This window comes from Oryzias latipes, chromosome 7 (assembly GCF_053564925.1).
Source record: "Oryzias latipes strain Hd-rR chromosome 7, Olatipes_Hd-rR_3.1".
NCBI lineage: Eukaryota > Metazoa > Chordata > Actinopteri > Beloniformes > Adrianichthyidae > Oryzias > Oryzias latipes.
This window is the reverse complement of record NC_136243.1, coordinates 20,672,122-20,732,098: the sequence shown is the minus strand read 5'-3', so window position 1 is coordinate 20,732,098 and position 59,977 is coordinate 20,672,122. Positions and strand designations below refer to the sequence as shown.

Below are 59,977 nucleotides of genomic sequence, written 5' to 3'. Positions count from 1 at the left end.
TTGAATATTTTCAATGCATAGCATCTGGAATCTTTTCGTAATCCATGTACCATCCTCTGACATTGTTGTTGTTATGACTATTGTTCCTGTCATACATATTTGTTCTATTTGTGTTGAATAATAAAGTTTAAAAAAAAATGACTAAGTCATGTATTACGTTTATGAATTGATGATGCATCACGTCACAAAATTAAATAGAGAAAAAAGTGTGAAAACAATTTACTTTACTATTTACTATTATAGGTAATTGTATCAAGGTCTAAACTCACTGAACTCTATCTTGAGCACATTTGCTGATCTGTTTGTTAGGGGTAGCCTATCAGTCAGGCACTTTGCAACAACTTCAAGTTTTCTGGTTAAAACAGTAGTTTAGATATGACTAATATGACTCACTGGGGTTCAAGCCAAGGATCACCATGGCGGGAAAAGGGGGAAAACAGGCAACTTAGAACCAGAAATTATTGAAGATGCAGTCAGGCTGGTCCAAATTGTATGATTTTTGCCAAAGAATAGTTTAAAAAGGAGAAAAAGGAACCCAGTAACTCAAATACTAATAAATCTGTCAACCAACATATGCAAAACCATCCATCCAGAATCCAGACAATTCAAACTCCAACCAAATGGGTTGAAAGAGTCAGAATATCACAGTGTTACACTTGTCTACTCAAAACAGAAGTTAGACAACAGTTCTGATGTTTTAAAGTTTTAACGGGAAATAATCAAATAAACTTTGTCTGGTTTGATTAGTCTGCTGGGGAAAAAATAATGAAAAACACAAGATGAGTATGGATCCATCCATTGAATTAGAGCCTTTAGGCTGGCAGTGGTAGCACAGCTGAGAGGAGGAAACTTTTCCAACTTGCTTTGAGCCCCATAGTAATAGTTTGCTTCAGTGTTGTTGCAGACCACATCCATCCTTTTTAAGACCACAGTTTATTTATCTTCTAATGGCTAGGATAATGCACCATGTCAAAAAAAATAAAAAATAAAATAAAACTCAAACAACGTCTGGTTATTTGAACATGACAAAGAGTTTACTGTTCTCCAGAGTCACCAGACCGCCGTCTAATAGCATGACTCTGGGATGTGATGAAACCAAAGATTCACATAATGGACGTTCAGCCAAAACGTGTGCAGCAACCGCACGATTTTGAAATAGCAAAATAAGAAAATAAACCTTTTGAGTCATGCTTTCAAAAGCTTCTTGAATCAATTTAATGCAAAAAATAAATTGTTCTGAAGGCAAAAGGCTGGCCCAGCTTGAATTTATGTAAACTCCCTGCTCAACAGCAAATTGAGGCCCTGTTTTTTGTTTATTTTGGACACACTTATTAAAAAAAAGGGGGGGGGGGGTATTTCTGCGTGTTGTAAACCACCTTTTTTCACTTTAAAACATCACAGTGAGCTCTTCATTCATTCATTCACTTTTTTTTAATTTCATGCCAAATTCATTCAGAACATTATTTGTACAGTACCTCCGCTAAAATCGTGGTTTGGAGCAGTTGCTCCTATGTGAGTATTTCAGTGGGCTGTTTTCTGACTCATTCTTTTTTATTTATTTTTAATACATATATAGTTTCCCCTTTTCGTGGAAGCAATCAATGCCCGATTTAGACAATTCACTTCCACCCTCCAAAACAATTTCAGTCCGTGCAACACTTCCGCTGTGCAAGACTTTAGATGAGTTACTTGACCATATTATTGCAACAGGAAAGCTGTTAGCGACAGTGAAACGAGCACTTTCACAAATAATAAGGCATTAAATTAAAATGCACGTTTGTGTAAACTGCACGACTATAAAGAAGCACAAACAAGGAACAAAATGAGCTAGATATGGGAAGCTATTTATGTATTTAAAAAAGGGTACGCAGATGAAAGGTGGATACACTAAAAGTAAAAAAAATAAAAAAACGAAATAAGTAAAGGACGCAGGCACGCGCGTACAGGAGGACAGAAAAGGAAATGGGGCCCCTGTATCGCGTCATGTGATACCCGTTGGTGGCAATGACTGCGGCTTCTGCCACAGCTTCATGACGTTGTAGCAACGGTTGTCGAGGAGCTTTTGCTATCTTGTTGCCGCCAGCTTCGTGGTTCAGCAGCGGTAACGCCCACTTGGGGAGGTTTAGCTCCGTTTTTTTTTTCTTCTTCTTTTTCTTTCGCGGAGGGACTGCTCCATTCATTGGGCTGGGCTGGGCTGGCAGGCGGGCGGGCGGCAGGCAACCAAAGCGCAGGAGCGGCAAGAGCAACATCAGCGACGTCTAATGATGGTCTCTGAATGAGAACGCCAGGCCACTTTAACCAGGCTTTCTCCGCCAGCCGTTTCTGACCTCGTCCGATAGATCCAGACCTAAAAGCCTCTGCTCAGGAATGGAATTCCAATGTCTCCGTAGGATACTGGATGTCTAGAGCTCCTTTTTTTTCTTGCCGCGGAAATACTAGACCGATTTCCTACTCGCCTGTCTCTCGGCGCTGCTGCAGTCAGACACACCACTCCTCTCGGCCCATTAACCGTCCGCACATTTTATTTTATTGTATTTTATTTTTGAGACTAGGGTTCTATCAAACTGGACACATTGGGACCGTTTGCGTTATCGCTCCACAGAAGAAGACGTGCCTGTGTGTGTTTTCGCTGCCTGTATGATGCCGACACATCTGCGGATCCGGAGAAGGTCATTCCTTGGGCTTTTATTCCTTTTTTCATTGTCCACCTCGGCTTTGTACTTCATCTACTCCGCCCCCGGAATCGGTAAGTCCGTTTAAATTGAGAGGGGAAAAAAAGAATAATGATGGGATGTTGTTTCTATGGGCCGTTAGGTCATGTGTGACAGCACGGCCACGCGCTCCTGTTCAATCATAGTATTACCTATAGTCCATGATCATGAGGCTCTGCGGGGATGCTGATCCCATAATATCATGTGCCTGGCCAGGATAATAATGGCCAGAGTGATTAGCATGGATATTATGATCTTGCTGATGTTGCTAGGCCCTTTTGGCGATGTTTAAAACTGTAGCTACTGACAATATGTCATATTTCCAGTCACATCTGGGGGATTCCACAGCTTTTTTTTTTTTTTTATAATCGGCTAATGTAGATTTACCAGGAGGCCAAAGATCACTCACTAGTCATAAAGGGAAAATGGGTTTCAACTTGTGTGCTTGGCTCACTTACAGACAAGTTACTCCTTACACCATGAGCTGGTCCTTAGTCACATGCAGTTGTGTAATATCACATGTCCCCAATTCCTCATCAATATTAATTCAGTGTCTGATCATCCTTTTTTCTATTGTCACTTTTTGCTGCTCTGTGTACATGTGAAGCTGGATCATCACTCTTGAGTTACTAAACCTTATTTCTCATTTCGCCTCCGTTAAGCTCTAGTCTTCTCGTGGTCCATTTATCTCTACAGTCCAGATACTGAGGTTAAAACATTTGTGTTTTAAATGATTGACTATCATTTCTATAGCTTTCAAGACACCAATCAATGGGTTTTAATGACAATTTTCTTTGTGACAGTTACAATTGCATTGATCTCTTTGCCAACATGATTGGCCGTTATGTGTTTCCCTGTTAGTTTAGAAAACCGTTGAATGTGCAAATGATCCGCCTGCAGCACAACTGCCAATGTTCTCTTTTTAAATTGAGAAGAGGAAGGTTTACAAGGAAATGATTTGGGTGAATGGTACTGGTGTTTGCACTGGTAGACATCTTTTCCTTTGAAGGCCCATTGTAAACCAGCCAATTTCCATGGACTGAGTTGATCCATTCTCTGGTCCAATGACGGCGTTTCACATTAGAATGGGACGAGTATTTGACTTGACTCAAAACACTGTCAAAAAATCATTAGCGTTTTAAATGGGTAAAAAGTTAGCCTGGTATTGTTAGTTTATGTGCAATTACTGATTGAATGGCATATTGTTCATGTGATATCAAGGAGAATGCAGCTCCCTATGGATCATCAAAATGGATATTGATCCATTTTTTGCTTTTTACCAGCTGGGAACAAAAAGGATCAATAGTTGAATCAATTATTACATGCAGAACACAATATCGACAGTAACCCATAGATAGTGTAAATAATCCTCTCTCTAAATAGAAACAATTAAGTAAGTTAATAATCTACTACTTGGTATAAAAAGAATCAATTTTTTATTTTCTTAGTAACTTTCCAGCTTGGTGTCTCAAATGACTGCTTGTATGCCTATTCATTCTGCAGCATGTGGACTAATGTTGGGCTTTAATGGACTCGAAGCTTACTGGGGGGGGGGGGGGGGGGGGGGGGAGTCAAGGAAATGGAACAAGGAACCGCAGCACCAGTTCATAAATGGTTAATTATAAATGGTAACCCGGAGTAAGGCCGCCTTAGCTGCTGTTCATAAGTGCTTCAGTTTATGTGCTTTTTAGCAGCCCCTGAACGGGGAAATCATGTGAGGGGCAACCCTCCACTAATCAGTCATAAGGTGGAATGATTCAATCAGTGGGGGTAAGATTGGATCATAGGCATTCTTTGACATGGTAGAATCCGTGACCAGAACAGGCAGCTTGTCCCGGCTTTGCACCGGCACATGTGGCCGCTGAACACTGTCACTTCAGAACAGACAGCACAGAGTTAGCACTTATCAACCCTTAACAGGATGCACTGTGAGTGTTTTATGATCCGAATGTCTTATGGTAGGTAATATACTATCATACAGCTTATGATAACAGATAAAACAAGTGTGACACAAAAGAAAGTGGATAAAAATAGGGATTTATGATTTTAATGAGGAGGTCAGGTTGTTTTAGAGGACTTCTCCATATCATTTAGTTACTTATCATTAGCTGACATGTAGTGTTGAGAGCACGGGAAGAACACAACTGTAGTGAGAGCTGGGTGCAGCTGAAGTGAAATGAATGGATCCATTACATTTCACTGAATTCAAGAAACACTGTCCAACAGTAATGTAAAAGAAACATCTAGAGACCAACAGATTTGATTAGTTTGTATAGAAAGAGTTGAATAAAAAAAATCAAAGTAAAGCCAAAAAGAAACAATCTAAAAACAGGAAAATGAGGCATTGAGGATGAGAGGAGGAGAGGAGGAGGAAAAAAAAGCAGAGTTAGACTGTTGGCCTGCACATCGGGGAACCCATTCAGAGCACCTGCACAGGGCTTCCTGTGACATCCACGTGGCCTCGGTGCAGGATGCCCCAAATTCATTTCTTTGTCCGTTTCTCTCATCCTATTCGTCGACTGCTTTCTCTCAGTTTCTCCGTCTCCCCGTGTTTACATGCACCAACACCCCAGCCTCTACAGTGTATGATGCCCTTGAGCCTGGATGTTGACTGATGCAGGCTGGGGATGCAGGGCACAGCTGGGCCTCATTGCAGCAGTTTATTTAATTAAAACATGAGAGGATCCCATTGGAGCGAGCACAAGGGAAGACGCTTTGTCTATTTATAGGTCCAAACGTACATACCCTCAGACGGGCGCACTCTCCGCCTGCAGCCGGGGAGTGCAAAAAAGACAAGAGAACAGGTGCTTCTCTTTGTCGCTACACATCCTTTTTATCACCTTGTCGACACGATTAGCTGCACGTTTATGTGTTTGTGTTTCTGTTTACATGTAAACTTGTTACCGATTTTTTTTTTCAGGGTGTCGTGTTGAGGGACAGTGTTTTCAATGTCAACGTCACCTCAAAGCAAATAAAGCTGTAAATGCATTTAGCTAGCAAGAAGCAGACACACAAGAAGATTTTGGCTTGTTAAAACATCTTTATACCATTTTGACCAGTTGGTATAATTTTGGTAAACCCTTCAGCACACATGTGTTTATTCATTTGTATGTACAGATCGTTTGCGGTAAGTGATGCACTTGTTCTTGACTAAAAGTGAACTTCTGCACAGAGAAGGCCGTTTGAGCTTTTTCCGGTCGGCCAGAGTCAGACTAAAAAAAGACTCATCCTGACTTGTTCACGTAAAATGAGTGAAGATTTGACTGTCTGTGCGTCTTATTACGTAAGATAACTATTTTTAGTGGTTTTGCAGTTCTATTAACACAGCTGTTGGTCCTCTTGTGTGTGTGTTTTTTCTGCAAGTGATCATTTTTATTGTTAGGCCTTTTTTCCTCGTTTACAATGGGTTACCCATTAAAATATGCGTAAAAACTGTGTAATTATCTGTATTTTACGAGCTGTAAAACAGCTTCAGTACATCCAGAATGCTCGAGTCCTGACCAGAACCAGGAAGTATGATCACATTAGTCCTGTGCTCAGGTCTCTGCACTGGCTCCCTGTACCTCAAAGAATAGACTTCAAAGCAGCTCTGCTTGTGTACAAGTCTCTCCATGGCCGAGCACCAAAGTACATCTCTGACATGTTAGTGCCATATGAACCATCTCGTACTCTGAGGACCTCAGGGACCGGCCTCCTGTTGATTCCCAGAGTCAGAACTAAACAAGGGGAATCAGCGTTTCAATATTCTGCAGCTAAAATCTGGAACAGCCTCCCTGAAGTCGTAAGACAGGCCTCTTCTGTGTTCATGTTCAAATCTAGACTTAAAACATTTCTGTTTAGCCGTGTATATGACTGAAAGGTCCTATCTGCACTTTTCTTTCCTTTCCTTCCTTTATTTTTAAATCAGTTTTCAAATTTTTTTTTTCTTTTCTTTTAAAGTACATTTTATGTTGATTATTTCTATGATGTATTGTGATTTTAATGCATTTTTCTGTTTTGTGAAGCACCTTGAATTACTTTGTGTATGAATTGTGCTATACAAATAAACTTGCCTTGCCTTGCCTTGCCTATTTTAGCATTACGTAATAAATCAGTATCAAAGGAATTAATTCAATAAAAATCTATGAGCAGCTGGTTGGAGGATGTTTGCTAGTAAGTGGGATTTTACAGGTGAGACTATAGGTTGTTTTTGCATCACGTAGCATTAGTTCAGCAGTCTTTATGCAGCATAGCCTCTATGTTTGACTTAGTATGTTTATTGAAAAGCTACACTTTCTAGTTTGGTTCGAAATATTTGATAGAACTTGTATTACACAAAGCTGACTGACTGACTTTAACTAGTGTTTGTTTTTTTGTAAAAAAAAAAAAAGCCATTTCTTGTCATGAATGTTTGCTTGTAGCAAATGCTGGCTGTTCTTAGCTTGGCGAGGTTTTTTTTTTAAATTATATAGTATATTGCCCATATCCCAAAGCAAGCTGGAGAACATTTCCAGTAACTTTGTGGTAGATAACTGGCATGTTAGCTGTGTTTTTGATGCTTGGTATTTTGGTCGCAATAGCACTGGCTGGTGCCTGGGCTGTCTGATTGCACTGTGGCTGCGATATTGTTTGAAATTTGCTGAGTTATTTGAGTAAGGTTGAGGACTATGTTGGGTTTGTGGGTGCAGATACAGTGAGGATTGGTTCTTGGATGCTGGCAAATAACTTTGAGCCCTCTATGTTTACTGTAGGCTTAACTCAACAAAACATAGGTTGTTTGGGATCTTTTTTTTCCACCCATAAAGATTTGTACAAATATATGTGGAAATAGTGGGAAACTGTCCAGTAAAATGTCAGTTTCAGGGTTTGGATGATGTTTCAGGTATTTTCTTGGTCTGACTGAGATGTGTTGAAATTGTGGAATGTCTAATGCATGTCTTAATTGCTAACTGACTCCTGAACCTCTAAAGAAAGTGTTGGTTCAAGTTTGTGTGTTTGTTTGGTAGTGCTGTTCTGTTGAGTCTTTTTTTTTGTCTCAGACATCTCAAGCCTGCCCAGATCAGGCTTCAGTTTGCTCTAAACACGTTATGTCAAAGCCACAGCTTGGCTACCATGCCCTGCAAAGTTGAGTACAAAACCTTTTCCTTTCAGTCAAATTCAAATTCAAATGCTTTTGAAGCACAGCAGGAACATTTGAATCCTGGAAAAAGTCCCCTTACCAGCATGACTGCGGTACTTTTACAGTAAATGTAATTGAAAACCTTTATGATCATTACTGAAACAGTCATTGTTTACTAATTGATTTACATAAAACCACATAAAAGTTCTTTTTTTTTTATTTGCTTATTTAGATTAAGCAAAACAAAAAAATTTATTGAGTGTGGGAGGTTAGCATCAATTCAAAACATTTAACTTTGCTTCTGACTTAAATAAATGTGATCAAAGGTTCATTTGACCTTTGGGAATCCTTTAGGTTGAAACTTATAACCATTAAAACACCTGAGCCAGTCAAAAAGTACTTCTAAAAGGTATAATTACTCTGTCTTTTCCTTACTGAAAAAATGTAGTTGTGCCTTTAGGCTATAGGCAGATATAAGCAGAGTTTGCTCAGAATGTCAGTATTTTCATTCAGTTGCTTTGCGGATAGATTTAAAGAAGCACACTTGGTACTGAAACAACACGTTTGTTTTTTGTTACATCTAAAAACTTTATGGCAAAGGCATTGGAAAGATACAATTTCCCCTCCCTCCACTTTGTTTGATTTAGGTTTATTTATATGAATGGTAAACTAATCATTACAGAGCTCTTTGAATCATAAAAAAAAGGAATACACTATTGGCCATGATGTTGCAAGCCAACAAAAGTATGTAAAACGCACTTGGTATTTGTGTGGTATTGTGCTAGCCTTGAAGTCTTGAAAACTGGAAGTCTCAGAACTTCATGTTCTTCACGTGGAGCATCAAGACAAGGTGTTACTGAAAAACTAGACGTATGAACATAGGTGCTAAAACTAAGTACATTCTTATTCCAATGCTATTTGTCATCTTTCATCATGAAGAGTTTTTATATGAGAAATCAAATAATATACCGGTATATTCTTGTTGTATGTAACCACAATAGTTTCCATTTGACTCATACTAATGGTAGTTTTGCCTTATGTATTTTTTCTACTAATGGTACAGGAACTAATGGAAGGGAAGAAAAAAGACAAAAAATGTTCAGTCGGTGTCATAAAAACACAACACCATGCAAAAAAGAACCGAAATGCTTATAAGCCTTTCTCTAAACCTACTTTACCTGTTCTTGACTTGCAATAGTTTCTATGCCTTAGCTTTTTTTCAGATCCTTATTGGTTTCCACTTGATAACAGCATTAAAGTATGATCATTTTGTTTTGATGTCATTGTAGTTTTTGCAAAGGCATTTGTCCTAATGGCAACGTGCATATATATCTTTATCACACATCTGTTTTTCAGCAATCACAGGAACCAACATGTGCCGCGGAGGTGGATTAACCTGTTTAGAGGAATCTGAGAAAAAGAGTCGTCACAGGAACAAAACCATAACCGTTTATATGCTTCTCCTTCCTGCTTTCACAGATAAAATGAAACTTAAAAAAAGGAGCCTGCAAAATAATCACAATGGCCCTGCTGACATTTCACTCATAATCATCTCTAAACTGACCCTTTTAAAGCCATCTATCAGCTTCTAAAAATTTGGAGTAGATTCATGACTATCACCTTCATTCCGTTGCTGTTGCCCTTTTAATTCACCCATTCAGCAAAATCAATCCAGTTTTAAGTTGATTTAAGAAAAGTTTAGTGCTAGATAGGGTAACTTTTTGTCATTCTGGTTCAGAGAAAAATATATTTTAAAATGAGTTCAACAATCAGCCATAAAGATCTAGAAAAGACTGCTGTTGAACATTGTGGTTGCTCAGGCGTGTGCGATTAAGGTCTGCTGTTTGACATTTTAGGCACAGTTGCCATGGATCCCTGGGACCTTTTACCACCAGGGATTGACTTTTTTTTTTCTTGCCAGTGTAACCACAGAAACATGCATTCCTTTCCCCAATGATAATCTTGACGTCAAATCCTTGAAAAGACACCATCATCTTTATCTGAGACGTCGTTACTCAAAAATAGGACTCCTACAAAAATGTCATAAGTAATAGTACAAATACCTTTGGCTGGATTAGCTCAACCTTTTTTTACCACTGACAAGTTTAAACAGGAGCGCTTCATTATTAAAATAAACATGTCACTGAAGGTATTTCTCCATCTGTCCAGACCTTTCTGAGTGTGCTAATCTTCCACCTTTAATGCAGCAACTATCTCTTGTAAACATGTGTGCATTGCAGGCCTGTGTCATGTGACTGTGTGGACACGGTTCACAAAGGAATTTAGTTACTTATTAATAAAGTTGAGATCAGTACACCCTCTGAACAACGCCGTTAAAGCCAGGCTTTCTCATTCAAACAATCCAACACTTTCTGACCCACCATGACTGCACAAAGTCATGGTGCACAATACAGCAAACATAATTTCTTGAAATATAGAAAAGTATAAAAGGGATAAAATTTACACAACTGTTTTGGGAAAAAGTAAAGCTAGATTGCTGCATTGTGGCTGTGTTAAAGACACGCAAAGTCTCGTTATTCCCTTAGCACCTCAATTATAGCAAAGGCCACACCAATAATTGGTTGTCTGGCTATTCTTATTAGATTACCTTTAGTATTTTATTAAAGCTAGAGCCAATGGCTGTCTAGGTAAATCCTACAATTTAATTTAACATATTAACCAAAACAGGGGATTTTTAGACTCGGACATGTCCAGAGGAGAGACAGGGTTATGGATGGGTAGACGGATGCTGAATCTGGAGCTGCCAGGTGAAGGGTCTAGAGCACATGTGTCAAACTCAAGGCCTGGGGGCCAAATGTGGCCCTCCATGTCATTTAATGTGGCCCGCTAGAGCATAAAAGTTTTTCATTTCATAAAATAAAATAAAAGATTGGTGTGTATTAGTGTGTAGTCACATCTAGGGGGAATTGGACTTGAAATATCGGATTGGGCAACTATACATTAGGACTTAAACACTGTCCATATAACCTAACCTGACAGAATCAAATGAAAAGGATTTATGCTAGAGTAACAAGCAAACATATGTTTTCTATGCAACTCTAATTTTCACTTTAAAAAGTTCTAATAAATAAATAATGAGTTATTTAACATTAGGAGGGGTTACGTTTATTTTTCATTGCATTTAGTTACATGTATAAGTTATATCTGGCCCTTTGAGGACAGCAGCTATGCTGATGTGGCCCTCGGTGAAAATGAGTTTGACACCCCTGGTTTAGAGGAAGACCAAAGGGGATGTTTAGGATGCAGTGAACAAAGACTCGCAGGTAGTTGGTGTTAGAGCAGAGAATGCAGAAGACACGGTCAGATGGAGGAAGCTGATTCGCTGAGGCGACACCTGAAGAGAAAAGCAGAAAGGAAAAAGAGTGGGGGGTTTTAGGCTCCCTTGTAAATTGATTTAGAACAAAACTTTTTAGGTTTGTTTCTTAGAAGGCATTAAAAATTATTTTAAAGTTTGGCAGGTGATCGTTTTCAGGCATGTTAACATTTATTTCACTTCCCGTTCAAGCCTCTTCATTAAATTGTTCCAGACAATGGAACAATTTTCTTTCCATCTGGAGAAAAGTTCCTTTTTTTAAATGGCCTTGTTTTGTGCCATTAAGTCAACCTTATTTATACAATTGAAAAAAGAATAGACAGTTGTAGTATTGAAGGATGGAGTCTGTAAAAAGAACAATTTTCTCAGTTAACATAACTAAAAAAAGTATTTAAATGTTCTCACACTTTATTATTACACATACATTTTTAGTGTCTTCTTGCATTATCTGTTGAGCTTGTGTTCTTTGAAATGATTAATAGAATACTATTCTATAAATATAAGATATTGTGAAAGGAAGCCATTTTCCTGGGAGTCTCAAAATCCCCCCGGTTACACCCCTTTTTGTTCATGAGCTGATTTTAACGCCCCTGAGGGGTCTGTATGAATGGGCAGCTAGAAAGTGGAGGCAGAACAAAGACAGACCTCAGTTGTGCCTTTATTGAGAAATGACTGCATTTAAATGGCCTATGTTTAACTATTTATAGGCTTCAGTGAATATGTAAATAGTTTAGTGCTTCAAATGTGTCAATCATCTTCTGAAAATCTCTAAAAAGTCCTTCATGTCTGTGTTTTAATTATGAGGAGATCATACATTTGTTTTCATCAGAAAACGAATAGGATTATGTTTATCAAACGCATGCAACTAAAGAAATGTTTGTGTTTTTGTCTTCGTTAGCCAGATTAAGTTTCAGATCTCAGATTGTGGTTTTTGGCTTTCATTGGAAGTTATTCCGTTTGCATTTTGGTTTCTTTGTGGGTTCTTTTTTTCTTTGTGTTGCTTCTTTTTCTCTTGAGTAATCTTTTATTTTGTGCCACTCAGTAGAATTTGCCACACCATGCATGTTAGTGGTAGCCCTTATGGAATTGCAAATACATTAAAATGGAAAAAAACTGTCATTTGCAACACTTTGGGCAGGATTCAACAACAGGACATGCTCACATGAGCACTTCATTTCCTTATTTGTAATAAAAACATATTTGAATTAGCTACTAATTTGTTGATTTCTACAAATAGATTCGACTCAGATAAGAATATTAAAGTCATAGATTTACCTTTTGATATTTTACATTTGGTAATCCTTGTGTGGCCTACAGGGCCTGCTATAGTATCAAGCTTCATCTTTTCTGTACTCTCCTAGTCATTCTACTGAAAACTAAAAAAAAACAAAAAACATTCCACTTAATATAACAAAAAAAATCCAGAGGAAGAATCTATTTTTAAAAATAATTTTCATGCAATTTAAATAACCCTTTTTTCACAGATTGATGACCGCGCATTTATCTGACTTCCTCATGAAGTTTATTTTTCATTTGACTGTGTTCCTCTTAAATTTGATGAGTAAATAGACAGATAAAGAAGCCCCCCCCACACACACACACACGCACACATGTATGGCAGACATGCTCTGTCACATGACCTGTGGCCAGGTAGGTGGTGAGGCTGAGTGTGGTTCCAGTTGCTTTCTTGCTTAGATGCAAAGCTTTGAGTCAGCTTAGAGGTGATTTTAGAGTGTTGAGTGAAGACAAAAGTCTGCAGTTTAAAGTCAAACTTTGTTGAACTGATGTTCAGCAGACATGTTTGCTTCTGAGCTAATGTTCATGAGTGAGCTAATGAGTGATTATTTTCATGTAAGGACACCTATCGTGTCAAACTTTGGACGTTAATATGTATTTACCAGAAATGCCAACTAACTCCAGCTTCTTAACGGACCACATAGCTGTTGATTACCAAGCAGACGTAATGCACATTTAGATGCTGATCACATGTTGCTGAAATAGTGAGTTTGTTTCAAAGCAGTTTTAAATGAATTTAAAAGAAAAAAAACGTTATTTAGTTGAGGGTGAAAAAATTAGAATAACACCTTTAGTTGCATTGATTTTCTTTACACAAAATATGCCATAAAAAATTGCAACTTTGCTTTATTTGTATTTTTTTGCAATGATAATGAAGGCAAATAACTCATTTAATTCATTTAAACATTCCAGATGATAGTTTTTGTGATGAGTAGTGAATATTATGTAGACCATGAGAGGGGTTTGGAACAAAAGCTATTTCAGTCCTGTATGGGGGTTAAATATGGCAACCAGTGTGAAAGGCCTTTGTTTGTTCTTTTTCTGCATGTTGCCTCACATTATGCAGTGACTGTGGTGGAGCATTCCCTCAATCAGCAGGCGTAACCTCCGGCTATGAAGAGACCCTCTTGCTTCTGCCGGGAGGCAAAGGCAAATAAAGCAGTTGGGGAATAATAGGCAGCATGCTATGTGTGATCGGGAAGTAGAAGGGGGAGGGGGAGAGCGTTGGGTCGTCTTTGAGGTAGTGATGTAGTTTGTACTGTATACGTGTGCTGTTCACTGTGAATACTAAACCATTTCTATTCAAAAAGTGCACATCAAAATAGATAGAAAGCCATTGAGCAAAATAAAAAGAAACAGTGGTCCATGGAGGCTTGCACACTAAATGACAGCAGCCAGTTTTTCAGAAGTTACCATAAAGAACCAAAATATGAAGAGAAACTTGTAGTAGAATGTCATTGTATCTATTCCATTTTCTTCAAACAGTCGACTCCCTTGTACAGCTGAACATTGGTGATATTTCCATTTACCTGGAAGAGCTTCCGTCACTTTTAACTACAAGTAAACCTACAAGGAAGCCTAAAATATACAGACAGTTACTCGTATTTTCAATTTGGATAGGCCAATAATACTGATATCTGGTCATTTAAAAATACTGTTTTAACTTCCAACTCACCGGGTTTGTGGTTGTTTGCTGAAAAAATAGTGTAAAATATATTTCTTGTATGTTTTTACTTTAAAATTATGTCTTAAGAGCAATATTTTAGAATCAAATCAGTAAAGATGTTTGTAAAGTTTGAGGAGAAAGTTTCTGCTAAGAATAAGGATCAGTGTTCATTCGATTATTCTTCTCATATTTTAACATTTAGGTCTCCTGCATTCTGTCTTGCTTTCATTTATGTATTCATAATAGAGAAGGAGATAGAATATGCTTCAAATTAGAGACACACATACGCATATGGACATGCAATCAGTTGGCGTCCATCCTTTATATCTTGGATCATTTTTCCACTATTTGCTGAAAGCAATTTACAAACTAGGGGTTCTGGAGATGCGGTGCCATTTATTCTATGTATTCTGTTATCCATTTCTGATCCTTATGTTTCTCTGCCATGCATTGGCTCAGCAGAGTTCAGGGATTCGGGGAAGAGTGCACATATGCGCAAAAATTGGCACACACACTCACATACACATTTGGGACAGTGGAGCAGATGGAGGGGCAGAGGGACGAGTGCAAGACCAATTATGAACTCATACCAGACCTGATGTTATTCCTGCTGGCGTGTATTAATGTATACTCTAAGTATCGTATACCATCTTCGTAGAGCTGCACATTTGCATTTCTCACAAAACATTTTCAGTGACACAACAAACAAAACTTATTGAAAGAACCGGATTTGTCGCTGCGCTTTTTCCCCCCAACACCTCCTCCAGAAATTTTTGCTGTGGGCTGTCAGTTTTAAAAAAGGGAACATCCCAAACCAGGTGGATTGCATCTCAAAGTGGAATGACAGATTAATTTTTAGCTAAAGTCATTATTGCAGATATTAGACAGATGTTATGGAAATAAGATCTGTGTGAGTTGAGTGAAACACCATGAAGCTGCAAGGGGCTATCGAATATTCTATTCTGTAACAGACACTATCCCTTCATAACTGATAGTCTTCTGTGTTGCTGGGAAACACTCATCCATTAACCATCAGTCTTTTCAACTTTTATCATCAAAGGATCATCTTAAAATTATGGGGACTATGACAAAATTGACAAAATGGACATTGTCAGTGAATAAAAAAAGGATTTTCCAAATAAGTAGAAACAAGTCTTTTCAATGACTCAATTTACAGTTTTAACTTTTCAACATTCAACCTTAAAATATTTTCTCAAAGGAACTGTAAGAATTTTTTAACCCCTTGACACCTTGATGCAAAAACGTGTCAAACCACTCTGATTAAAAAAAACAAACAAACGTAATTTATTATCTACTTGAAATCAAAAACATAGGTGAAAATAAATTCAGACCTCAAGGGGTTAAATGAAAGCTCTGCGGGTATTTACAGACATAAACTGGACTGATGCAAAGCGGTTCAGCTCAGAACGTGCTTGCATTTGTTCTTTCTCCACTAAATTCAGATATTCTACTTTTGTTCTTATAGATGCAGAAACTCTCTCTTTCTATGGTGTTAAAAAAACTCAATTAGGTCTCAGGTGCATGAATGGGTGTCCAAAATGAGGGACTGAGTTTTCATGTCTTTGAATTTATTGATTTTTTTTTATTCAACTGGTATTTAACAAGGTTAGTCTCAGTGAAATGACATGGAATGGAATCTGACCAAGAGGACAAGTCACACTAAAAGAAATCTAATGAAGGATTTTACACCCACACTTTTTGCACACAAAACATTTACATACAGGTTGGGTCGAGTGCAGTTAATTCATCCATGCTTTGAACTCATTCAAGTACCGAAGGCTCAAAACTAAAGTTTACATTGTACATTTTTCCAAGAATTTGGTCCCAACAACCTTATTTCTCATGAAGCAAAAACTCTTTGACTTAAAATAACCAAGCTAACATGTTGACATCACAGTATTTTCCACACTACCCAGCATTGAAAAAAAGAACTTTATATTGTAATTCTTCATAGGCAGAAAAAACGGTTTCAGATTGGCTTCCCAGACATTGTTGTTGTGTTTTACAGGAAATTAATGCAACATTTAAAACCACAAACATTCTGACTTGGTTCAAAATGTGAAAGCTACAAATCAAAGATGAATCGTACTAAAGTTTTGTCACCAAGCTTGTATGACTTTGAATTTGAGTTTCCAGACGTTATGAGTTGCACAGAATGCGTAAGGCAGCTCAGATGGCCATTCTATCCTTACTTTTGGAAAGAAAATTATCTTCTACAGAGAAAATACCGAATTTCAAATAAGATTTTAATGTTTTTTCGTAGTTACTTATTGTACCTAACATACCAGACTTTCCTCAGTGAGACTTTTATAGGCTGATGTTGTAAACTGAAAGAATATAATAAAAGATTATGCCATAACTGGCTTGTCTGCAGAGCCTCCTTTGATCAAAAGGAAAATGAAGCAGTTGCAAAATATAATGTATTGGTGCAGCATTGTGTGGGGTTTGCCCCACTGTCTGCAGCTTGAAGCAGTGACAGTTTCTCCATTTTTGTGCGCTTGGTGGGCGGAAGAAACAAAACCAGCAGTAGCACTGAAAGGGAGTTTTGGGACGAACCTGTAATTTTTATCAATATATTTAACCACCAACTTGCTCTTTCTTTGGCCTGCTGTTCAAAATTGCTCTTTCCTTTCAGTTCCTTTGTTCTGTGGCTCAGAAATGTTTAATATGCTTTTAAAAAAGCAAAGAACTTTTTATTCGCCAAGGTGTTCTGCTGCATCAAATGTTCCACCTGGGTAAAGCAAACGTTGGTTAGGTCTGGAATAATTTAAACAATCTTTGTCTCTAATTCAATTATTCCTATTAGACGGCCTGTTATCTCTGCTAAAGAGTGGAGTGAAATAATTTAGAGACACTGATGGGGAGATGTATAACAATGATTGAGTAAACAAAACGGACTGAAGACTAAGTGGAAAATTGATGAGAGAGAAGGAAAGTGCAAGTACTTTGAAGCTGTGATGTAAGAAAGGCTTCATATGCAATGTAACACACTCCACCTTAGAAAAAAGAAATCCCTTTTCGAGACTTTTTTTTTTGTCTTTTCCATTTGTCATCCTGACCTTTTGGGGTAAAAAAATCTAAGCAACATTTCTGAATACTGGTGCAAATGACTTTCCCTGGTATTTTCAACCACTTTAGATGTAATCTGAAAAGATGCACTCGTGTTTTCTTCTGCCGACTGGGTAGCTGTGGCGTTTGGAGAAAACCACACGATTCTCTCATGAATGTCATGTGAGCAGCTTATACTGGACCAATATTCCCCTCAACCATCAGCTGCAGCTGCATGTTGTTTGCACTGTTTTTTCGGGAAAAAAATAAAAAAACGAACATTTTCAATTCCACAGATGGTCCCTCTCACGTTTGCCAAAAGTTGGACACTTTATCAAGCAATCTGAAAACACCCACTTTGCCCAGTCAGTAAAATGTACTAATAATTCTGACAAAGTAATATTGTTTTTAACTTGTTTACAAAAAATTCAACTACAATTGACCTTACTATTTAATTAATTTGATTAAATGAATCTTCCATTTTTCAAACACAGGTACATATCAGACTTTTTCCCAGCAGAAGATCTCATTTTAACCCACTGGTCACATGTTTTGTTCTTGTGGCTGATTGGTGTTTGTGCCTCCTGGGGCGCAGTTGCACACTGCCGTGCGTACAGATAGCCTACAGTCACCATCGTTGATACCATAGGTGTTTTTCAAATGATATCTAATCAGCGAGCCAAACATTCGTAAAAAGCAGAGCCGTTTAGACTTCCTGACTTTGGGAGGGTCTCCTGACAGAGATTTTCTCAGGCAAACAAAGCTTGACCCCAGAACACAACGCCTTTCCCACGCTTTTATTTTACATCTTCATAGCAGTTTTCGAACATTTTCAGTCTCTCCCAAAAGCGCTGCAGTGATTTAGTTGAAGATCCTTCCAAGTGATTACTATTTGAACAGGAAGTAGTATTAGATTATAGAAAAGAATTGTGTGTAGGAGAGCCGGGGTAGTTCTATAGAAGCTAGTGAGCTGAGTTAAAAGCAAATTAGATTGTAAGATATAGGTTATGAAAGAACAATATCCAATATAATATGACGCTTATTTATGTAAAAAAAACACTACAAACTTTATGATGTCTCAGCATCACTAACATGGGGGCTAAAAGAGGTTAGACCAAGCTGGGTAATGTTATTCCAACCCTAACGCTCACAAATGATAAGCCTGCCTCAATTACAGCGCAGTTATTCTTCTAATTTACTTTCAAGTGTGTTTACTTTCCAATAAATCCTTAAAATGGACCTGCAAAGACATGTGTTAGACGATCTAATGTGTTACATTGCTGATAGAGTAATTAATTCCGGCTATCATCTGCATAAATATAATAGACGTTCAGCGTTCAGTGGGATATGATAAATACCTCCTTCTGTGAGTGTGTGGATCTGTGGGTGTCACTGATTGGCAGTGGCATTAAACTGACCCTTTCTGAGTGTGACGGCTTTAAATCCTGCAGCTACGAGCGTAAATGTGGTGTGTGCTCGTACAGTAGCCATATCTGCTGGGAGCTCTTATCAGAGAGCTGGCAGAACAAGACAGACCCCCCACCCCCACCACTACCTCACTTGCTGAGCTATCAGTGGAGTTAATTGCCTTGCAGAGGAAAAGGTTTGTGGGTTCTCTGTGTGCAGGCTTTCCTTCTCCTTGTTTGGTGGCTCGTGTTGGACAGCACTCGTTTCTGGAGTTGGACTTGTGATCCATTCAGATTATTGACTTTAGCAATAGAAATAAATGGGTTTGGCAGGAAGTGTCAGGGAGAGCATTAAACAGGGATGGCAGGGAAAAGAGGAAGAGGAGGATGGAGGGAAGAGCAGTGAAGTGGGAGTGATGCGAGGGGAGGTGGGCTGGGCTTGGCATGTGGACAGTGTGCACTGCAGGAGCTGTAGAAAACAAGGTTGTTCAAGGTCTACTGTCAAAGCCTTATGTGTTATATTGGGGGGGTGATCTGATAAGGAACGGCAGGGGTTACCAGTGAGGTCCCTTCAATCTATAGATCTGCTTGTAATTGCTGGCTCTGACACATCTGTGCTACTTCTGCGTCATGATAACTTCAATGATCATTAAGGCTGGGTCCAGTGAGAGTTGGAGGGGGTTTATGTGGATTGAGGTGCAACGTTCATGAACATGAGTATAAATTCTCACACTTTAAATCAATTGAAAAGCTGATTTCTTGCCTTAAAATACAAAAGAGAATTATTTTAAAATTAAAATACTTTGATACACAAGTGTTGTATTTTCTAGGGTAAATGAAGATTAAATGAGGCATTAAAAAACAACATAATGACCATTACCCAACATGATTAACTAAATCACTTGTATTTTTCCTAAGACTAGATCTCTGTGCTTCACAGTGTTTGCCACTCTGTCTTGGCTGAAGACATCAGCATGGAGCCTTGCTCCAGAGTCTGGGCCGCACGCTTAATGTGATGTGAAATCCATGCCTACTGTCAAACACAGTATATCGAGTGCGTCAAGCCCTATCTCTGTGCAAACCACCTTGGACTGTACTTTTTTTCTGCCACTTTGCCACTATAAATAAATAAATACACACAAAACAATCAATGCTGGCTTTCCAGAAGGTAAAGAGACCAGATGTCTAATGAGAGATAACAAGTGAGATGTGGCTGGCGGGCTGTTTCAGTTAGGAATTTAAGGGTTGTTTTTTTTCTTCCTCCTTAAGTTTTTCAGTTAATTTAATTAACATAGATTTTTCTGTCTTTTAGCAAAAATGCAATCCATATAGTTTTAAGCTGAAAAAGTGTGCTGCAGTCAGCCATGTCAGATTTTTTATTTTCATTTTCTTTCTGCACTGGGGTTATCCTCTAGAAGCCATTGAGTATTTTTCCACCATCATAAAGTCCAAAAGTGCATGCACTTGTGCATGTGCACGAGTGTGCATCAGAGTGAAAAGATACGTTCTGTGGTTTCCTGTATATTGTTGTTGTTTCGTGTGGTTTTGCCTTAAATGCAAAAAGTGAAGTAAGTGTTTCAGCCACTAGTCTCTACTAGTCTTGCAAGTGTGGCAGTTTGTACAAAATAAGGTGTATGTGCTACAAACTGTAACATAATTACTAATAACCCAATCAAATTGCATGGGTTTTTCATGCACAGCAGTATTACACACACTGCTCCTCTCTGCGCATTCATATGCTGTATAATAAATACTGATTGATTTAACAATCACTGATTGTAAAGTTGGTCAGACATTTCCAAGCAAGGATTCCTGAAGCCGTTGTTTGTTTTCCTCTTTCAGATATTTGTTTTTGCTCTTTTAACCATTATAGCATGGAATATTTTGGGGGATTTTTCTTTCCCCCAGTTTAGTTACTCAACCCATAGTGTGTTTTTCCACAGCACTACTCATCTGCGTCATGGTGACTTGTACTGTGGTGGTTATGTAGATCAAGCCACATCTATCAAAACTTGCACTTTTCTGGTAAAACAATCCCTCATTTGAAGTCAGACGTTGTCTTGATTTCATGCATAGTACTAAAAGTTTGCATAAAGCCACCCATCTGCTGCAGATTTTTTTCACACATTAAAGACCAACTTATTTATTTATTCATTTTTATTATGTTTTTTGCAAATACAAAATGAAAATTAACACAAGAGTTGAATGAAAATTGTTTAGTTGTTTTTTTAAAAATGTTCTTGTAGCATTTTTCTCATGGTGACGGACACTTATTTAGAAAATTAAGATTAAAACTGTGTTTCTGTGTATGTCTTTATTCAAATGGTGAATCAATCAAGATCAGATTAAAAAATTCTGTTTGAAAAAGCTTGTAGTTGTGTACAAAGTACAATGACCACAAACTCCCTGCCCCTTCGGATCCATCCACATGTAGACGATTAGGTCCATGTAGGTCTTTGTTTTCCTCGTCTGAGCCGGCATCTGTCTCACAACTGTACGGCTGGTTATTGCTGGTTTTGTTGGACCAGTAATGTTAGGTTGGGGCTGTGAGGGGACAGAGCGTAAATAAAGGGATGGTGGAAAAGGAGGGCTATGTCCTAGAAAATGACTTTTTTTTCAGCTAAACACAGCATAATCATAATTTAAAAAATCACTTTGAAGGCTTTTACAATAGATCAAAAGATGTTTAGGGTGGGACTTTCTGATAATCATTGCTTATTTATTGCTTGTTTGTTTATAATATGTTTCCTCTTGTTCAGCCACCTAATTTCTGTCTTTTTTTGTGAGCATGCCCATTTGCTTCCTTGATTACGACAATCAAAGTAAAAAATATGATAATGCGTCGTATTAGAATCTATTATCTGAATTGAAGTAGCTAATAACCAAGACTACAGTAGTGACCTGGACAATATTAGGCCAGTAAATAAATCATTTGAGTCTTTTTTTCCCTTTTCTTTTTCTTTCTTGCCTCAAGAAAGATTAACATTCCAGTAATTCCCTTCTTTAGACTTTTTGATGCGTGGCTGGGCAATCCCCCTCATGAAGTCAACGCCAGTGCACATAATGTGTTTGTGCTTAGTCAGATGGAAAAGTGTGCTCTCTCTAGAATAGATAGTAACTTTGTTTCATTACAGCTACACATTGGCTCCAGTTGTTTATTAACAAAGTTAAAATGCCATTAGTTGACTTGTGCTGGAATCGATCTCACATTCTCCCGGGCTCAGGGTGGAGGGAGAACAAGGTCACACGATCTAGACCATTAAAAAACTTTTTTTTCTTTCTGGTGCTGCATCAGCCGACATGAGGTTGTCCTGGAAAGATGCGTTCTGATAGGTTGTTTTTGTGCTTTCCTCTGTTTGCAGTGAATGAGTATTTGTTCGCGGTCCAAGCCAGAAGCATTCAGATCAGAAAAAACGTTAAAACCATTGGGGCTCAGGTTTTAGAGCAAGTGGTGAGAGGGGCCTACAGCATCAACGTCACAGGTACAAACACACAGCAGGAATATATAGAGGAAAAGTTAATCTCCTCGCATCAAACTGTGACTTGTGCAAATATTCCTCCAGATTATTCCTATGACTTCAACTTCAGTGAGAGCGATGCTCCTCCCACCGCATACCTGCCCGAGGGTTTCACCTTCCTCCCCTCCCAGATTTGCCCTGAGAGGCACTCCTCCATGAGTAAGCTATGTGCAACATTTAATGCCTAGATTTGTGTTCTAGTGAATAATTGTCAAATAAGAAATGAGCACATGTTTTGCTTCTGCTTTGATCACAGATGCATGCAAAGATTATGGGGCTGTACTGTTCACAAAGCCGTCATTTTGTCCCACATTTCCCAGCTGTTACAGACTTTTTTATTTCTATTTTTACAATTTCCTCTTTATTAAACGTGGTTCGTTTGCTTTTTCCATTTCTTGTGGCCTTTTCTTCCACTCCCTTTTTTTCTTTTCCACACTCAGAGGGGAGGTTGGAGGTGAACATGAGTGAAGTCTCCCTGGAGGAGGTGGAAAGGTCCTTGCTGAAGCATCAGTCCAGCATAGCTCCAGGAGGCTACTGGAAGCCCAAAGACTGTTTACCTCGCTGGAAGGTGAGTGTGAATGTGACTCTGCCAAAAAGACGGCTTGCTACAACAAACATCGGCAGGCTGGCTAGTTTAGTTACAAATTAATGCTTGCTCCATATAGGGCACAAAGGTTACGGAAAACCTCTGGCATGTTTTGCAACACTGTTTTTAAATAGCACTCTCCAATAGTATTTGCGGCAATACTTTGTTTTGGTCTTTGTGAGCATTTTTTTGTCTAGATTTAAGCTATTGTTCACTACATTGTATGGGGGTACACAAAAATAACAACAACAATCAAACTTTTTATATTCAAGTGGGTTTTTTTTGTGTTTTATAGAAGTAAGAATCTATTTCTTATCTTTCATAATACAAGTGATTATAGTGAGCATCCCCCCTATGGTATCAGATCGGAAAGATGAAATGGAGAGAATGATCTGAAGAGATTTTCTTTATGTGCTCTGTATGTTTTTCCAGCCTTTTCTGCCTGCCAATGTGGGTGCATTGTTTTGCATGGTCGGCAGAGCATGCATCCCATCATTCCACATCACAGACTCAAGTACAAGCAGAAAGCAAGGCATTTTCGTTTCCATTTCGCTGTGCTTTACAGTATTGTCGCGTTTCTCAACCCGTCTCTTTACTACATTTGTTTGGGTCGTTCCTTTTCTTTGCCCCTTCTCTAAAATGCTGCACAGCAGGGTTGTTCAAGTTGAGCATATTTGGATGACCATTTTATTTCTTCACATTAGACAGCAGTAACTTTTTTTCTCCTTCATCGCCCCAAACGTTCTCTTGCTCACTGTTTTCTTGATTGATTCAGCGACAAAATCATTATTTTGAGCTTCAAAAGGAACTCAAAGGAGAAGCACAAAAATAGCCCTCCAAAGCATTCAGTGCTGTTGTGTTTGATGCATGCCAAATTTTGTGGTGCAAATGTGAAATAAATGTGTGTATTCCTCCATCTTTACACTTTGGATTCTTCTTTAATGACTTATTTTGATTTATCTGTGTGTTTTCCATATAGGTGGCGATCCTAGTCCCCTTCAGAAACCGACATGAACACTTACCCATCCTTCTAAGACACTTGGTGCCAGTGCTGCAGAAGCAGAGACTTCAGTTTGCCTTTTATGTCATAGAGCAGGTATGCATGAACCAACAGCCTTTGGCATGAACCAACAGAATTTGGCATGAACTAACAGCCTTTAGCATGAACTAACAGTCACCTGTAAAAGAAAGAATGACATCCTTGTAAACCTCCTTGTAAAAAAAAGAGCACAACCTTTGGACTTTGAATTCCTGTGTAACTTCCCGGTTTTCTTGAAAGTATTTGCATGTTAAGACATGATTTAAAAAATCTGACTTTGGCTGCTTTAAAGTAAAGAAAAAAATACAACCTTAAATGTACAGCTAAACACAACATATTCCCATTTTAGTATCCAACTGGTGTGGTTGGTGGAAGTGGAGTTTGAATAAAAGGTTCTGTCACTGCTTTTGTTAACATGAGTGCAATTATCAGTCACTTGCAGCTCATCTAGTGCATGTGGGGTAACTGAAAAGCAAATTGTTGCTAATCTCTTCCGAGATGAGTTAAACAAAGGTTAAATCACAGAATTCTCAGAGAATTTCCAATGAAACAACAAGGAACTTTTTTTGTCTTCTCATTGCTTTAAACTTTAAAACTATTGCCGAAAATAGCAAATGAAAAAGCTAACAATATGGCTAGTTTTGAGAGGGATCAGGTGTTATTTTAGCCATTTATAACATGTTGCATACGTGCTAGGGGACTATGCATACAGATTTGGTATACATCTATGACTCTCTGAATTGATGTCTATTAATGTACATTGTCTCTATCAAACTAATAAACCTAACCTAACCTTTGTCTTCCCTATGACAGTTTCACACTGGTAAAGCTAAACTCTACCCATAAACTAAGATGAAAAGGCAGCAAAACATACCCTTCAGATACCTTTTTTATTATTTTTTTAGGAGGGTACAGAGCCATTTAACAGAGCCATGTTGTTTAACGTGGGCTTCAAGGAAGCTATGAAAGACCTGGACTGGGACTGTCTGATCTTCCATGATGTAGACCACCTCATGGAGAATGACAGAAACTACTACGGCTGCACAGACATGCCACGGCACTTTGCAGTCAAACTCAACAAGTACTCTTACATGTGAGTCCTCCAGCCGCCGCCATCGCGGGACTGACTGGGCAGGAAATGCAATCTCATCCAAAGTGACCTGATGGTGTTTCTGTCCCCGCAAGGCTTCCGTATCATGAGTTCTTTGGCGGTGTCAGTGGCCTGACGGTGAAGCAGTTCAAAAAGATTAATGGATTTCCTAATGCGTTCTGGGGTTGGGGAGGAGAGGACGATGACCTCTGGAACAGGTGAGGTTAACACATACACACCTACACACATGTGCCTCTCTGGTGGAGCAGTAGCTGAAGACCGACTCTATTGTTGACTTTTCAGCGTATCTATGAGATGAGTGCGTCCAGTTGGCACATAGCAGGCTATTGTTCTCATTATTTTTCTTCCACTAGCCCGGGCCTCAGTTTTTCCCCCACCTACACCACTCATAGCCAGCTGTACACACACTGGGCTTTTGATATACTCTCCTGCCGCTCCGTGATTGGTTTATGGATTTGCTTCCACTTGTAAGACATAATCCTTTTTTGTATGGAGTTACCCCGATTGTAATTGCAAATACCCCCAGTACATCATGATATCTGTCAGCCCGGTACTTTTCTAAAACCTGTCACAAGGAGGGCCATCACTGCAAAATTTTGCAACTAGATTGAGTATTTAGTAAATTAACGAGCACGTTAACTGTTTGCACAGGGTCCAGTTTGCTAATTACACAGTAAGCAGACCGCATGGAGAACAGGGACGCTACATGTCCATTCCACATCACCATCGTGGAGAAGTGCAGTTTCTTGGAAGGTTAGTGTATTAGTGTCACACAGACAAACACACACACACACAGGCTTTTAGTCGAAAGAAGGAGCTGATAATTGCAAGGAGGCTTAAGCTCATGTGATGTAAGCCAGTCACATGAAAGGCTGTGACTTTGAGAATTTCAACTCTTTAAAAAGACTTTGCATGTGATGTGCTTTTATGCATCGGAGCTAAATTCTTAAGTGATTTAAAGTCGCTCCAGGAATTAATATTTCTTGGATTTTGTCAGAAAAGAAAGAAAGAAAAAGCCTGCCGGGTAGGAAAAAATACTAAAAATTTGATTCAAAAATAACTCTGCTTGATACATAGTCCCATGATTTATAGTGGGGTGAGACACTTTTTAAGGGGTTGTCCTCAAAAGATAACTCATGTTGAGTGCATTTGCTTGTGGCTAAACCACAGGCAGTAACACAGCCTGCCAAATTATCCCATGTTTCATCCAATATAATGAAACAAGCTTTTGCTCATTGTTAACAAATTCTCAAAAGCCACTCTTGCTTGTTTATGGAAGTCATAGAGCGGTTTTCTCATTGTGTTTCCCACTCCTAAGTGATTGTTTGTGTTTGCAGGTATAGCCTACTACGCCACTCTAAAGAGAGACAGAAAGTGGACGGTCTCAACAACTTAAACTACTCCCCCCTAATCTCTAGAAGGCCTCTCTACACCAACATCACAGTCAGCCTGAGCAGAAAGCTTGCACCGGTAGCTGACTACTGACGCAGACAGAGCTGGACTGCAAAACACCTGGGAATCAAAGTCCTCTGGGACATGAGCCATATCTCATAGTTGCAGCACTGCTTAGAACTATTTAGTTGTTTGTTTTTTTGTTTTTTTTTTCTTAGGCTTTGTTTTGATGTTTTATGTTGTTTGTATACAGAAAAAAAAAAAGATGAACGGAGACTCAAATTTGTACGTTTGATTAACCGTCTAAGAAAATAGGGATTAATACTGCACTTCCGTGTGCCACCATTCATGACTCATCTGTGCTTATTTACACTTAGGTCTCCACATGCCTTTTGCACCATTTTGGCCTTCAGAATCCATATCATCCAGTTGCTTTTCTAACTGTGTCTATGGCCAACGCTGCCCCCCATACTGCTTGATTATAAAGAACGGCTATGACAAACATGCTCATCTAAGGGCATGTGCACGCCACGCACGCATGCACGAGTATGACTTACATATGCTGACATGATCCTAAGGCCTTGATTTTTTTTTTCCCTCCTCTTGCACTTCTTATTTCTGGAATGCAGTGAACTTGTGAAAAAGATTTGCATGCAACCACACACCAACACAAAGCAACTTCAAAGTGCAGCAGGTTCTGCATAAGGTATGCCAAATCTGCAATTAATATAGTTTAATAAGAGGATATATGTAAGTAAAATAGATTATTCTAAGTTGAAAGAATGAGAAATCCTGATCTATCTCTTCATCCGCGTTTAGTTCTTTAAATGTACCATTGAAAGACTGTGATGTTTGTGTTTGCATAGATGCACTGAATGTTCTGGCTGTGTGTTGGAGTGCAATGCTCATCCTGTTAGCAATAAGCTGCAATATAAGACAGCAGAAATCAGCCCCGACTTCCTTACTGTACAGATGCAATAGCATGGGTGCTAGCTTACCCCCTACTGGATTACAAAGAAGGAGTGACTGCATATGCAAACTTCACATTCAGCTTAACTTTGCCTAAGCAAAGTGCTGCCCTTTCCAGAATTCATTCGCGTCTCTGTGTTCCTTTGCGTGCAAGTGAGGGTCAGCTATGCAAATAGCCTGTGTGCATCTCATTGCCAGTGCGAGGTTATGGTGGTGACCTGCAGGAGACTTTGTCTCTTAATCTCCAACACTGAGTGCAGATCTTTCTTGTGTGTGTCCAGCGTGCGATTTAGTCCAGGGAGAGGAAACTGGCTGTACGTCTGTGTTTGTGTCTTTAATGTTTACTCGTCTTTCATTTTTACAGAGGAGAACGTGTGGTAGAAATTACTTGATTGCTGTCACTGGAGTTTACAAAAGCTTTTGCTTTATTGTCATTCAATTTTTTTACGTTGTTTGAGCACAAAACGATGTAGTGTTTGCAGTAGTGCTAGCCAGCCCTCCCCTGCTTGGTTCCTGTTTTTTTGTGTGTTTTAGGAGATAAGCAGATCAGTTATCTGTTGGTGAAAACCTCAGATCAGCTTTGTGAAGGCTTTGACTGGCAAGTTCCTCCTTTAAAATAGCAATCTTCACAGAATTTTATGTTGAGTGGTTTGCTGACTAACTTTTTTTGATATCCCAAAGCAACCTCTCCGATTTGTGTATTCTGCAGTGTTTATTTTTTTTGACCAAATGTTCCAATATTTAAATGTAGTTACTACTAAAAATTTCACGGAGACCCAGTCTCCACACTGTCAGTTCTCTGATCATGCAGCTAATTCATTTCACACAAATCTTGTATGCCTTGTATTCATTTCTTAAGATGTATCCTTTTGGAAGACATTTAGCTGGTTAAAAAGAAAATTGTTGTACTCCAACAATGAAACAAGAGGAAACGAGGCTGGACCTCATCCTATTTATTTGATGGACTAATTTTCTTTATTGTTTTTCTTTTTTTTTTTTTTAGGTCTTGGAGTTGTTGTGAAGAAGTATCAAACTTCTGTGTTAGATGCACTGAAATCTAGCTGTGTGTTTTTGTGTGGGATTGTCAAGTCCGGTTCCGTCAAAACATTGCAGTTCCGTTTCATTCCGGCTCGAGTTTCTTCATCAGGACTCAAGCAGACTGCTGCAATAAAATGGAACTGCACGTGAACGCTAGACCGCTGGTAGAAATCTTCTGAGCAGACACTTGGGAGGAGGCCATTTTGTGTGACAACCACATGAAGAGCAAACAAAGAGTTAAGGATGCTGGTTCTTTCTGTCTTGCACTGATTGCCTCCATCATACTAACTGATAATCAGCGATGCTGACCTTGCAGAGCTCCCACTGTGGGACCTGCTCTACATGCTTAGCAGAGACAGTCTAACTTAATAAAGGCTGAAACATCCTTTAAAAATATTCAGCTCTTGCTTTTTATATCATCTTTTTGAGTATCAACTTACAGTTGATATGAAGTATAATGTATTACATCCAACTGACAGTTTGTTTGCTTCATAGCCTGATCATCAAACATCATTTGTTCCATCTTTGTGCAGCCCTCTGGGTGCACGCGCTCCTCTCCTGTCTTTTGGGAGGTGCTCGGTGGAAGTCCGAATGTAGCAGCATTCATTTTCATGTGTGTTCGATTGAAATGGCTGAACCTGTTTCAGAGGTCTAACTCTCCTCCATCTAAACTTAAAAAGTTTTTGCATTTTTACCCATGCGTCCAAGAACATTATTTTAATCTGGTTGTGAACAAAGAAAGGTTCTTTCTGTGGTTCCTGAAAGTCGCATAACACACTGTAAGTTCTCTTTGGAAAAAGTTCAGTTGCTTTAAATGATGGCTTAAACATAACTGTAACAGAAGCCAAATGCTTTAGGTTTTATGAGTTCCAAGATGAAGATTTTGACTGCAAGTGATCCCTTTATCCAAGTCGGTACTGGGCTCTGTGTTCAACAGATATTGAATGAGTGGGCTCATGAGCCCACAACACTTCAGCAAAGATGCTCTTTCTGTCAGCACACTCTTTGGTTTTGAATGATTACAATCATTTTAGTTCAGTTTAGGAAAAGAGCATGCTGGGAAATCATGCATCCCATCTCAAACCTGACCAAGATTGCTGCTCATATTAAAATCTCGCTTGTCCTGATTGATGGTGCGCCAGTTTATATGAAGGGACCAATCTTTGGGCATCTGACAAGACTGGCAGCCTTAACGCTTGTAATTTATTGCAGTGTTTTATTTTTTATTTTTATTGTTTGTTTGTTGTTTTTTCATTCAAGTTTTTATTTTTTATAAGCAAAAAGATGTAAATTGAGATAAAAAAAGTGCATATCAACACAAAGATCATTGTAAATATTGTTGTTGTGTGTAGTGTTTTAGAAATTCTATAAGGTCTTAAATCACTACAGATGCTAGCATAAAGAACAAGGCTTCTGATGGGGTGGGGGGTGGGGGTAGCTCGGGGTTTATCGTGTGCCATTTGAGTGCTCGCGGAGCTTACACAAGAACATCAATGTTTTTACATCACTGCTTCCAAGCACTTTTTTCGAAATAAAAGGTCTTACCATATAAATTTTAAATTCCTCTCATAGTCTCAGAGATGTTTTAGAGTCCACGCCCCCTCCCCTCGTCCTCTGTTCCTAACATACGGCTGCAGCAGAGAGAACTCATATGTCAGATCCATTTTCAGATTCCATAGGAAGTTCAGTTTTCTTGAGTCCAGATGGCTCGTCTCTTTAGCCGGGAGGTGGGGAGGATGACACTAGAAAAACACTGCAAAGCAACAGCCAAAATGAACTTTACTTCATTATCAGGAAACGCCCACACCCAAACCAGTGATACAGCCCACTCCCACATCCTCCAACTATTTTTCATAGAAGAAAAGAGGGGTAGAGGTAACTAAATTCAAAATATATATAATTATACTTTCTCTGATTGTAAGGAGAGGCATTCTCCTTGATTGAAGCCATTTGAAGCCACTTGTCAAAACTTGATGTCAGCCTTATGTGGATCTGTTTGCGTATCAGCCTATCATCTTTTGATTATTAAAATTTGTATGATGGGCATTTTCTTTTATACCATCATTGTTATTGTCAGAGTACTCCAATAAAATGAAACTTGTAAACATGGATGTCTTTCTGCGTAAAGGGGTTTGCATGTTTTCTTGATGCACACAGCTTCAGTCTGCAATATGTGAAACACAGACACGGCTAGGTTGCAGCTCTATACAGACAACCACTGCTGCATAGTGTGAAACCACACGCAAAAATATTACTTCCTTTTTTCTGTTTAGGGGAAAAGGAAAACTTAAATCTGTTGTAAGAATTTTCAACATATTCATTAACATTTTTAATATATTCAGTTCTTTAGAAATAAACCTGCATCATTATAAGAGAGTTGTCGATTTTTGTCATAGATACAAACTCAACCACTTCCTGTTTTCCACTGTCCCAAAAGTTCACTGTGTTTATTTTTAATCACAGACATCAGGCTTGTAGTTCTCGTGATCCACATTTTGAAAGTAAAATTCCATTCCAAAAATCCATTTTGAAAGTATATTCCTCTGTTTTTTTTGAATTCCTGTTCTGTGCCCAGTTTGCTGTGCACATGAGAGCCTTGCAACAAAGATTCTTTTTGTTCTGAATTTGAGAAGAAAGTAAAATTAGAACAGAGATGCTTTGACCAGAGCTTACTATGATTCATTGAACCCGTCCAGCACCAACCCTGTGGCATTTAGCACATTGAATGCACATCTATGCTGGATAATAAAGGTGACGGCTGGTGATTTGATTACGCTCCTGGAAAGGGAAATGCTCTGTGGCAGTAACACACATTCAAGCAGCATTTCAGATACTGTTGTGCTAAATAAGACAAAAGTCTGACAGATTTATTGTAATGAAATTAAGAAAATAAATAAATACACCTACTTTATTGGTCTTGAATAAATTCTGCTTGACACTCCTGCTGTTAGTCCATTGAGAAAGTTTTGGCAGAGGCGCAGGAGCCGGCGGGACCAGCCTCATCCTAATGAAGCCAAGGGGAAAACATGGTTTTTGTATGCTGACACCAGTGTCACTTTGCTGCCAGACAAACACAGAGGGCAGCTCTTAAAACCATGAGAGTTCTCTTGGCACTAGTGTAGAACACAAAGACAGCCGTTGTGAATCATCCGCATTTATCCCCTGAGTGTTGTGCCACTCAAAGGCCTTGATGTCATCTATGGTGTCTTTGCCTTTGTGTACGGCCTGAGTGTGTGTGTGTGTGTTTCAGTGCAATTCTCCCTCCCAGGGTTTTTCAAAATTGAATCAATAATACAGCAGAGTTTTATTACTGAATTTGGAGCTTGCACTGGTGAAGAATAGTGTAGTGTCACACCCTTTACAAAAAAAAGGCCAATCACATGGACAAGCCTTTTACCTTTGCAGACCTTTCTTAAACCTTTCACAGAATAACATGAGAAAAAGAAAATATCAAATTTTAAACAATTTTCTTACACAAGAAAGAAAAGCAGAGCCTTACAAACCTTACATGGCTTCATCCCAGCACAGATGTTAAAGTTACATACAATAATTACATTGTTGTGCCCAACAAAATAAACTCTACTCCTTTGTCATTTGCACATAGAAAGTACCAAACCATTGAAATAGAAAACAAATTAAAATTGAATAAAACTGCAATTAAAAGTGAAATGACAAAGAAGCAGATTAAAACATAAACTGAAATGCAGTAGTAAGAAAGAGTGAAGGTAGTGCAAGCTGAAAGTGAATTTATTGAAAATATAATATTTGGCTTGAGCTGAAAAACTGCTTGACTAAGGTAGAAAAATTTAAAGTAAACATCAAATTTAAAAACTTTTTTTAATTAAAATTTATAAATGTATGGTTTAAATGTCCACTTACAGCAACTCCCCTCAAAATCGGATGTTAGGACTTATCAGCTCACACAACAGGATGCAAGAAGGTCCAGTTTTAGATGAAATTATTTAGAAATTCTACCTTGTTTATTTGCCATGTCTGCTGTCAAAAATGTTGGCAGAAAAAAATTGTACCTCTAAAATTGTTTTTTCCATGCAATCCTAAAGGTAAAAGGTTGATGCCAGTGAAGGACCTCAATTACTTTAGGCTTTGCAATCATATGCTAACTTTCTAGGTGCCAGGAAGAAGTCATTTTGCTGTCACTGACCGTCCAATCAAAACGCAGACAAGTCCCAGAAAACAAAAACAAAAAATGGCAAAAAACAATGTGCTTACTTTACCTACATAAATATTTTTACATTGTGAAAACTATAATAGTTTCCTTTTTGTCAAAAATCTAGGTTTTTAAACAGAGTTAGTTCTCTGCTGTAATCCATAATATGGTTCATAAAACATACAAATGGAGAAGACCAGAGCAAGTTGTTAGAAAACCTTCATTTTTAATAATAGAAAGGATCAAAACCTGAATTGAAACTTGATGAAAAGTGAAGCGTGAATTAAAACACCAAAACAATCAGGAAGGAAGAAAAAAGTTACAAGACAGAGGACTTGACTAGTGAAATGAAACTATTGACCCGCCTTTGCTGAAGGACACTCAACAATGAGTAGCTGTGTTCATTCCAAATAAAAACCAGGTGAGATCATGAATGGGATCAGAAGAGAAGAAAACTTAACAAAATTACCCAACTAGAAAAAGCATGATTTCAATAATACAAAAATCAACAGCACACATCCACAGAGCAGGAGGAGAAAAGCCCTCTGTAGTTTTCAGTTAGCTACCAGAGCAACTTGGTCATACCGTAGAATAAAGGAAGACAGCTTTGCTCTGCTTTAGAGTGTGAAAAACATTTTCGCTAGTCTGCAAAGTGGAGATAAAAGAAAATCTTCAAAAAATGCAGATATTCTGTAGCTGTGGTCCTAATTCACAGGTGTCCAAAATGCATGCAGAATGATAGACTGTCGCCATTTTTACAGATGCAACCCATTCTTACATGCACAAACCTTTTCTGCACAGCCTTATAATATATATGACCATGGTACCCATTTAAAGTTATCGTTGGTGGTTTGTGCATTAGCATCCCACAAATGACGTTAGCATCCTGTAATAGGTTTGCGTGCATTAGTGTCCACCACTCCACTGCTTTTGGTGAGGGTTTAAGATCAGTGTTAGGATTGTTTTTGAATAGAGAGCAACTTTTGCAATAACTGTCAGGTGTGTGTCGCACCAGGATGCCAAAAACAACAATCATTTGTGACATAATTTGTTGCAATTCTAGCATTTTTACTGCTCCCCTACCATCCCAGAAATCTGTTCTCTTTCTCTAATACTCTATCCTTTCATTATCGCCCTCCCCCGTCTCCTGCTTCTTCTTCAGGTCACCATCGGGACACTCCTTTGTGTACTTCAGCTTCCTAAGGGATGGTTGTGAACCCAGCTGCCATCAGGCCTTGGGGTTTTAGATGTAACACTGCTGCTTGGCCTGTTTTAGTAGGCTTGATTGTGCATCTTGGGTATGATCTGAAGCTCCCCTTTGTGCCTAGATTGTCAGGATCCAAGGCATATAGATGGAAAAACAGGGAGTGTGTAAACATGTCTACTGGCTTTCACTTATTTATCCTCCTTGACACTGCCAGGGTCTTTTTCTTGATGACAGTCTTTTGTTTTGTCCTGCGTTCTGTTCCTTCTCGTCACCATTCCGTCCATCTTTTCCTCCACCAACAGCCACCATCCTCCTCTTCCCCACTTTGCTTAACAGCATTCTCCTGACTGCATCTTTAAACCCACCTTTTCCTGAAATTTTCCTCTCACACTCAAATTTTCTTTAGTATTTTGAAATTCCCTTTTCATCCCCCCTCTCCCCACGTGGCATTTCTATGTTGGTGCTTGCCTGTAACCTCTGTCTTTTCTATCCTCTCAATGCTTTTGTTCCAACACGCTTATCTTCGTGTCAAGCTTTGGCTTTCGTTATTCTCAAATTTCTTTTCCCTATTCACATGACTTATAAATGTTTTTCTTTGAAAACCATGCGCTGATGCTAAACAGAAGACTTGCTGACAGGATTTTTGGCACGCACCATGAACAACATTTTGCAGCCGATTCCCCTGAGCTTGACTCTCATTGAATATCTGCCCCTGCAAAACAATAATATGTTCCAGTAGTTTTCCCCAATGACCTGATATCTTTCATATGACCAAAATCCTGTGAAAAAGCAACATTCACACTTTTTATGAAAAGCTGACATGCGGCCAAGTCCTTTTTTTTAAAAATGATTCGGGTTATTTGTTTGTTTATTTTGGATCAGAGGCAGTTTTGCTACCACTTCTTGAATTATTGCCATCCATATGGACTGCAGTGCATGATGGGATATATCTGGTTGCTATTTCATGATGACATATAGAGGATTAATGAGGCAAGCCTCAGTCTAAAACTAGGATGCTGAGTAAACACCCAAACAGTGCAGACAATAATAGACCTGTCATAAATAAACATGTAGATTCTTATTCTGTGGCAGCAGATACAAATGGATTTAATTTATTCTTTCCTGACTAAACTTAGTTGAACACTGAGGTATTAATATCAGCAAAATGGAGGAAATAAAGTGGAGGAAATAAGTAAGTAAACCCTTGTTGATTTTGTAGGGTTTTCCCACTAAAATAAATTGACTGTCATCCTAATGATGGGTTCATTTGAACAGTGAGACATAGAAAATCACTAAAAAAAAAACAAGAAATTGACTTGATAGAAGTAATGTAAATGTATGTTTATATTTCATCAAGGGAAATAAGTATCTGATACCCCTTACTGGAAAGACTTTGTTGCAAAACCCTTATTAGCAGCCACAGAGGTCAGACATTTCTTTTAGTACATGAGCAGGTTTCTGCACATATCAGGAGAAATTTTGGTCAACTCTTCTTTGAAAATGACTAAATTATTAAGATTTGTAGTTGTCGCTTGGCAACACTGAGCTTCAGCTCTCTCCGTAGGTTTACTATAGGATTGAGGTTTGGAGACTGGCTGGGCCACTCCATGAACTTGAAATGTTAATTATTCAGCCATTCCTTGGTTGCCTTGGCTGTACATTTTGGGTCATAATCCTGTTGGAAGACTTATCCACCACCCAATTTAAGCCTCCTGGCAGAGGGAAGGTTTTCACTCAGTATTTGACAGTACCTAGCTCCATCCGTCCTCCCGTCCACACGGTGAAGTAGCCCTGTGCGGAAAAGCATCCTTAAAAACAATGTTGTCACCTCCCTGTTTGACAGTAGAGATGGGGTTCTTGGGGTCATATGCAGCATTTCTCTTCCTTCAAACATGATAGATTGAGGTGATACCAAAGAGCTTAATTTTGGTCTCACATGACCACAGCACCTCCCAATCACTCTCTAAATCTACAAAGGTCCTCACTTGCAAACGTTAGGCAGGCCTGCACATGTATCTTCATTAGAAAAGTAGATTGCCAGCACTGTGAAATGTTCAACCATTGCAGTGTAAAGTATGACCAATGGTTTTCTAGGTGACTGAGGTTCACCAGATCATTAACTAACTTCTGCAGTGTTGTTTTAAGCCTATCTATCACCGTTCTCATGATCATGGGAACCCCACCAGGTAAAATCTTGTTTGTATCAGGTGCAGCTCAGGCGGACACAATGGTGAAGTCAGGGAGTGGCAGAATCAGAGTCTTTAATATAATTTCAGGAGGCCATCCAAAAGAGGAATGAATCAGGAACAAAAAGCTCTAAGAACTCTGGAGAGATTAAGGCTGGATTGCTCACAGTGAAAGAAAGACAATCTGGCACTGGCTTGAGAAAAAGCACTGCTTATATAGGGAAGACAATGAGGCACAGGTGGAGCACATTAGGGAGGAAGCAGATCACACAGCAGGAACTGGAAATTAAGACAGAAAAGACATGACTTCAAAATAAAACAGGAAGTGACAGCCAGAGGGTTAACTAGTCCTGACAGTTTGGAGCTCCTGACCAATAGATTGTTTGATGGTCAAGTTATTGTATTTTGTCACATCTGTACCAACAGTTGTCACCTGAACCTCCAGGGGTTTTGTAGTCCAGTCTGGTCTTGTTCAGGTCGACAATCTTCTCCCTTAAATCCACTGAAAGCGCTTTAGTGTTTTCCATGTTGGAGACTTTCGAGTCGGACTGTTCTTCTTCCTGTGGTTTAAATGGTGGAAGGCACCAATGACAAGGTGCAATGCCGCCACCTACTGCATTGGAGTGTGAGTCGGAGTGGGGTACTACCTAACTAGTACAGGTCTGATTGTTTCTGTGGACAGGTGCCTTTTCTACAGGTGAATAGTTCAAACAGGTGACTTTAATTCAGGTGTCGATTGGGAGAGTCTAACTGGTGTGTGTGTGAACCAGAATGGTTACTGGGGCATCAAATACTTATTTCCCTTAATGAAAAGCAAATAAATGTCCATATATTCTTTGATCTCGAATTCTTGATTTCTTCTTTGCGATTTTATCTCTCACTGTTCAAATGGACCAAACATTAGGATGACAGACTGTTAATTTGTTTTTAACTGGGAAAATCTACTTATTTGTTTACCCCTATCCAGGACTCCCTTGAAAAAGAGATTCTTAATCTCAATTTGACAATTCTTTGGTAAATAAAGGTTAAATAAAAAAAAATAAATTAAATACTTATTTCCTTTACTGTTGGTCAATAACCTGAACATATAAGCAGCACACAAGCACAAACACATTACACAACTTCTTATGTCCCCTGAGCCTTTACTGTTTGTAACGTCTATGTCTAATGTTTTCCTATATTAAATTTTCGCTCACAGATTTAACTACAATTTTTTTACTCTTTGCTTTAGCTGTGCTACATTATCATTATGTTGCAGGAGCACCCATTTTATGACCCAGTGATCATCATGCAGATCAATGGACCCAATGAGCAAAAAACGGTTTTATAAAGCTCTGCTGTCTTTTTTCTTAGACACAGTTAAGTCTTCATCTTCATTTTCACTGTCTTCACCCATTTTGCATATTTTTACATTTATGCTAATCTGACTTTTTTTCTTTTACTCCATTTATTATGTTTTTTAATCTTACTGATAATATTTAAGACAAAAAATGGCTAGCAAACAGTCTTAAGTTATAAAATGAAGGTACTGGTGTTATTTATGCTTCATTTCCTCTTGTAGATGTTTTTTTCAACATATGATTTTTACTAGTAGTAATGTGTTGTTTTTTTCAAAAGAAAAATAATTATAATAATATAAATTCAAAGCTAAATTTAAATATGAAAAGAAAGAAATCCAGCCTTATAGCGCTGTTCAATTTGTTTGATATCCAGTTAAAAAAAGTAATCCATCATAATATCAATGTGGAGTATTTGACATTTAATTTCCATTTTCTTTCTTTACAGCAAGTATTATGTTCAGACTGTCCCCAGTGGTGAGTCATCAACTTCTCTGCACGTTTGTGCAGCAATGAAAAAAAGACAATTTACAAATCAAAGCTACAGTAAATAAGCAATTCGTAAATAAAGGCAATTTCCAAAAATTACAAATAGCACCAAGTTGACATACATTTCTTGCTCGAGAGGCCAAACTAGTGTCCACACAGAGGATGCTGGTGATGCTTATCAGGAGAAACCCATAGCAGCATTTTTAGCTTTTATCGTTGTTCCAGTTCAAACATTTACCAAAAACTACATTATCAATTTATATAAGTTAAAAAAAAGCTAAAAATGAAAAAAGAACTATAATCAGAGTAAAATGCCCTGTGCATTCAAACGCAAGGCAAATGTTGCTAGGTTATTTAACCAAATGTCCTTGTCTTCCACTTTTCACTCTGATAAATCAAGCAGACACCCAGGAAACCTGGAGCAGGTAGCTTATAGGAAATGGCTTTTATTGGCTGCATCCATGCAGGTAGCACTCAAAAAAGAAAGTACACAGAAAAAGAGCATTTATTTTAGTTTAATCACAAGCACACATACACAAAGGTTTTCTATCTAACGCCATAGTTCAAATGCCACTGGTCTAATTTTTGGTTGGCTGTTCAGTCTTTGATCTTCTTCTCAGCTCTGCAAGCTGTTCTGAATGTGTGGTCAAGGTGCCATTCACCTGGGCCAGATAGGTGTCAGAATGTCTCTCCAGCTCAGCTCTGATCCTCTCCAGGTGCTCCACCATGTCCCGCAGGTTGCTGCATTGCCCTTCCACTTGGGTCACTCTGCTGTCAACATGCTTCACTTCCTCCTGAACGCCCATGGCGGTGCTGCGGCAGCCCTGCAGCCCCCCGGTCAACTGTCTTTTTAAGGATGCCAACTCTTCCTTCAGCTGAGCCAGCCGCCTCTCGCCAGCTCCAAGGAGAGAGGCTTGATGCCCCATAAGTTTGGTGAGTCCTTGCAACTGGTTGACAAGCTGATGTTCCCTCTGCTCCCATGATGAGTTAGCATGGCCCACTTCAGTTGCAATAAAACTTAAAGAGTCTCTCAGGCCCTTCAGAGTACGGTTCACAGAGTTGATATTGACTTTAAGCAGTGTGATCTCTCCCTGAACCGTGCCCTCTGTAGCTTCCTGTTCAGTCCGGATGAGCAAGTTATTCAAGGTGGTGTTAAGGCGGTCCAGCCAATTGGAATGGAAGTTCAGACGATCTGTCATTTTCTTCCCCATTTCCTGACACTCCTCTACTACAGTGCCACTGACACCACCTGCTGGTGGGGCGCAGAGTCCACAAGAGGATGTGCAGAGATGTTCTAAGTCTACCAAATGTTTCTGTATCCCACTCAAGTCTCCCTCCACTTTTGTCCTCAAGGACTCAATGGCTGTCTCCAGGGCAGGGATTACTTGACCATCCAGAAGACTTGAAGTGCTGGCATTATTGTGCAACTGGTTCTTATCAGAAAATCCAATGTCTCCACCAGATCTGCCACCACTTGTAAAGGGCTTACCCTTTATGTCCACTAAGGGGGTCTGGATATGGGTCTCTGAGTGGATCCTTTGTTCAGTGAGAGTTGTCTTCAGATGACTTTGAGATCCTGTCAGATCTTGGACTGACCTTTGCAGCCACAGCAATTGCTCAGACAAGTTGTTCACCTGCAATTGCAAAAATTTCTTTTTAAAACAATTGTGGAACAAATGTGGAAAAAAATGTATGGCATCACATGAAAGTGTCACTTTCTCATCAAAAGTCAGATCAGAAGAGCAACATTTGTGATCATCTTTATTATGATGAAACATAATTCTAGTGATCTCTTCTGTATTGTACAAAATGTAACCATGGTTACATAAAAGCCCTCTTTTACCTGTCCGCAGCAGCTCTCGGTCAGAGTTAAACCCTGGATTTGATGTGGCAAAGGCCCAGACTCTTTTTTGCCAATGGTTTCTGTGCCATCCAGTCGCTGCTGCATCTGCTCCCATCCATTCAAGCACTCCACATGACACTGCTTCTGCACTACCTGGATCTTCTCATTGTAGTGTTTCTCCAGGCTGTCCAGACGATCCTCAAAGTGACTGTAGATCTCTGTCCTCAACCTTGCTAGCTTATCATCTAAGATTTCCTCCAGATGAGAGGTCAAGCCAGGGGTAAGAACGGGTCTGCCTTGGACTTCTGTCACTATGCTTTTTAAGTCACCAAATCCATTGAGAGTGCTAAGTCTGTCTGCAAGGCTGGCTACCACCCCATTAAGGGTTCTTAGACTGTGATTGAAACGTTGCAGGTCTTTGTCCATGTGGTTCAGGCGTTCTCCAGTCACTCCTGAAATGAAAAATGTCTTTCCTTTAATTAGGAGTAAAAGTATTTAGGAAAATGAAGAATGGGCCTATATACAACATTTTGAAAATGTTATAAGTCATGTTGTCACAAGATTTCTACTCTTCAAACCTTCAGTTTGCAACTGGAGAATCTACACAGAAGAGCAGCAAAAAGACATCTGGATAAACTTTAAAAAGCCTGGTTGCTTTGAAGAACAGAAATCCTGTTTTAGACTAAAGAGAATTTATAGAAATAAGAAACCAGTATTTCTTTTGTGTGCAAGATTACCCAGTAAGAATTCTGTTCTCACCATGTGTGGGTCTTCCACTGACTGAAGGCACATGTCCTGTGGGCACACCTGGGAAGGGTTTGTCTGGATCTAGCTGGCCTCTTCCAGTAACTTCAGGCAGGGAGGGGTGTCTGTCACTGCAGGTTTCTCCTGAATATCCCGGACAACATCTCCACTCGAGCTCGGTCACCGTCTTAAAGCCCACCTTGTACAGAGGCTTGAAAAACGTCCTGTATCTGATGGAAGAAAAATCAATCTTTGTCAATCTTGCGAGAATGGAAAAGGAAAGTGTGGAGCAGAGCTTAGAAATCTGAACTAGACAAGAAGTGCCGTTTTTTTATTTAAACACATTTAAAGTTTTTATTGTATGTCTCCTTAATCTTATGCAAATTGTCATCATTCTCAAAAACATGTTATTGTGTAAATTTTAAATGAAAAGTTGAGGCTTTTTTTGTGTCAGAGGATTATGAGCTCACTAGAGGGCAGCACTAACGCACAGTTTTCTTCTCAGATCTTCTCTTCTCAGATCTTTTTCTTGTGTTTTAGGTTAAGGCAGAGCAGTTGTTACCCATTCACATTTCAAAACTGAACTCATTCAACCCAGACTTAACATTTGAGTTTTGTTGTCCAGTTTACTTACACAACAACAGGACATTTCTGTCCCCAGATGCACTTGGTGGTGTACTCAGCCTTCACAAATGTTGCCACTCCGTCCTGCATGACACATGTGACGTTCTTCTGAACCATGTGGGCACAGTGGTTTCTGTGGATGAATAAGAGAGATGTTCAAGTTCCAAAGTATGCATGTTGGATCAGCCATTATAGAGATGTCTTAGATTTAGCTGAAAGGCAATGACTGCATGGTTGCAGATGCAACAAAGTAATTATTAAATTTGAAATTCACAAGCATGCAAGTTGATTAAAAGCATTCTGTCCTGCTACATTTTATGTCATCAAAGACTTTTCAAGTGAACTCAATGGAAAGAATTGGTTCTAATTGTGACAATGTACAAAGTCAAAAAGCACTAGAAAATGGTTTAATGGTTTAATGCACTTTAATCCTTGTTTTGGCATTGATATAAATGCATTTAAAAAAAGTAAAAGACAGATCTGTTTCAGACGTTTTTTTTATGTACTGTATTAAATGCTCTCCATTAACCATCCCACAAGGATTTAAGTAGTTCCAGAAAAAGCAGTGGACTCTTTCCCATCCTTACTCATATAGGTGCAAATACTTCAAAATATTCAAATGGCCTCAAACATTTTATACATTGATGTCAGTGAAGAAAGTGTTACTCGAGGTTAATATGTGTTTCTTTATGTTATTGAAGGGTTTTTGTTTTTCTTCCATAAGCAAAGAATAAAAGGTTTGCCCTTTTTTACCAAAAAAATCTTTATTTTTCCATTTCTTCACATCGCTCCTCTTAACTTTGGTCATCCCCTTAAATATATACATCTTATTCTGTCATGTTGAGTGATTTTCCATCCTAATGTTAGAAAAGGTCTTAAGATTTTTTTTTAAGGATAATTTAAAAAAAACATTTTTTTTGAAAGTCCTCTGGTTTTACCAATGTAAAGAGTTGTTGTAAATAGTCACAGGAAGTCTGCATTATTTAACTTTATGTGATTAATCTGATTTAAGTACTGCAGCTTCTGTGATGTCAACATGCATTACTAGCTTTGGTTTCCCTCTCAAGCAGCACTTAATCTGTTTACTGTTCTTCCTTCACATTCGGGAAGGCTAGAATGACTGTTAATTTTTCCTCTGGACTCTATGCAGCACAGGAAATAACGATCCGAACTCTTTGGGCTCACGTTTTTAGACATTTCTCATGTTCATCGGGGAGCTTTTAGCAGCACATGCAGTGCTATTTCTGCACAGCTGTTACAGGATGAAGAGTACTGTTCGGTGCAGAGGGGAAATGGGGGGGAGAAGGTTTACTCAAAAAATTCATGGAGCTAACAGGGAAGACAGTCAGTATTTTTGAGAAAAATCAGCACTCCTGCAGTCAGCTGCAACACCGATATGTGTGAGAGTTCTGGAGAGCACCCCTACACCACCAGTGTTAACATATGTTAGTACTAGTAAAGGGAAAGAGGGCAGTAACCTGGATAAAGAGCTCCTTTCATCCCAACCTGACAACCTGCTGCCAACTGTTATTGAAGATTCAGTTATGACCTGAACTGATGTGGTATGATGGGAGCTCCGAAAGCACTTTAAACTCACACACATGATTTCAACTGGATTACCTTCCACCCTTGAAAGCATGAACTGGAAATGAGCATTATTTGACAACAATCTGCACTGCACGCCACTCTCTGTCATATCCCCACCCAAGAAATCATTTCACAATAATAAATAGTTGTGATGTTTCAGTACAGCAGCAAATAATTAGCTTTTTAAGCTGTCATTTCTCCAGACCCCACCTGCAGACACTCTTTAATATCCTTCAGAGAGTCTTTACAGTGATCTCTCCCTGTGTTGTCATCTGTTGCCTTGAGCACAGAGCCAATTTTTTTTCTTTTTTATTCCTTGTTTTGTGTGTGTTTTTGTTTTTTTGTTTTTCCTGGCACAAACGCATTGATAAATATGTGGATGGGTAATTTGCCCTTCTTAAACCAATTAATGGAGGGAACAACAACTGAGCTCACATATTGGTTCGTCAGGTGCACATCTGGGAGACAGCCAGAGGCCTTGAGACTCGCATACAAAGAAAGAAAACCTCAGGAATCCAGATGTGCTGGAGAAAATGCAAAAAAAAGAAAAAAACCTCCTTCTGGGTTTTTGTTTCTCACACTGTTTCCTCAGCTCTCACCAACAGACGCAGGTATGGACCTTACTGTCTCACAGACAGGGGAGTGAAGGGCTCGGCACTACGGTGGCGGTCAAGCCAACAGCAGTTCAACTCATCTGCTATGCGAGAGCAGATTTTAACAGAGTGAATGTTGAGTTTGAAAGGTGGTGATTATAGCCTTGCAGACTATACAAGCACGATTTTAATCATTTCTGAATGTGAACACCTCTCCTCTGCAAAATCTCTATTAACATTTAGTGTTTTTGTCCCAATTGTGTTTGGCTGCTGCAGGTTAAGTGAGAACCTTGTTTCAGCTGTGCATGTGGGAAAATGTTTCTGAAGGAAAGCATGGCTAATTTGGCTATTTTCAGACAACAAAGTCATGAGCAATATGATCTGGCACAAGAAAAATACAAAAAGAAAGAAAAAATAAGAGATCTTATTTTCTTATTTTACTGAAAAAGAGAGACACAAAGAGATGGAAGCTCAAAGGAATAAAAACAAATGATGTGTTTTAAAGCACTTTTAAATAAAAGATGGTCAGAACTTTTCATATTCAGGGAATTGTAAATTTTTATGCCATCATTTTAAAACAGCTGGCACTAAGAAACATAACACACCACTGCTAGATTATAATACTTAATTTAACCACAAAGCTACAACGTTTTTATAATCATAGAAAGGATGTGTAAATCTCCTTTTTCTCAGCTGTTTGCTTTAAGAAACATCTCCCATGGATGTCTTGTTGCATTTGCCCAACTCATAAAAACTAAAACTGAAGCTGTTGTTTAAGTATTTGGGGTAACTTAGTCCATATTTACTTCATAGGGGTGCAGTCATCTTGGAATACACGGCTCAGATGACTGGGGACCTCGACCTGGGTTGTGCCAATTTTTATTTCTTTTTTTTTTGGGTGTTTTTCTGGAAAAAAGTTCCAACTTTTTTTGTTTTTTTCACACTGCAAGGGTGTATTCACTTCAGGAAAGTTCATTGGTCTGCGTCATTGGTCTGAATCGATTATGGGACGATTGTGTTGTCATTGATTGTGTTGGACCAATATTTTTAAACGGAAGCATATGTGTGACAATCGCTGCAAGAAAAGGGTGGGAAAATGTAACTTTAGAGGAAAAATAATGGAGGTCTTGCTTTTGTCAGAATAATAAATGTAGTTGTACTTTCTGACAATTATTCTGAGTTTAAGGAGAAGCTGCTTTAAATTTTAAGGATCAGATTAAAGCAACTTTGTGAAAATATAATTAAAAAGCAATACCACAACAAGGGTGGGATTGTTTAAATTTGCTTCTTCCCACACCCTTTCAAGCAAAAAATCAAACTCTGCTTGACTTTGATTTAAAATCCTTGTATATAAAACACTATATAAAACTTGTACACGTAGTACATTACTGCAGAAAAGTGTATTATGAGCACTTTACATTGTCAAGAAGGCATTATCTTCTTATCTTTGTTAACTTTTCTCAATTTTCTAATCAGTTTTACATCAACTTTATATCTACAATAGATTTGATATACTGTATCTGTGTTTTGTCATGTTTTATTGTATTATTCTATAATTTATGCTTGAAATAAACCAATAAATCAAGTCAAATTTGGACACATTCTGGCTCCTGCGTGCCATATGATTTTCCCCCAATGCCAATATTCGGTACCTTTTAGTTACCAAAAATGGTAAATGGTGTATACTTTAACCCTTGTGCTATCTTAGATGACCCCATCCTTACATTGACGTGTTATTACCATGACAAAGGTGGATGAAGGTGGAAAGATTTCATGTTATCCATGGACACCAGTGAAGATCACAAATCATTGAAGAAAAAAGGTTCAGAGCAGTGTCTAGTGGGTCTAGATGACCCAACTCCCAATGTTAAAGTGCCTAGGATTGTTCATGCACACACACATTCAAACACTGATGGCAGCTCTACTGCCATGGTGTGGGGTTCAATGTCATACCCAAGGACACTTTAACACATGGGCAGGCAACCTGAAATTCTCCAATCAGAGGCCGAGCGCTTTACCTCTTTACAACAGCCGGCGTAAGGGTGGTTATTTGGTGTTTTTCGGATATACTCATTAGGAACATAAACATTAAAATGGATGAAGCCTATCAGAAAATGAGTCTTATTAATTTAAATGGAAATTGTTCCTTTTTTTTTGTTAATTTAATTAAATTAAATTTAATTTGATTAAATTAATTATTATTTAATTAAGTTACTGAAAACAAGCAGAAAACATTTTTGTTTGTGCCATTTTTCCACCTTATCAAAGCCTTTCTGTTTTGAACAGTTACCTTTTGGACAGTAAGCCTTTTGATTCTGATTACAAAAAGTTCAATAGTAATGCCACACACCGGTTGTATAAGTCAAAAAGTGATAATTTTCTGTAATGTGTTACTTTTGTAATGAATTACTCCCAATTATAGTGCTAAAAGTAACTTCTGTTGGCTTCAATTTAGACTGCGTCCATGGTTTCGATCCACAGAGACTCAATGTCCCTGTGTTCGATTTCAGTGTCAGAGCATTACTCTTCCAAGAGTCCTGAAGCATAGCTTTATCCAGGACAATGACCAAGGGACTGCAGGTGACTTGATCAATAAATCTGTGAAACAGCCTGGTGCACTGACTTTGGCTTAATGTTCTTCCCATCCTTCCCCCAGATCTGTCACAGTTTCTCATCTAAAGTGCAGTGCACAGGTCATTGTTCTTGTTACGTGGAGTAGATGGAAATGTCATTAGTTCTGGACAAAATGAGACCTTTGCCACAAAAGACCTTTGCCACAAATGTTCCCAGAGTTATTTAAAACACTTTTTCACATTTTTTTTCTGTAATTTTTGCTGTGCTTCAAAATATTTTCCTTGTGAACACTAAAAGAAAATACCCTGAATAAGGACAAGTGTTTTTCCAGTGATCCCACACCCCTTACAAACCACCCATTCTTCTCTGATCTGACTGATTTAAAGCCAAATATGTGTTCAGTAAAAAATGTTCTCACTTACACACAGATAAATCCTGGTTGTGAACCTGCTAACTTAGTCTAAGTGTCTTGCTCTTCTATCAAATTAGTCTTCATCATCATTGGCACATGGCATTTTTGGACTCCTGGTCTATTTCCACAACAAATACTTCTAGCGTAGCATTACAGTTTTATAGCCTCCCTTGAGAAAAGTAGAATTCCCATCACATGCAGACTTTTCTTTTGGTCAATACTAAGCTTCCACCCTTTTCTAAGCTTGCATTAAATTTCTTTCCCACTTCTCATAAATTTGTTTCCTCTTTTACTTAAAAATGTGTGAAATGCAGTTAATCTCTGTTTAACGATCACTGCATACCAGTCAGGCTTTTGTACATGTTTCCAATAATGCATTTTCTGATATTTCATGAAGCCCCTCTCAGTCAGTTTATCACTGGTGCCCTCAGAAATCTCTCTTGTTTTGACACAATGGCATTAAATGGCCCCCCTTCCCCGTTGGTAAGCACACTCTTACTTGCAGGGGGCCTGACTGTTTGAACCCAGGCCACTTTTCACAGCTAGAGACAGATTTATCACAGGTTTGCAGCTCTTAGCAACACGTGCAATCTTAAATATGACCGTACACAACTATATATGGTGCATCAAGTCCTCTAGGGACAATGCTTCTTCATAGATTTTTTTAATGATGGCTATCTCCGGACAGCTGGCACGTCTTTGATCTTCATGATCCGGGAAGACTGAGGCTACTGATGGCTAATGATTGAGGTTAAAGATAAACCCAGCTCAAACACCTGGGGGATCACTCTGTCATTCGAAGGAAAGGTCAACCAGGCCAGCCCTCATTATTGAAGCTCCAAAGCAGATTGTCAGCTAAATGGACCTGGATTTTTCAACTGTTATCATTTACCAAAGACCACAAAAAACAAAATGTGTTTTTTTAATCATCTGTTTTTAATGACTCAAAATCATATTCTTCATTTTTTGGGAAATAATTTGGTTGTTTATTCATGTTAACTAAAGTTAATTGCATGTCAACAATGAGAAACACAGCTGTACACCATAATCTTTAGGCATTTACCAAAGCATAATCTGCTTCTCTCAAGGTATTCTTAAGATTTTCTGCTCCATGGTTCAATTCGTTAGGTTCCTTGCTAATACTTTGTAAAAGGAAAGATTTCAAAATGAGTAAAAAGTGAGTAGTCAGCTACAAATAAAAGAGACTACTAAAATAAGTAATTGAATGGTTTGTCAAATGATTGCAAATGAAGATAAAACAGTTCTTACAAATGTCTATGTTAGTGCTAGCTCAACTTTTATTCATTTATTTAAAGTGAAGTAGTTTTTAACAAAATAAGACTTTAGGAGTTTACTTAATTATAACAAGGGACAATGTAAAAAGACCATAGATCATGTGAAACACGAAAAGATCTGTTGTGTCTGGTCATAGCAAAATAGCTCATTTCCACCTGTAGTTCCTAGGAAATTAAAAACAGAAAAGTAAGAAACAAAAGCAAAAACAAACAAAATTTCAGAAATTCAACAGAGTGGGTTGATGTGATAAATGCAGTAAAAAAACAGAGCAGTTTAACAGAAACGGAGAGAAGAGCACCAGATCAAGAAAATGTACGGCATATACATGTTTCTTTTCCAAGTGCTTTAATTGAGATTTTTGCATTTTTGGCTCTAATGATAAATGTAAAAATTGATGAAGAAGAAGAGATGCAGTCTTTGGATCACATGTGTTGCGTGTATCTCTGCAGACCAGCACAAATCTGGAAGGGTTCATTTAAACTTCATTGTACTTATACCACTAGCACTGTGTAACACTATAAATACAACAAATATCCAACAGTGGATGATGCATGGAAGCATGCTTCCAAAAGGAGAGAAGGAAAAACTGACAATAACAGAATTTTTGATAAGAATTGAATCCTTTACTTAAATTTATCTCATCAACATTGGCAATTGTAGAAAGAGAACAGAAAAACTACATTAAAACTTCAAGTAGTGTTCTTTTAGGCATGATTATGTTATTTTTGCCAAAACAAAAAAAAAAAAAAACTGTCGTTTTCCAGGACATAGTTTCTGCAGGGCGCCAATAGTTCATGAGAAATTCGCCTCTGAGTTGTGGGTAGGACTGCTGGTATGGAATAAGCCCGCCCCCTTCCCATGATTGATCTGTTTACGTGCTCTCCCGCTTGCTTACAGCCCCTCACAACCCCAACTTAACAAATGGTGAGCAATATGGAGCTATCCAGCCATACAGTTTTGAGCCATATGCCAGCTCAGACAGGAAGACAAAGACGTACATAGATCTATTTGTCTGCAAGTGGATGCATCAGAATGGAGAGTAGCAGGGAACTTTTGGCCCTCTGTAGTAACTGGGAGGTCAAACTTACAAGCTTTTTCCAATGGCATTTTGCTCCTGATTCACCTCGATTCAAATACAGAAATACTCAGAAATACAATTTTGATCCTAATTTTTTTTCTATATGTCCTTCATCATGATAAAAATACCACAAGAACATTTGAAATACACAAAAAACATAATTTTCATCGGAGTGGGTCTGTATGAGTTTTGTTGCATATAGCCTGTAAGAATAAAAATATATTTACCAATAAAGAACTGTTTGCAAAATAACTGGAGTTAAAGGGAGCTGTGGTGTTTACCGCCTAGTCTAACTCTTAGCGGGAGACTGGCTGCATTTCTCTATTCCACTGGACACTCTTCACAAACTTACAAGAACCTCTAACCTCTGTCAGCTTACTGACCTTTACCCCTTGATATCTGTTTCATACATCACAGAGAAACCTTCAGATACATTTCAAATCTGATCAGTGGTTAGACGTGGCATCTGGTGGGATCCCTTATGAGTTAAACAAAACCCGTCCCCTGATGATGAGTGTGTTTCTCCTGTTTTACAGTGGTACCAAGTGCAATGAGAGATCTACTTATGTGATGCAAGCTATGGTTCTGATATGCCTTTGTGTCCTGGGATTAAAAAACGTGTGACTGAAAGTAATTTTAACGTCACTTTCTCAAATTTATTATAACCCTGGTGCCAATACATGGAAATGTGGAATCTCTTAACCCCAGGTTTACCCCAAGGACAATATAGGCTTCTATGCAATAAAGCGCTGACAGTTCAGTGTTGTAACTGTCTAAGATGTCACAGTCGCTGAGTTTAGGATAATATATTTTTTTCACAGCAGCAAGTGGTTGCATTGACAGGGAGAAACGACTGTGAAATCAAATCACTCGCTTTGCTGCCAAAACATAGATGATAATTCAAAATGACGTCTAAATGTCTACGGTGCACTGACAGCAGATCATTTTTAATACGTTTATTGTCGTGAAAGTGGAAGATGGGTTTTCATTTTGTAAAATCCTAGGTAGACACATGCACAAATAGACCGGGACACACAGTTTTATGCACACGTGTTATTTTTAAGACTGTGTTTCCACTGGCCGGTCAGCCTGACAACAACCCAGCTCATATATCTGTAGTGGTGGTCTGATGGTGACACATCCCCTGAGGTCTTTGAGTCCCATCTAGGTCAGGACCTTTTGTATCAACAAAATAATAAAAGTCACAGGCACACAATAGTTTTTTTTTTTTTAACAGAATTAACCAAATCCTCAGGTTGAACTGTTTTGTCAGCTTCCTAATTATCCAAATGCCAAACCAATAATACGCTCCAAAAATAGCTGGAACAGTAAAGCTTTTGTCAGTTTTTTTTTAGGGTTCTGACAAGGAAAGTTATTTCTATTCTGTGCTTCTAGTCCCTCTGGATGGAAATCTGGACGGTTTGGATTCTGCGCTCAGTTACTTTCATATTAAATAAATTAAACTGTGAAACTATGATGTCTATATGCCTGGAGAAATTGATGCTGTCACAGGACAAAGTTGAGTTTGAGTTTTTAATTTCATGTTGTCAAACTAAAGCCTCAGTTTTGGAGTGGTTGGTGATTGTAGGTTTCCAGCATAAACTTCTTCTTTAAAGATTAAAATATGTTACACGTTCTATGGATCCCATTGTTTTCTAGAAAAACGTTTCCTCTGTCTTTGAGCAAAATTGTTTTAGAAGTTGTTTTTTAACATGTGTGTTACTCATGCATTTTCAGAGTTCCCTTTTTTCTTTCGGATCACAAAAACTGACTGTTCTTTTCAAAGTTTTTGTGTGAAATCATAAATATGCTTCCCAATGTTGACCTCACCTCTTTGAATCAACCATTTTGGTGATATTTTGGTTATACTTTTCCTTGCTTTCAGATATTTTTACTCCTACAAAATTCTGTATATTCTCATCTAAAATTGACCTAATGCCTGAGCGGGGATGTTTTTTCACCAACATGTTGCAGAAAACGTGTTGGAAAATCTTGGCTTTCCAGGTTAGCTCTGAACCAGAATTCTATGCATTACTGTCAAACCGGGAAGCTTTAATTTCACAAAAAAATCAAAATGTGAGAAATTTACTTTTTAACAAAGCATGCTGGGTATTTTTGTATATAGATTTTTACTGCACCCCACCTTGGTAGTTTGCACTGAACACCATACGGACATATAGTAGCCTATAAAATGTCATTTTCAACCAAACAATGTCAATTTGCACTGGAAGCAGCTGTTGTCAAGCTAAATACTTCTTGGCTATTTGGCTTGCTTTAGCCAACATACACATTCATAAATCATAAAGGCATATCTCGAGTAGTCAAATATGTGAAACCTGTGGCGCCCAGTGTAGCTTCATCGGACATCAGGATTACTCATAAAAACGAGGATCGTATTTTAACTTGAAAACGTGAAAGACAAAACCAAAGAGGTTCAGTGCACGCAGAGAAGATGCTGAGTGGAGGAGAGTGCTCGGGGAGAAGCAAGCAGGGCTGGACAATCAACAGAGTCCGATGAGAGCTTGAGCAGAGCAGCAGGTAGCTGGGGAGCTGTCCAAAGACATAACAGCTCTCCTGAGAAACCAAGCAAAAGAGATGGGGGATAAGAAAAGGGGAAGAAAAACTGAAAGGGCCCTGCAGGCTAAAGAGCCATTTCCATCCAGACAAAATATGTCCACACAGCTCTGTTTAATCTCTCAGCTGTCTCCCTGTATCATCCAGATGACTTGGTGCTCTGCTATTCCTCCAAACCAGTATGACCGTGGTATCATAGAAATTTCTGTGTGTGTGTATATATATATATATATATATATATATATATATATGTATATATATATATATATATATATATATATATATATATATATATATATATATATATATATATATATATATATATATATATATATATATATATATATATATATGTTTGTTTTTCTCTTTTTGCTCACATGTGATTTATTGAAAACATGTTACTTCCCAAAAAAAAAAAAAAGTCTAATGGTTTTCATCATAATAATGGCAGATTTGTTGTGCCACTCCCTGGACAGCGGGTGTCCAGCTGGACTGTCAGTCACTCTAACTGATTCCAACCACATCCACAGAGGAACCAATATTCTTGTCATCATCTCTCTGCACCATACAGACCATAATTATGGTTTTGTTTATGTAATGCACATGCCTCTGTTGCTCCAGAATGTTTATCCCCCACCACAGATGGTTTTAGGTGTGAACCACAGAAGAGAGCTGATTTGGGGGTGAGACAGAAACAGAGCGTCAATTCAGGGATCCGTTACCAAGTCGATTCTCTAAGTAAAACCACATTTCTACTATTCACTGGTGACATGAGTTTTCCAAAGGATATACAGTATGAGACAGTTTCACTTTATATTTGATTCCTCAACTTTTCGTATCCTCGGAAAGAGAAAGAGGGAGCATGTTAGTGGCAGCATTCCCAAAAGACTTACTTGTGACGAGTCATGGGCTTGTTTGGTGAATGCTGAGGGTTGACTCCAGCTTTGTAAAGGTGGTATCTGTGTCCAAAGAAAGGGTTGATCTGGCCTCCATAAAAAGTTCCTTTACTGTCCACCACAAAGAGGAAAACTCCCAGCAGAAAGAGATGTGCAGTTAGCAGGTACAGCTTGGTCCTCATTGTTTTTTTGTTTTCTTGCTGTTTGTCACTTTAAAAACCTTAATAAATTCCAAACTCTTGGGAATGCAAGGATCTGTCGGTGAAAATGCTGGAAAAAGTGGTTGCTTCAAGTTTTTCAGTTCCCCATCGCATATGAAGTCCTGAACTCTTCCTCAGTGGGCCCTGAAATGAGCACGCAGCTCAAACAGCAGCAGCATCTTCAGCATCTTGTGGTCACAGTTTTCACACAAATCCAAAGGTCTGACAGCACAGAGTAGAGCTGAGGGTGAGCTAGTGAGTTAGGGGGGGGGGAATGGAGGGCAAGACAAACAACATAAAGGTGTGCTGGAGGAGGGGACAGAGGGAAAAGATGAGACAAGCGTGAGTGTGTCTAAAGTTTCAGCTCCATGTACACACACAGGCAAGAGTGCATGAAACCCAGCGACGAGGCTCAACCCTCAAGGCAATCTGTCGTCTGTGTGAGTGAGTGTGCTGCTCTGCTGCCTCAGAGGGGGCAGGCGCACACACAGGCTGGATTTGCATGTCCCACCCCAACTCCAGCTTGGGTGCTCTACATGAGGAGGGGACTGACTGCAGTGACTCCCTTTTATAAACTGCAATGCAAGTAAAACTCTCAAATTAAATGAAAGAAGCAGCTCAAATTTTTGCACCTTAATTCCTGCTTTTGTTCCTCTTTGAGTCTGTTTTATTTCAAATGTGTGTCTTCACCCCCCTTTATGCTCCCTCTTTGCTTCAGCAGAAGCTCTACGTCAAAGCCAGGCCCCAGAATGAGCTAGCCTGTGAGTCGCTGCAGAGCCGAACACAATGGGACCTCCGCCCTCCTTCAAGCGGTCAGTCATTAAACATCCCTACAACAGCTTCAGTTAACAACCACACCCTGACCCCCTGCCTCTGTCTTGTCGCTCCTCCATTTGGTTCCCTAATTCATGCATAACTGCCTCCTGTGTCTGTCTATGGATTTTCCATGGGAAGTATTCAAGCAGTTCAACTTCTTGAATAAAGGAGTGACAGTGTTTGATCAGGGTATGAAAAAGCATTTGTTGGGCCATAAAAGATTTCTATAAACTTTCATGAAAACCTGTCGGTCTCAATCACATGTTACCAGTGAACTGGCCAGTGTTCATAATGGAGGACCGAATAAAAGGGCCTGTGATATGAATTTACAGTATTACAAACTCTCTGAACCAAGGCTTAGGTTGGAAAAAGATACAAATTCTGAATAAAATCGTGTTTTTGGTGTTTTTGACATGTTATTGCGACATTTTCTGATGATGGAGGACATAAAGAAAATTAAATACAAAATTGCATTTCTGAGTATTTCTTTATTCAAATCATTTCAAATCAGGAGCAGATGAAAAAATGCAGTTTAAAAAATAGCTTATTTGTAATGTAATAAATACGTTGGGCAGTCCACAAGCTCCCTCCTTCACTCTAAAAAGCTGCATTCACACCGGGCGTGTGTTGCACATTCAAGAATGTGCTATACGCAGTTTCATTGACGCCAACCACCCCAGGGTGTTCACACTGGACAAGCACTGGACAGGGAGAGTGTGATACGCAGGGGCTCCTTCTTCCATTGTTTTCTACTGTTTACTAGTGCATGTCCAACACCTAGTTGAAAGAGGCTTGGTGTGGAATGTCAAAGTAGTGCAAATCTTATGATTCTTGCTCCAGGCTTTTTCTTTCACAGCTCTATTCCGATATATGAAACACTTGGTGTCATAGAATTCCAGCCGGGCACAAACTGCAATTCATAATTTCTCCTCCATGTTGAATCTTTACAACCAGTTGGCACTGCCATGATTCAAAAAGGATGCTACCCATACGTCACTCCTAAATCTGAGTCCCTGATTGGTCAAAGTTCAGCTGTTTCGGGAGTTAGCAGTCAGAAGTTCAACTGCTTAAACTTTCAGTGTGCAATCAATGAACGTTCAGTTTGGACGAAGAGCCCCAGACTGGACTTAAAACTTGCGTAGTGACGCGTGAACAAGGGTTTAGGTGGGTTTACATAGATAGACCTTTTATTGAAAATGGTCTCTTGAACGTAAGTCGACACAGCCTGTGCGAATGCACCTTAAGTCTGGGAGAGGGAGGGGGGATGGGATGGTTCTTCACCAAAAGTCCTGCCCACAACTCAGAGGTGAGATTCTAACAAAGTCCTGCTGCTCTGCTGAAACTATCCGCCGGAGAAAAAACACGCTTTATTTTATTATTTTGGCTAAAAATGTCATAATCATAATTAAAAGAACACTAGGAACACTTGTGAAATAAATCAAAAGATGATCAGAGTGCAATATAGGACTACAAAGGAGTAACACACAAAAACAAAATAAATAAATACATTTTAGAATAAATAGTGGACTAAAATAAAAACCACGTGGCAAAAACCTATTCAAGTTTATTGAAACAGCATTTTAACAGAATGAAGAGTAGACCAAACTGATTCTTAAGTCGAATCAAGGAAATAAAAATAAGTTACAGTTAAGAATATTTAGACACACACTGATAAAGCTGCATTAACTCTGGTCTGATACTAAAAGAAAATGTGTATATCTTCCACTTTATCCTGAAAAAGATATGTTCCGAACAATTGTTCTGGAGGGTAATCCTATTTAGTGTAATTCGATTACTGGTAAGTGAGTTGCAGAAGGTCTTTGGTTCTATAAATAAGTTGGTACTTTAATGTACTCTAAATCTGGACAGAAACTTCTCTTCTTAATGACTCTGTAAATGTGCAATGAATTTTCCTGTTTTTTTTCAGAGATTTTTTTAGACAAACTGAAGGTTAGATAGCTCTGTAATTCTATAAAACGTCTTCACCAAGGACAGGCTTGTTAAGTAATGGCTTCATTATAACTTACTAAAATATTGTAGGGAATGGCCAGTTTAACTACAAAATGATCAGATTGAGAACATTGGTGGTAACAGATAAACCATGAAGGATATTTTTGAGGATGTTGATGGCTTAGAAACCTGAACTAACAACTTTTCTAAAGATTTTTCTTTTTAAAGTGAGATACACAGATGGACCTTTTTGTGTTAGGAAAAAAGGCACATTAGATATATCAAAACATGATTTGAGGTGAGAACAACTAGACTGTATTAGTGTGTGTGTTTTGTTTGCTATCACCACTTAAGTGAAGTGACTATCAGTATCAGAACTGGAATGTAAAACGGCAAAGACAAAACTTTGATGTGAATGTAACAGTTTTCTAATCAGTATGCAGTGGAGGGAAGCAGGATTCTAGAAGATACAGTATGTATATAAGAAGAGGTCATCAAGGAAAGGCGTGTTTCCAAGCTGTATCCGTGAAAATCAGTGAGTCTGTCACATAAATATGTCAGCACAAAACTCCACGTTAAGAACTGTGTTGTTGATGCCAAGTCAGTTCTACGGCACACCATCTCCAGTAGGTTGAAATTCCAAGACAGCCAACAAATTTGAATAAGCAAAGAGGGAAGTAAAACATTCTTGATCATTTCGACTCAGGGTATCCTTACGCCAAGGCAATCCAGACAATGTCTGAATACATTTTGCTTAAAAATACCACTTGTTTGACTTCTGTGAATGCCATATTCGTAGCACAATTCAGTGTGTTGTAAGGTCGGCCACTAGAGTTTGGCTAGAGTAGGATCATAATAGTCGCATAAAATTCGTTGCACATGTCAACTCAGTATATCCCCAATATAAGACAAACTGCAAACAACATTGTGCTCCATTTAACTTAACATCCATAGTAATAATAAAAAATAAGCAATTTTGATCCAATGTTCTTTTTTACACACCTGCTTGCACATTTGTTCCCCCCATTTATTGGTAGGTGGAAAATGGACAAAAAGAAACCATAAAACATCTATTGAGTGTGAAACAATGACTCGTAGACTCAGGACCAGATCATTATGAACAATGTCTACTCTGACACAAGTCAGATGCACTTATAATCTAATACTGATGAATATTGATTGCCTGTTGTGAGTTGGTGCCGATTCCACTTAGACTGCTTAAAGCACTGATGAAACATGATTTTAATTGTTACAGAAAAAATGTCTGAAGTCCGCGTTTCAGCTGCTCCAAACATATTAGCACTAAACTTTTGATGTTGGGTCTTGCTTGGATTTAAAGCATCCTGCTTTCCTGTGAAAGCATCACAGATCCATGCTGGTTGGTTGCAAGGATAGAAAAGGGCACACACGTGGATCATGTATGCACAGACACACGTAATGCAAGAGAAGACTTCCTCAGTGTAGGCCAAACTGGAAAATGTTCAAACAGTCGAGGAGATCGTGTATTAAGAAATACGGATTCTGCTGCTGATAATGCTAGAGAACATCAAGAAACACATGAAAAGAAATTGAGTTATGGCTCCTCAGACCCCTTCATCTCATTCCAAGGTATATGTTATGGTTTTCAAACAGTGTTGTGATGTTCTTTTATGTGGCCTTGGTATGAACATCTACTGTTTTTAATTCTGAAATATTTCGCAGCATGTGTCGGGTCCACCTCCTCTCTTTAAAAGAGTCTGCTCAGAAGCAGAGAGTCACTAAAAACAGAAACTGCTTAAAATCTAAGCGTTCTGAAAGAATGTACTCATCTTCCGACAAACATCTGGCAGAATTTTCACCGTTCTGTTTAAAGGGGTTGTCTAGAAAGGAATAGTCTCTTTTCTTCTTCATATTTTTTTCCTGTTCTGGTCGGGGCTGCTGGAACTGCGTTTTCTGCATGTGGTTTGGTCCACTGGAGTTCTTATTTCAGTCCAGAGAGCGGCATGTGTTAAAGCAATGAAAAAAAAACAAAATTGGTTCTCAATTTATTTGTATTCCTGGTCCAATCAAATCGAGTCTGAGGGACCACTTCAGTTTAGGGGCGAACAGAAATCTGACTTATTGCAAACCACCCAATGTTTAAGTTCTTCTGGAGGAAAAGTCACATGGTGAGTTAATTCCTTGGTGGTGTGACCCTTCATCACCTTCACGTAAAATGTGCTCGTTAACATGTGACACCAGCAATAAAAAAAGGTCTCTATCTACAGCAGTCTGAAATGGATGGTGATAAATTACTCACTCTGCCCACGCTGCAGAAATGAAAGACCACTCATGGTTTCCGACATAAGACAGGGGAGGTTCTCTGTAGCGATTCGGCCATGAAGCCAAATGTTCTCTACAGCAGGTTCATTTCCAATATGTACATTTAAACAACCATTCAAGTTCAATCAAACCAGTAAAATCAGCTTCAGCAAAGAACACAAAAAATGCATCACCTTCTTTTCTGTGAAGGAAATAAATATTTCTTTATTGTAACATTTAGTTTTATATTTCATGTGATCATCATCAATGTGCAAGTATTGACCACTATGTTGGCCGTCATCATACAGGGTTCAAAAAGTTGACTTTAGATGTGTTAGTCAAACTCGCCCGCTTAAGCCTTAGTCACGATTGCCCTATGGATGGATACAAGCTGTTTGTGGGTAAATTATGCATAAACCTGCAGTATACGGGATGCGTAGGAGGCCAAAAAGCAAGATTGTGGACCGCTCAGTGAACCCCTAGAGCAAAAATAGTCATGCACACATTTCTACGGGCAGGTGGCAGGTTTTTGAGAACACTTATACAAGAAGTAAGGGTAAGCAGGTGAGACGCAGGCATGCCGTACATTTTTTTTCAAGCCCCTCCAAATCCTTTGGACTGTGCAATGAGTCAGGGAGATCTGCTCACGCAGCCTCACAGTTATGCTACGTTCACACCGCTCACACCAGCCTCGGTAACGCACCTTTGAGCGACCGCTTTCAATAAAAGTCTATGTAACTCACCTATATGTGCGTTTTGGTCTTCAGCTTTCAATACTGTCATGTTCCCACATGGCTACACACATTTTTATGTTGAATTTCAGGCTCTACATACAATGTCATTGAACGAGCATTGAAAGTTAAACCACATCGAACTTTGACCAATCAGGGAAAAAAACTTTCAAAAGGAGAAAAGGACAACGATGTTAAGCCAGATGTTCAGAATTTTTTTTATTTGTTCTTCTGGTAGTAGTTGAGGTCATTTTTCCTCTTGATGTTGTTTGACACATGTCTCATGATCCATTCTAACACTTATACGCTGCTTTCTTCTGAAGTGGTGAGATGTAAACACCAACATTTATGCTTGCTGGCAAAGTGCAAAACTGTCACACACAGACATTGTAAATTGAACAACTGCCCATGTAACACAGCTAACGCACACACACAACTCATTGATATAAATATTTGTCAATTTCAAAGGTTCCTTAAGAACTAATTATCATGTAATATGATATCAACAGCAACTGAAGGGTTTTTCTTTTACTTGCACACCGCATCAACAGGTATGATCTTTTAAAGCCAAACATTGATGATCAGCACCAGACATACAGAAAGGAACAGCAGCTGCATGGCATCAGTTCCTTATTTGTTACCATTCACTCTTAATCAGCACTTTTCTGCTTCAGTGGTCCTACAGTGAGAAAATAACTTTTTGATGTAGAGTGCCGCCCAGCAATAAATATTTACTTTATGTCCATTTAGAAGTCCCAAAGTTTATGACACAGACCTGACATCAGTGCTGCACGGTGCTGAAAGAGTCTTTGCTTTCACAGGAGTAGGGTTCAAATTTAAAATGAGGGTGTGTTGCAAAAACAGTGAACACCCATCTTTGTGAAAGGTTCAGCTGATGGGCACAGTTTTCCATACAGTAGATAGTTTTATTGAATTAAGCTGGAAAAATGCCGTTGTCAAATTAAATTTCCAGCTTTTTTGTCTGGGGGAAATTTGGAAAACAAAAGCAACCTAACCAAGAATAATTTCTCTTTTACGTCTCAAACAAATATATGAAAATTTTAATGCTTCTTAGGTGAATTCACTCAGTTTAGGTATGTTCATAGCTTTTAAATTCCGTAAGATGTGATTTGCTGTGATCTATAGCAGCAGTGGCAGATGGAGTCTGTGATTTATGGGTCACTCACATGAAGCATGAGCTCATTTCAGCTAGCACAGCATCCGCAATCTGCCAAATGTGGTTGGTGCACTACAAAATTGCATACGATTTGTAATCAGTGCCGGCACTCTGCATGCACCAAGATACACACTCACACACACTGGATTCATTCTCCCCCCGGTGTGTAGAAAAGCCAGCATCCCGTCCACATCTGGTTTATATCACAGCAAGACCACCACCACCCAGCCCAGCTTTGTGCATGTAGCACACACACACATGTGCACGTGCACACACACATATCTAAACTTCTAAATCGCTCAGGTTTATTAACCAAATCATGCAAAGCTTTCCAAGGGAATCACAGAAGCAAAATATTCAACAAGTTTCAGCAAGTAAATTGACTTTGCTTTATTCCCTGGTGGTTAAAAGCAATAACATACAGCATCCCGACCTACTGTAAGAATAAATCAACCTTTTGAGGGACGCACACAGGCTAGAAGTGTCTGCATGTGAGTCTGCATACAAACACCTTAATTGCTGGCTTTGTGTTTTATTGCAAAAGCTAGTGGGGGTAAGTGGTCTGCAGAAAATATGAGGTGTGTGGAGATGAACATTTGCTCACAATGAGCCCCTTGTTTCCTCAGAAATGTGTTCTCAGTTGCAATGCAATTAAAGACTAGTTTACTGCCAAGGGACTGCCCTTTTCATTGCACATGTGATGCAATACTCCAGGTTTGCCCAGCTGAGGGCTGTGTGATGGCTGTGCAGGCATTCATGTGTAAGTGCACACACGTGCACGTGTAGTTTACACATTGTTAAATCTGGCAGAAAGACAACATGTCTAATCATTGCAGCAAAGGGCAAACTGTAAGTAGCTACATGAGGCTCACAGTTAAGCACACAAGTATGTGACAATACATTTAGACAAGTGGCGCATATGTTATCATTAAAGACCCACTCTGATGTAAGTCGTGTTTGTGGTTTTTAACGTTCTTGTAGC

General features: G+C 38.8%; 2 protein-coding genes across 2 annotated transcripts; one reads left to right on the top strand and one right to left on the bottom strand.

Annotated features, from left to right (window-relative positions):
- Window positions 1–1,933: 1,933 nt before the first annotated feature.
- On the top strand, window positions 1,934–30,338 carry b4galt5 (UDP-Gal:betaGlcNAc beta 1,4- galactosyltransferase, polypeptide 5). Its single transcript, XM_023956660.2, has 9 exons — window positions 1,934–2,746; window positions 21,943–22,062; window positions 22,144–22,257; window positions 22,539–22,666; window positions 23,664–23,780; window positions 24,629–24,816; window positions 24,909–25,031; window positions 25,486–25,587; window positions 26,172–30,338. Exons 1-9 carry the CDS (start codon window positions 2,638–2,640, stop codon window positions 26,317–26,319), a joined length of 1,149 nt encoding a protein of 382 aa, XP_023812428.1. The 5' UTR covers window positions 1,934–2,637; the 3' UTR covers window positions 26,320–30,338.
- A 7,200-nt stretch (window positions 30,339–37,538) lies between these two features.
- emilin3b (elastin microfibril interfacer 3b) lies at window positions 37,539–52,501 on the bottom strand. Its single transcript, XM_004070755.5, has 5 exons — window positions 51,839–52,501; window positions 40,842–40,964; window positions 40,223–40,437; window positions 39,464–39,915; window positions 37,539–39,254 (listed from the first exon to the last, which is right to left on the bottom strand). The coding sequence occupies exons 1-5, from the start codon at window positions 52,021–52,023 to the stop codon at window positions 38,199–38,201; spliced, it is 2,031 nt and encodes a 676-aa protein (XP_004070803.1). The 5' UTR covers window positions 52,024–52,501; the 3' UTR covers window positions 37,539–38,198.
- Between the last annotated feature and the right edge of the window lie 7,476 nt (window positions 52,502–59,977).

What these genes read in the sequence shown, in the direction of transcription:
- b4galt5 (XM_023956660.2), top strand. Translation starts at nt 2,638, where the DNA reads ATGATGCCGACACATCTGCGGATCCGGAGAAGGTCATTCCTTGGGCTT. An exon ending in CTACTCCGCCCCCGGAATCG is followed by an intron (nt 2,747 to 21,942) that starts GTAAGTCCGTTT and finishes CTCTGTTTGCAG; the next exon opens with TGAATGAGTATTTGTTCGCG. An exon ending in ACTGTTTACCTCGCTGGAAG is followed by an intron (nt 22,667 to 23,663) that starts GTGAGTGTGAAT and finishes TTTTCCATATAG; the next exon opens with GTGGCGATCCTAGTCCCCTT.
- emilin3b (XM_004070755.5), bottom strand. Translation starts at nt 52,023, where the DNA reads ATGAGGACCAAGCTGTACCTGCTAACTGCACATCTCTTTCTGCTGGGA. An exon ending in AAGCCCATGACTCGTCACAA is followed by an intron (nt 40,965 to 51,838) that starts GTAAGTCTTTTG and finishes ATTCATCCACAG; the next exon opens with AAACCACTGTGCCCACATGG. An exon ending in CCGAGAGCTGCTGCGGACAG is followed by an intron (nt 39,255 to 39,463) that starts GTAAAAGAGGGC and finishes TTGCAATTGCAG; the next exon opens with GTGAACAACTTGTCTGAGCA.